The sequence below is a fragment of the Hippopotamus amphibius genome, chromosome 16 (genome assembly GCF_030028045.1).
Source record: "Hippopotamus amphibius kiboko isolate mHipAmp2 chromosome 16, mHipAmp2.hap2, whole genome shotgun sequence".
In the NCBI taxonomy this organism is placed as follows: Eukaryota; Metazoa; Chordata; class Mammalia; order Artiodactyla; family Hippopotamidae; genus Hippopotamus; species Hippopotamus amphibius.
In genome coordinates, this window is record NC_080201.1 from 15,083,576 (window position 1) to 15,155,664 (window position 72,089).

General features: G+C 35.8%; 1 long non-coding RNA gene across 1 annotated transcript; it reads left to right on the top strand.

The window, feature by feature from the left end:
- Positions 1-18,585: 18,585 nt before the first annotated feature.
- LOC130838372 (uncharacterized) lies at positions 18,586-53,648 on the top strand. The gene is made up of 3 exons (XR_009049657.1): positions 18,586-18,712; positions 48,000-48,137; positions 53,632-53,648. It is a non-coding gene; the product is annotated as an uncharacterized LOC130838372 (long non-coding RNA).
- Positions 53,649-72,089: the final 18,441 nt, after the last annotated feature.

Consider the following 72,089-nt stretch of genomic DNA (forward strand, 5'->3'; position numbering starts at 1 on the left):
TGCCGCGGAGCAACTAAGCCCGTGTGCCCAAAAAAAAAAAAAAAAAAAGATAAAGGCTTGGTACTAGAGTATGTATAAAGATATGGAAATAAAAATAGATATAGGTATAGGAATAGGTATAGTTATAAGTATAGGTATAGGTATAGATCTCCTAAACATCAATGAGTGGGAAAAAACAAGCTACCAATAGAAGAATGGCAAAAGTAATGGACCAGCACCTCACATAAGAGTAAATCTGCTTGGCTAACAAGCACAGTCCAAAATATGCTCTCAGACATATGCTGAGAACTATAAGACATTAATAAAGGAAATTAAAGATGATTTAAAGAAATAGAAAGATAACCCATAATATCTTGGATCAGAAGAATTAATATTGTTAAAATGGCAATACCACCCAAAGCAATCTACAGATTTAATGTGATCCCTATCAAATTAACCATGACATTTTTCACAGAACTAGAACAAATAATCCTAAAATTTATATGGAACCATAAAAGACTCAGAATTGCCAAAGCAATCCTGAGGAAAAAGAACAAAGCAGGAGGCATAAGCCTCCCAGACTTCAGTCAATACGACAAAGCTACAGTAATCAAAATAGTGTGGCACTGGCACAAAAACAGACATATGGATCAATGGAACAGAATACAGAAACCAGAAATAAACCCACACACCCATGGTCAATTAATCTTTGACAAAGGAGGCAAGAATATAAAATGGGAAAAAGATAGTCTCTTCAGCAAGTGGTGTGGGAAAGTTGGACAGCTGCATACAAATCAATGAAGTTAGAACACACCCTCACACCATAAGACAAAACACCATAAAAGTCCTAGAAGAGATCATAGGGAAAACATTCTCTGACATAAAAAAACAAAAGTAAACAAATGGGACCTAATCAAACTTACAAGCTTTTGCACGGCAAAGGAAATGATAAAAAAAAAAACCCAAACAAACAAACAAACAAAGAAAACAAAAACAAAAACTCTTCAAAAAACTGAAAACTAAAAGACAACCTGTGGAATGGGAGAAAATATTTGCAAATCATGCAACCAACAAGGAATTAATTGCCAAAATATACAAACAGCTCATACAACTCCACAACAAAAACAAAAAACTCAATCAAAAAATCGGCAGAAGACCTAAATAGACATTTCTCCAAATAAGACATACAAATGGCCAATAGGCAAATGAAAAGATGCTCAACATCGCTAATTATTAGAGAAATGCAAATCAAAACTACAATGAGGTACTACCTCACATCAGTCAGAATAGCCATCATTAAAAACTCTACAAAAAACAAATGCTGGAGAGGGTGTGCAGAAAAGGGAACCCTCCTACACTGTTGATGGAAATGTAAATTGGTGTAGCCATTATGGAAAACAGTATGGAGGGTCCTCAAAAAACTAAAAATAGAATTACCATATGATCAAGCAATCCCACTCCTGGGCATATATCCAGAAAAAACTATAATTCCAGAAGATACATGCACGCCTACATTCATAGCAGCACTATTCACAATAGCCAAGATATGGAAACAACCTAAAAGCCCATTGACAGATAAATGGATAAAGAAGATATGGTATAGGGACTTCCCAGGTGGTGCAGTGGTTAAGAATCCGCCTGCCAATGCAGGGGACACATGTTCGATCCCTGCTCCAGGAAGATCCCACATGCAGCGGAGCAACTAAGCCTGTGCGCCACAACTATTGAGCCTGTGCTCTAGAGCCTGTGAGCTACAACTATTGAGCACATGTACCGCAACTACCGAAGCCCATGAGCCTAGAGCCCATGCTCTGCAACAAGAGAAGCCACCAAAATGAGGAGCCTGCACACCACAATGAAGAGTAGCCAATGCTTGCCACAACTAGAGAAAGCCCATGTGCAACAACGAAGACCCAAAACACCCAATAAATAAATAAATAAATTTATTAAAAAAAAAGATATGGTATACTTGAAATGGAATACTACTCAGTCATATTAAAGAACAAAATAATGTCATTTGCAGCAACATGGATGCAACTAGAGATTATCATGCTAAGTTAAGTAAGAAAGAGAAAGACATATACCATATGATTATCACTTATATGTGGAATCTAAAATATGGCACAAATAAACCTACCTACAAAACAGAATCAGATTTACAAGTATAGAGAACAGACTGTGGTTGCCAAGCCGGGGGAATGGGGGGAGAATGGATGGGGAGTTTGGGGTTAGTAGATGCAAACTATTACATATAGAATGGATAAACAACAAGGTCTTCCTGTATAGCACTAGGAACTATATTAAATACCCTGGGATAAACGTAACGGAAAAGAGTATAAAAAAAGAATGTATATATGTGTATAACTGAGTCACTTTGCTGTACAGCAGAAATTAACACAACACTGTGAATCAATTATACTTCAATAAAAATATATATATAAAAAAGAAAATCTAGCTTATATCAAGCAGATCTTATCAGAAAAACCAGCCAAACTGATGACCGAGGTGCTCATGAAGGCACACATGCACACACACACACAAACATACAACCAAAATATGTTTTCACTAGTAAAACAATAACGCAATACCATTTTTCATCCAGACTGTCAGAAATTTAAATGTCAGGCAATATCAAATGTTGGTAAGAATGTGGGGGCTTTACGCATATCTGGTGGGATTGTAAATTGGCACGACTACTTTAGAATGCATATGCCAATATCTAATAAAGTTTGGAAATGCACACCCCTATAACAGGTTTTTCCATTTCAGGATATATATCTGAGAGAAACTTTCATATATGTGCAGAAGGAGCCATATACACGTATGTTCATTGCAGCATTGTAATGACTGCAATATCAGACATTGGAAAATAACCCCAAAATCCATAAAAGGGGGAAATTATATGATAGAATTTTATATTGAAGTAAAAAGAATGAACTATCAAATAGGTACATCCAAAATACAATACTGCATAGTAAAAGAAGCAAAATAATAGAGTATATTACATATGTTATATTTTAAAACATACCAGATAATCTATGTATAGCTTATGGATTTGTGCATAGAAATGTATGTTAAGATATGATAAATGAATCTCAAGCACAGATTTAAAGCAAATTGTAGTAGTTGCCTCTAGACAGTGAGAAGAAGAGATTTGGACAGAGGGATGGTGGTTTTGGGGGCTTTAGCTTTACAATGAACATTTTATTTTTTAATGTGGAATATAAGTGATTCAATATTATTCTTTGTTCTTTTTTATATTTTGACATTTCTTACCCCAGAGTCTAATATGCTACTTTGAGAGAGATTCCATTTTGACTTCCCAATGTGTGGACGTAATGTGTATAGGAAGAAGACATATGCAGTACAAAGTAAATGTAAAATGCTCTGCTACCAAAACTACTTTATAGCAAAATGTTGGTTGGTTTGTTTTTAAGATTTATTATTTATTTATTTATTGGCTGCTTTGCGTCTTTGTTGCTGCGTGCAAGCTTTCTCTAGTTGTGGTGAGTGGGGGCGGCTACTCTTCATTGTGGTGTGTGGGCTTCTCATTGCAGTGGCTTCTCTTGTTGCAGAGCATGGGTTCTAGGCATGTGGGCTTCAGTAGTTGCGGCACATGGGCTCAGTAGTAGTGGCATGCAGGCTCTAGAGCACAGGCTCAGTAGTTGTGGTGCATGGGCTTTGTTGCTCTGTGGCATGTGGGGTCTTCCCGGACCAGGGACTGAAGCTGTGTCCTCTGCATTGGCAGGCAGATTCTTAACCACTACACCACCAGGGAAGTCCTGCAAAATGTTTTTTTTAAGGTTTTTTTGGAGAACAATTTTACTCATGTCATTCTGCTATGTGAATAGGAAAATAAAATTAAAGAGATTTTGTTCTAAAGTGGGACCTGAGAGATCATTATAAAATAACCCCTTCATTTTACAGGTGAGAAAATGAAAGCCCAGAGACCTGCTGAAGGTCATTCAACTTGTTAGTAATGCAGTCAGGATGAGAACTCCCAGATCACACTGGAATTGTGATATAAATTATCATCTTTATTCATCCTTCCTTCCCCACCTCCCCCCACACATCCTGATAGAATTCTACTCTATTATTATTCTTATTAAAATCAGCTTGGTGTTAAAATTTATTTATGTTTGTTATTTCTCTCACTAGACCATGAACTTTAACTCATAGAAGTCCAGGACCACGTCTGATTTATCTTTGTAGTTTTGCACATAGTAGGTGATCAATAAGTATTTGTTAAATATTCTATCTCAGTTATTATCTCTATGGTATTGCCAGCTTAATATGAACGACAATATATTTAAAGGAATTCAGCACTTAGATTTGTTATAACTCTAATAATAAAGCAATGGAAGTATTTAATATTGAATCTTCATTTTAGAGATTACTCAATTCAGGGAGCTGAGCCATAACACCTCTGCAGTGTTTTTTGATATAGACATTATAGGAGAGATGTGTCTCGAGCAGCTATGCTTGCCTTATCACCCTAATGGTATGTGGCTCAATACAGCATAGGCAGGCTTTTCTTAGAGGGGTGAGCATGAGTGACCCTCAGTTTTCCCCAGCATCCTCTTAATCTTGTATTTCTCAACATCCAGCCCCTGCAGCTGATGCATGTTTAAAAGATTTTCACTCACACTGTTTTGCCAACGTGATAGATTTTATTCACCAGCTGAGATTTTCATGTGTTCTGCAGCTTCCTACAGCTTTTCATTGGCTTGGGTCTCTCTGCTTCCCTCACATTAGTAGTGATTCTGGAATAATGGGAAAGGGCTCAAATTCAAGCTTCACAGCAATTTAAATATCACTTTTTATAGTTTTCTCTCTCTCATTTCTACAGTATCCTGTCTACTAATATTAACACCACAGCTTGAGGCAGGAGCAGACCAATTTGCCTTTATGGATTCTTTGACCCCTAAAAGTCCTTGCTCTGTTTCTGAGCCCTTTCCACATGAGTCTGGCATTCGCCCCACAAGCCTATATTTACTTGTTCCCTATACATAGGCAAGAAAGAAGAACTAAGGCAACTTATTCCTTTTCCCTCATATCAAAGGCTGTACACATTATAAATGTACACAAATCCCCGCTTTTTTTTAGTAGTTCAAGTAGGAAGTCTACATGTTTAGAGAACATCTGAAACAGGAGATTGGATTTTTTATTGAATGACAACATCAGTCTCATGGAATGAACTTAATACAAACTTACTGAAATAACTGGTTGGCATACATGAAGAAACCTGGATTCCTAGTGAGGTCTTTGTGGAATCAATGTTATGCTTTTAACATTGTATAAATATTAATTTTATTGAGGTGATGACCAGAAGATAGTGCCTATTTCCTACTGAAATCAGAGAAAATAGTTTAAAAAGCATTTTGTATTGAATGCCTTCCTCTATCTTCTCATCACCAAATGAATGACTAATTAAATGTTATATGAAAACATCATAGCAGATGATCCTTCCCATTAATGAACATGTAATAAAATAATAAGCATGCTGAAGAGAAAGACATGAGAGACTGCATATCAGTTGTGCAGTGAGTAATTTATCTTAGAACTCAGAGGTCAACCGGTGGGAAAGCTGTCATGAGAGTGAACACTGAATCTCCCCTCTTCCCTATCCTGCTTGTCACCTATAAATTCCTCAGATGATCTATTCAAATTACTGAGTCTTCATTATGAAGTGTCCCAGAAAAATACTCTATAATCCACACAGATCAATCTAAAAAGGGTAACCTCATTTTTTAATACATAAGCAAAAGTTATAAGGACAGCTACATGTAAAAGAATGAAATTAGAACATTCTCTAACACCAAATACAAAAATAAACTCAAAATGGATTAAATACCTAAATGTGAGACCGGATACTATAAAACCTCTAGAGGAAAACATAGGCAGAACACTCTTTGACAAATCGTAGCAATACTTTTTGGATCTGTCTCCTAAAGTAAAGGAAATAAAAGCAAAAATAAACAAATGGCACCTAATTAAACTTAAAAGCTTTTGCACAGCAAAGGAAACCATAGCAAAACAAAAAGACAACCTACTGAATGGGATAAAATATTTGCAAATGATATGATTGATAAAGGATGAATATTCAATGTATATAAACAGTTCATACAACTCAATATTAAAAACACAAACAATCCGAACAGAAAATGGGCAAAATAACTGAATAGACATATTTCCAAAGAGGACATGCAATGAAAAGATGCTCAACATCACTAATCATTAGGAAAGTGTAAATCAAAACCACAATGAGGTATCACCTCACACTGGTCAGATAGGCCATCATCAAAAAATCTGGCAATAATACATGCTGGAGAGGCTGTGGAGCAAAGGGAACCCTCCTGCACTGCTGGTGGGCCTGTAAAGTGATACAGCCACTATGGAAAACAGTATGGAGGTTCCTCAAAAAACTAAAAATAGATCTACCATATGACTCAGCAATCTCACTACTGGGCATATACCCAGAGAAAACCATAAATCAAAAAGATATATGTACCATGATGTTCATTGCAGCATTATTTACAATAGCCAAGGACATGGAAGCAGCCTAAATGTCCATCAACAGATGAATGGATAAAGAAGATGTGGCACATATATACAATGGAATATTACTCAGCCATAAAAAGGAATGAAATTGAGTTATTTGTACTGAGGTGGATGGACCTAGAGTCTGTCATACAGAGTGAAGTAAGTCAGAGAAAAATAAATACCATATGCTAACACATATATAGGGAATCTAAAAAAAATGGTACTGATGAACTCAGTGGCAGAGGAAGAATAAAGACGCAGATGGAGAGAACAGACTTGAGGACATGAGCATGGGCGGGGGAAGGGGAAGCTGGGACAAAGTGAAAGAGTAGTATTGACATTTATACACTACCAAATGTAAAATAGATAGCTAGTGGGAAGCAACTGCATAACACAGGGAGAGTGAATGGTGATGACCTACATGGATGGGATAGGGAGGGTGGGAGGGAAGCTCAAGTGGGAGGGGATATGGGGATATATGTATAAATACAGCTGATTCGCTTTGTTGTGCAGCGGAAACTGGCACAACAGGGTAAAGCTATTATACTCCAATAAAGATCGAAAGAAAAAAAGAAAAGAGGACATGCAGATGGCCAACAGGCACATGAAGATGTTCAACATCACTAAGCATCAGCAAAATGCAAATCAAAACTACAATGAGATACCACCTCACAACTGTCAGAATGGTTATCATCAAAAAGAACACAAGTAACAAATGTTGGCGAGGATGTGGAGAAAAGGAAACCTTTGTACACTGTTGGTGGGAATGTAAATTGGTGCAGTCACTGTGGAAAACAGTATGGCGTTTCTCAAAAAACTAAAAATGGAACTACCATGTGACCCAGCAATTCCACTCCTGGGTATATACCCCCCACCAAAAAATAATACTAATTTGAAAAGATACATGCATGTATCTTAGCAGCATTATTTACAATTGCCAAGATAAGGAAGCAACCTAAGTGTGCATCAACAGATGAGTGGATAAAGAAGATGTCATATGTATATACAACAGAATACTACTCAGCTGTAAAAAAGAATGAAATTTTGCCATTTGCAGCAACATGGATGAACTTGGAGGGCATTATGTGAAGTGAGATTAGTCAGAGAAGGACAAGTACTATATGATCTCACTTATATGTGGGATCTAAAAAAAATACAACAAACCAGTGAACATAACAACAACAAAAAGCAGACACAGGTATAGAGAACAAACTAGTGGTGACCAGTGGGAGGAGGAAAGAGGGGAGGGGCAATATAGTGGTAGCTGAGTAAGAGGTACAAACTATTAGGTATAAAATAAGCTACATGGATATACTGTACAACCGGATGGGGAATATAGCCAATATTTGATAATAACTATAAATGGAGTATAATCTTTAAAAATTATGAATCACTATACTGTACACTTGTAACATATAATATTGTACAGCAACTATACTTCAATAAAAGACATGTTTTTAGATACAAAAGTTAAAAGGGTAATCTCATTTTAAAATACATAAGCAAAAGTTATAAGGGAGTAAGAAATGGAATCTAGCAGTGCATTGCAATAATAATGCTTTATGATCAAGAAGGGCTTATTTCAAGAATAAAACTTTTAATATCAGAAAATCTATTAATATAATTCATTACGTCACCAAATCCAAAAGGAAAAACAAAATCACCATATCAATCAGTACACAGATGTTGAAAGACTTTTTAAATACAATTCAAAATCAGCCCTAATAAGTAATAAGCAGAAGGAATCTGCTTAAGTATGATAAAGTTGATTTTCCAGAAACCAAAAGAAGATGTCATTCTAAAATAACAAAACTCTAAAACCATTTAAATTAAAATTAGGAACTATTTAGGAAGGTCCATTGATAGTAATTCTTATTTTAACATTGTCTTGGATTTTCTAGTGACTGCAAGGAGCCAGGAAAAGTAAGTAATACACATAGGCATTGGAAAAGAAACCACTAAGACAGGTGTGCTGGATTGTTCTAATATTAAGATTACAAAGGGGACTATGTTTTTTAGAAGCCTTTTCCTTTGTGGTTTCATGCAAGAGTTGGCCAAAATCAAAAGTCACATGAGACTTGGAATGTGGAAATGGAGTAGTAGCCACTATTTCTGAAGTTCTTTTGAGTAAGATATGATGAAGGACAGATGCAGAGGTGCCCAGTGAATTCCAGTTTGCCACTTTTTTCCTCTACTGCATGTTCAACTCTACCTCCTGGCTGCTAGACCAACTGACCAAAAGTAGCCGCAGGCCCTCCAACAGACGCTTGACTGAAGAGTGCAGAAGTGGGAGCCGTGCAGAGGTGCTGGTTTCCAGAAACTTTTTTGCCACTTTGTTTTCACATCCCCTCTCTGGAAACTACATGTGTCTAGCTTTCCAGATTTCCATTAACACAGTCTTTAAAAAGGTTGGGTAGTGAATTTTCTCCGATTCTCCCTTTTTTTTGGATCTTTACTTCCTAATATCTCCCACAATTATGTAAGGTCTTATTCCTATAATTAAACACATTTTCATGATACTAGTTTTTCTGCTTCTCTGACTAAATTCTGACTGATAGAATTAATAAAATACTCTGTTAAGGGGGCTGGATACAAGATAAGTGCTAAAAATAAATGTTTTCTGTATTTTAGCAATAAAGACCTAGAACTAAAAATAGAAAAATAATAGTATTTTGTTCACAACACTGAAAAAAAATAAAGTAACTAGGAATAAAATTACTAGAAAGGCACAGCATTATATGAAGAAAACTATACCATCATACTGAAGGATATGAAACAAGATTTAAGCAATTGGAAAAACATTTCATGTTCTTGGGTAAGAAAAATAGCGATAAAACAGTGGTTCTCCAAAATTAATATAAAAGAAAGTATACTTCCAATTAGGATCCTAACAGAATTTAAAAAAAATAGCTCCTATTATTTTAAAATTCATATGTAAGAATAAATATTCTAGAATAATTGAGAAAGATATGAAAAAGAACAGTGTATGTGTGTGGGGTTCTTTACTATATATGAGAACATTTGTACAGCTTTTGTAATCAAATCAATATCGTATCAGCATGAGAACAAATAGATAAGTTGACAGAATAGAAAATCCAGAAATACGTCATAATATACATGAGAATCTAATGTATGAAAAATCTGTAGCTCAATTTGGTGGGGGATGTATAATTTATATAAGCAAGTGTTTGTATTGGTTCATATATTGATCTAAGAGCATGAATCAAAAATCAGAAGGATACATAAAGTTGTTATGCAAGTTGTCTAGTGGGTGGATGTGAGGGGAGAAGAGTTGGTAAGAAGAAAGAGACAAAAAGAAAAATAATAAATCAACATGCAAACAAAATGTATGATTTCCAGAGTCATTTTCTAGAATCAGATTCTTAGAATGAATAAAATTATATTTTAGTGTGATTGTGTGTAAATATATTCGAAGAAATGTATGGGAGTGGGGGAGAGATGTATAGACTTGTAAGAATCTCTATGGTCTATCAGTGAAGAAAGCAAGTTAAAGATCAATGTGTATAATTTGATGCTATTTAGATAAAAACAAACAGACACACTGTATTAATCAGAGTTTGGTCAGAGAAGGAGAACTTCTAGGTGTCGTATAGAATAAGGAATTTATCACAGGGATTTGACAAATTCAAATAAATTCAAGGTCAAGGTTGGAGCTAGTTAAGCAGTTTATATACGACTTGCTTCTGTGTCCGGTGTTGGGCCTGAAGTCTTCAGGATAGGCAGTTGGAAAGGAAAGATGGGCATGAAGTGGCATGTCATACCAAGGATAAATTGGAACCTAGGAGGACAGAGTGAAACTCAAGTGGCTCTTTCACTTCCTTCAAACCTCCAACTTTGATGATGTGGGTGACCTGCCAGAGAGCTGATGCTCTTAGTCATGGAGTAGAGCATATATGTGACCTAAGAGCAGGGGAAACTTGAGGAGACTTTGTGGGAGCTGTAGAATCTGTGGGCTCAGCTGTTACCTGATGCCAACAAGGTGAGAGATCAGATCCACAAAAATGTGTATAAACTGTTACAGTATCTGACTCTATACCAACCTTCTCAATTTAATCATTCCTGCTGCTTCATCTTTGCCTTTCATATTTCATGCAAATTTCTATGTAGCCAATCTTAGCTCAAGGAAGGGAATTCATACACAAACAAATAAGATGCCTATGTAATTATATGTATAACTTTATGATGCTATAAATAAGAAAAAAGTCATGGAAAGATACACCCTAGGTTTCTTCAGGGAGATGGTAGTGGAGGGATATGGCCAGAAGCTAAATATAGTATGGTATATTTATGCAACACAAAACGGTGCAGCTGTTATAAAGAACAAGATGTGTTTGTATGTACACATATGGAAAGCTATCCTGATGGAAAAAAGCAAGTCAAGGAAAAATATCTAAAACATAATCTTATTTATGGAAAAATAATTCACTATGTGTGGGGATACAGACATAGGTCACTATATCTGTACTAGCTGTGTGAACTTCAAGCAAGTTAATCTCTCTACCTCTCATTTTCCTCATTTGTAAAATGGACCTGGTAATACTAATGATAGTATCTGGATTGTAGGTTGTTGTGAAGATGAAATGAGACTCATAAAGTGCCTAGAATATTGCTTAGCAAATAGCAAGTGCTCAATAATATTATTATTATTTTGCTTATTTCTATCATTATTAATACATCTCAATGGAAATCATTTTCCTCCTTCTCATACCCTATCAACTCAATTCTGTCCTGTCAAATCAAGGAGAAAAGGAGGAAGAGAAGGGGATCTGATTTAAACAGAGCTGCCCCAGAAGGTTGCCACTGGCCCATGGGTCAGTGAGTTGTAACCCTGGGTAGTCATTAAAAGGATGTCGATGGCAAAAAGATGCAAGGTCAAGCAATGCTTATCCAGAAAAAAGCCTGGGATTCAGACAGGCGTTTCTGGCTGTGTGAGTGAGTATGTGCGCATGGGTGTATGTATTTGTTCTCATGTGTTAGCACACACATGCTAGTGTATAAGTTGGAAAGAACCAATAAAACAAGTGAGAATGAATGCACATAAGGAAACATTTAAAAATTCCTGCAAAGGTGAGTCAGAGTGCTATATATTATATTTTCTGATCCACACATGAGAGTTAAAAGAAAGGACTGCCAGCATACTCATTTATGCACCCTGAGCCCTGCAATTTATTTCACTGTATTTGATGTTAGCAGGGAAGCATTTATTTATTTAAAATTACTCAGAATACAGCACAAAGAACTATTCTGTAGGTATGAAATGTGTCTTAAAAAAAATCCCTCTCTTGCGCTTTTGACACATTGTGACCACAGTAAAGGAAAAATGAAGCTTCTTTTGTTTCTAGATGCTGCTGGAGGAAATGAAACAATGGGGCATGAACACAGTTCTCAACCTTTTTTTCTATGGGGGCACCCATGGCTGACTAATGTTCCCTAGCACAATGCTTTTCTAAACACAATTCCCAGCACACTGGCCATTACTTCATCTCATTCACTGCCACCCAAGAGAGCATTTCAGGATACAAATGAGTGAGACTGACATTGAAAGAGGATAACCTTGGAGACATTCTATTTTTTAATTAAAAATGTAATACATGAATATATTCTCATTGTAAAAGACTAAAACAATATAGAAATATATAGGATATACTCCTGTACCAGCCTCTCACACCAAAACTCCTCCTCTCCACAGAGAAGCTAATAAATTATTAACAATTTGGTGTGCATCCTTTATATATTAAATTTGCATTTATGTGTCCATATGTATGCATGTATTTACCTGTATCTTTATATCTACATATACACACATACTGGATTATGTCTCCATAAATAAGATTATATTTTAACTATTTTTTTGTGATTTGTTTTCCATATACCATCATAACACTAGAATATCTTTGTGTATGGGTACAATACAGACCCATCTTGTTCTTTATAACAGCTGCACAGTATTATGTTGCATAAATATCCAACATTTTATTTAACCTCTTTCCAATTGGTGGCTACTTGTGTTCTTTTTTATTATTAAAAACAATGTTGCACTGAAAGTACATGCTCATCCTTGTGCATGTTTCTTTGTATACAAATGTATTTATTAAGAACAGATATGTAGAAGTGGAGTTGCTAGGTCAGAGTACCCACATTTTATTTATTTTAGTATTCAATTAGATGCAAAATATCCCCAAAATTTGTACCAATTTACACTCTCTCCAGTGGCAGTATTTTTTCAGTCATTCAAAAAAGATTTATGCAGTGACTACTTACTTACCTACCTACTTAGCTATCTATCTACCTACCAGCTACGCACCCACCACCTATCTAACATGTGGAGGAAAATAAAGCAGGTCAAAGGTATTAGGGATGATAGGCACAGGTTGCATGTTTAAGTTAGGTGGTACAGGTACCTTGCTAAAAAAAGGTAATCTCAGAAAAGCTTGAAGAAAGAACTGGAGCAAGCCACACAAATATCTGAGGGAAAAGGATCAGGGTAGAGGGAGCAGCAAGTAAAAGTAACTGAAAAGAACAGAAAGCTGGTGTGTACTAAGAAAAGCAAGGATGCCAGTATGAAAGGGCTGGAGTGAGCAAGGGGGAAAGTAGAAGAGAGCAGCAGTAATGGATGTACAAGAGTATCCATCTCCCCAACCTCTTTCTAATACCAAGGAACATCCATCTTTAAAGTGCTGGCTAATCTACTGGCAAATTTTACTCTTTTTTCAAATTGCATTCTGCCTGATTACTAATGGGATGGGGGATCTTTTCACATGTATATTGGCCATTTTTGTTCTTATTCCACATTTGTCTTCTCATATGTTTTTCTCATTTTTGATTGGATTTTTTTCTTGTTGATTTTTAGGATCTCTTTATATATTCTGATTGTTTATTAACCCTTTCTCAACTATGCATCTTGCAAATATGTTCTCCCAATTTGTCTCAATTTTTATGAAACCCAACCTGTACACTTTATTTATGAGTTCTTATATTGTTTTTAGTTTAAGGAGACCCTCCCCATCATAAAATAAATATCTTTCTATGTTCTCTTCTGATGGTTTTGTAAATTTGTTGTTCATTAATCCATTTGGGATTTATATTTGTGAATGTCACAGTTAAGGTATAATCATGTATATAATATATGCATGTATATTATTTTTTCTCCCTTTTCTGATTTTAAGTACAAAATTTATTATATTACAATTTTATATATATTAATCTCTTTCTGGAGTTATTCAGTTCTATTTTTTATATTCCTGTCAATACCACAGTGTTTCAATTATTAAAGTTTTATAGTGTATTTAGATATCTGTTATGGATCACTTTTCCTCATTGTCTTTTGAAAAGTATTCCTGTAGATTCTATTTCAGATGAATCTGAGAATTAGCTTATCAAAGTCCATTTTATTGGGATTTTATTTAAATGTATAGATTAACTTGAGGAGAATTAACATTAGTACATTACTGAGTGTTCTCATTTAGAGAATAGATCTTCCCATTTGTTTAGATTTCCTTTCATGATTTTCAGTACATTTTTACAGTTTTGTTCAACACAGGTCTTGCATGTTTCTTGTTAAGTTTATTCTTAGGCTTTTTCTGCTTTGTGTTTCTGTTTATGAAAGGGCTGTATTACATTTTATTTTCTAATATCTTTATTTAACTTTATTAGATAAATTCAGAAAAAAACTCCAAATAGAGGCATAAGGGTAGCTTTACACTGATTGTAGTCATTTAATAATCTGCTGCTAGCAATAGAGCATCTGAATTGATTCCCTCATCAGAACAATCTCTGGGATATGACAAATCAAAGAGACTACCTTTAGCCTTTGCTTCGGGACATTTATTTACTCAGGGAGGAGGCAATTAGGCCAAGACCTGGGGCTCATATATGTTCAATCATCCTGGAATCTGAGAAGAACAAAGCAATGAGGCTGGGACTTCTTCCTCTTTCCATATTCAACCCTGCTGCTTTATTTTGACTTCCTTTTGTTTCAAGTCTATTTTATACAACTAAATTTTTAAAATTATGCACATAGAAAAGCACATAAAATAATATAACCTTAATTTAATAGCTGGGTCATTTAATATGACTCAAGTTTAATAGCTGTTTGTTTGCCATATTTGGTTCAGGACATTTTTGGTTTTGTTATTATTAATTTTAAGGAAATAAGATATTATAAATACAGCTAAAGCACCAACCCTTTCCCTTCCCATTCACTCTAATATTGGTGTGTTTCACTTTTATGCACATTTTAAATATTTTTATGATTTTAATGTGCATCTGTAAATTACATTTATTATCTGATGTATTTTTAGTATTTACATAGTTGGTATCAAAACATGTGTAGCCTTTTGTAACTTGATACTGTGGGCTTTTGAAATTCATCCTTGTCGACAAGGACAGTTGCTCATGGTACTTTTATTTATATCCATTGGTCAGACTTAGCCAATCCAGTCGCATGGCTACACCTAGTGGCCAGGGAAACTGAGAGATGTGGTTTTTATTCCAGGCAACAGTGACCCTGGCTTAAAATCTGGGTTGTGTTACTAAGGAAGAAGAGGGGAACTGGTAGTAGGGTACAGCTAGCCATCTCGGCTAAATACTTTTAATTATAATATTTCTTATAGATTTCTGAAATATACCTTTATTGGATTAAGGTGTTTGTTTTCATCTTTCTCAGCTTGCCATAGGATTTTAAAAATTGCTTTTAATTAGGAATAGGTGTCAAACTGTTTTTTGGCATCTTTTAATATGATTATGTGATCTTCTATTTTAATCTGATAACGTAATGTATTAAATTAATAGGTTTCTTAATGTTAAACTATCCTTGCATTCCAGACAAATTTTAATTAATCAAAAATATGAATCTTATATCTGTTAGAAATATATTAATTTCTTTTAAAGCAGTGTAGAGTTTCATTTATTTAGGATTTAAACATACGTTCATAGTTAAACTGGCTCATTCTGTTACTATTTAATATTATTTGTATGGATTTATAATCAAGAGTATGCTAACCATATAGAATTAGTGGGGAAGCACTCCAACTTTTTATATTCTGGAAAATTTGTTTTAACCTAATAATTATCTGTTTAAATTTTAATATAATTTACCCATAATACCATTTGATCTGGGTTTTTTTTTTTAAGGATATATCTTTGACTACTTTTAAAATTTCTCCTATGATCCTATTCTATCTTTTGTTAAGCCAATTTTTCTTATATATATTTTTCTAGAAAAATCAACCTTTTAATTTAGATTGCAAATATGTTAACATATTTGTACCAACAGTATCCACTAGAACTAGCACAGAGTTAATGACAAGTGTATGCACAAGTAGCAATATTCTGCTATGCTTTCAGAAATATTAAAAGAATAGAAAAAGGGATACTATTTTTTTCCTAGTCCATTTGTTTAATTTTTAAAATCTAATTTCTTATATTTTCTTATGGTTTGCTCTTATACAAGTAAGTTTAAAATAAATGAATAAATAAGTCTACAAATCACTTTACTTGATTATCTTTCTTCTAGCATAGATGTAGGTATCTTTTGTAATCTTTTTATTTTATGTCAGCTTTATTAAGGCATAACGTACATTCACTAAAATTCACCCTTTTAAGGTATACAGTTCTATAAATTTATACAGTTGTGCAGCTGCTACCAGAATCAAGGTATCAAATATTTCTACCACTCTTCCACCCCCGAAAAAGTTTCCTTATGCCCCTTGGTAATCCCCAAATACAACATTTTGGAAGTGAATCAAAATTCCAATTCATGTGTTTCACCTGATAAGCCAGGTTTTTCATCTGGGAGAATGCCATGCAGACATCAAATGTGAACAAGCCAACTAGCTTATTTTTTTCTTTCTCTCCTCTGAAATCCCAGTTGTTTTTTCCAAGTGCCTCATTGGTCTAAATGATTTTATCAGGGCACCATTGTTCCTTTTCTTTGCTAGTATACTTTAAAAAAACTGTGGGGGAATACTACTTTTTTATTCGACATGTCAACATCATTGTCTTCATTAAATATTTTCTACATTCATCAGGTGCTTTAACATATTACAGAAATAAACAAAAGAAGGTATATTCTTTGTTCCCACAGTGTTTTCAGATTAAGAGAGAGAATAAACATGGACATATTTATAATAAATAGAATATGGTCTATGATAACCAGGAGGTGTTTTTTGCCCCTCTCTATTTTATTACGGTTGGCCTGTGGGAAAGGGAAGGTGAGAAGAAGTGGGTTAAGTGGAAGGACCCACTGGATTCAGCAGAATGAAATAAATGCAAGATACAGAGGCAACACGAAGAGGACAGAACAAGGGTTTGGGTAGAGATGACATTATAGGAAAGATGATTGCCATGGTTTGCTCTAGCTGAAAGAAGCCTTGCATAAAGAGCCCTTCATTTCGTAGGTGAGGAAACAGGCCCAGAGAGGTACAGTGACACACTGAAGGTCAACCAGATAAGTTGTAGCAGAGCTAGGACCAGAACTAGTTCTCCTAATTCTGTTCTGATGTTCATTTTACTGTCTGCTATGCCTTATCCTAGATGCTTTCAGGAAGCAACCAGTAATTTTCCACTTACTCACATTTGCTTTATGACCCCTTATATCCTACTCTAGCTTTACAAAAGAAACACATTAGCCATCACCTGGGGACATACTCAGTGCATCGGAGGGGCTACCCTTACAGTCTTTCTCAGAGAGTCCACCTCTACCTTTCTTTCCCAAAACCCTCTTGGCAGAGTTCAGGCCCCCTTCTTCACTGGAGGCTTTAATAATGATTCACCGTAGGGCTAGCTTGAAACCTTAACTCTCTTGATATCATTTATGTGGGGAAAAAATATTCCTAGTTCCAAATAACCAAACTAAACTTTCAACAAAAAGCCAGATACATGGGGACTTCCTATAAATTATCTGAATATGTAATTTTTTCTGTTCCGAAGAGGAATAATACATTCTGCTAGAATCTGAAACTATGACCTAACATATATAAATTCAGCTATACTCTGCACAACTTTCTGTAGGTTCTGGTGAAAACTGAACTCTTCCACTGCTACAGCAGTTGCACCCACAATTCTACTCCAAATTCAAGATAGTGCAGCAAAGTGTCTCAACATGTGGAAAATGGGTAGAGTACACGAGAAAATAAAGTGGAAAACGCACTGGTGACAGTGTCTTCATGTTACAGTTCTTTGCTGCAGTGTAGTTTTTTCAGGTGGCCCCTCTAAAAGAAAATGGGATACTTGGATACCAAGTTCAGTCCACAAAGGAAATTCAAATTAGGTCTATACCAAATGTAGCACTTTCAAACATCATCTCCGGTATTTTCATCAGAATATTCTATGTTCAACAATATTTTTGAAATATATGTGCACAACATTGTGCTGTGGGGAAGTAAAAAAGTAGAGTAACAATAGAACATAGCCCTTGATATAGGGACAGTTGGGAGGTACAGGTTGTGATATTGCAGGAATTCAGAATCAAGAAACAGAACTGTATGGAACATGAAAGACTTCATGTAAGAGGTAAAATTTAAGGATAGGTAGACTCTGTGCATGTGGAGAGGAATAAGGAGCAGAGCTGATGTTCAGCTGGATATTCTGGAACAGTGGCACTGGCATCTATTCTGTATGACTGGTAATCCACTGTGAACGGTCACTGTACTTGCCAAATTGGTCATTAGATATTCTGAAGATCACCCCAGCAGGCATTCCTGGACACAGCTGTGGAAGTGGCTATTGGGAGGTCGGGGATCAGTTCAGCTTTCCTAGGCATCAAAAGGTAACCAACTGATCAGAATTAGAGATTTGTTTTAAATTGTTGCTGTGTTCAGTTAAATCTTATATATGCTGTGCACACATTTCTTCTGAGATTATACAGCTAATCTCTCAGTCAGATTGACATCAGTCTTAAACTTCATTATCATACAGCCATAGGTATCAAAACGACAAAGACACTCAGTGGGTATAAATGATTATTATTATTCTTGAACAGAACAAGAACTGTACTGTCTCTCATAACACTCAGATCCAATTTCAATTCCTCTTCAGGACAAACTTTAAAAGACTATCATCAAGAAATCTAAAAAAACAACAACAAAGCAAGCAAGCAAGCAAGCAAGCAAGCAAGAGCCGAGCTGGTCGGTCTTGTCTAGCAGGTGCTTCTGCTGTTTCACCTTTTGAGGTAAGTAGCCTCAGGGACATGGAACCAATTTTCAACAGTGATTTGCTACGATATTGAATACACATCTCAACACCTTCATAGATAGAAAAGGAGGGTCTGATTCATCAACACTTTCCTTTAGGTCAGCAAACACTCAGGGAACAATTAGACTGTTTATAAAGCCTTGGTACCCGGAATAGTGCAAAGTCAATTTAGAAAATATATTGAATATGTGAGCTTTTCCAAATTGTCATCAACTGTTATGACAAGCTATTAAAGAAGCTATTGTAGAGGACTGAAGGAGCAGCTGATTTCAAAACAGTAAATCAAGTCTTGGTCAAGAGCACTGATGAAAAGAGAACAGGATTCTTGCTGTGTTTATGAGTGGCTCAAGACAGCTTTAATACACATCAATCACAGGTAGGCAGCATGCTCCGGTCTGTGCCCCCGACTCTCAGTGTGACCTTTTGTGAGTCACCAGACAGCTTTCAGGCTCGGTTACTCAGCCGAAAACAAAGCCGAAGAGCAGAAACCTCAATGAAAAACAGGCACTGCATCGCTAATGAGATTTCCTGGGGAAATAAATTCCTCACCTTTACAACCCCCTCTCCGTGACACTCCCCACTCTAGACCACCACGTCCCGCACTTTCAAGAGAAGGTGGACAAAGTGAAGTGTTTAAGGCATGTGGCTGTGCTATACTCCCAGCTTCAGAAGAATTTATTGGGAAGAATTCACTGTGCTTACTTAAAATAGGAAAGCCATAGAGAAAGAAATGGTCACATTATCTTGCTTTAGAAATTAGAGCACTAACTTTGGGTCCAAAATCTCTCAATCAGCTATGGTTTGCTTAGAGATTTGAGAGGGCCGGCCAGGGAATCTCACCCTTTCAGTTGGTTCTAAACAGTTTATGGCTGTATAACCAGTACTATGAAATATTTCCACTCCCTATAGGCAAAATCATTCATTATTGTGAAACTTTCTGCTCAAATTATAAGATTAGAGTTGCACGAACATGTAACACTATGACCGTGGATGAAACAAAGTTTAGAACAGAATATGCAGAACAGCAGCTTCTTAGGAGGGTAGTAAAACAGGCTGAGGGTGGGCCTGGAGTTTGGAAATGCCACCAATGCTTTCAGCCTCCATAGCTTTATGGTGCCGCCGACACCTGCAGAAGAAGGGAGCTCAGAAGGAAGACATGGCCGACAGAACCTGTGGCCCTGGAGAATGAGGCTGCACTTTCGTTTTTAAGATTGTTGATCCCTTGGGGTTGCAGTACACACACACACACACACACACACACACACACACACACACACACGTGTCTGTCTGGCACATATGTGTCTCATTTCTGAAGCTAGCCCCCTTGGAAAGGTTACACATGGCTGAACACTACTGAATCAGTCAGTCTATTTAGTGGCTTGTAAGAAAAGCTGACGATATCACGGCTCCAAGGCAGGCTGCCACCCCAGAGCCTCAATCGTAACTAATGGGGGTTTAAAAGGGAGATCAGAAAATATCATGCAGATAAAATACAGAGATAGGAGAAAAGACCATAACCTCAATCTGCAAAATGTAATAGCTTTGTCAAAATAAAAGCCAAAGCTAAACTCTCCCGCTGCTGCACACCTCCCAGCTCAAGGGAACTGTTCAAGCAGAGAAGCATTTTCTATTAGCACAAACTCTGAATGCAGCAGGGAGAAACTCAGCCATAATATCTGCACAACGGCCCCTCCATGCAAACACCATTCCAGTAATGGGAAATTTTAATGATGTAAAGCAGTAAGGTCACACGATATGTCCAGGCAGCCCTTGGAAAGACACTGCCTTGGCAGATATTACAGAGGAGAGCTCAGAATTGCTCTTGGTTCATTAGGCTTTGCCTGAGGGTTTTTTTCTTCCACTATTAACTACAAACAAGGTTGAGGTTCTTGTTACTCAGTTCCTTGTATGCAATGCAAAGAGGTGAAGGGCAGGGTTTGTAAATACGGAAAGGCAGACAGCTTAGACGTGTTTTTACAATACTTGAAATATTCTGAGTCACCTTAAATATGAAAATTGCAAAAGCCTTATCAATGTTGCAGTGGTTTTTTCCCCAGCAGAAGGACTTTTATCTACTTGTGTATAGATAAAGGTACTATATGCACATAAATATACACACATGGGGTGGATTGATTCCCTCCCCTCCATCCAGCACCACCACATCTTCTTACAGTTTGCCTCCTTCTCCCAGCTTTATGACCCCATTGAGATCACTCTTACTGTTTTCTTCCTCGTTACATTTTGATATTTCAAAGCATGGCCTGGATCTCACTCCCATCTCCCCACTCCACATTATTAATGAATTGGAAAGCAGACATCATTAGTTTTCGGAGACCATTTCTTTTAAAATTTACAGACCCCTTCATCTGAATCCCCAGAGACAGTCTGCTGTTCTCATCTTAGAATCTTATTAGCATCATATCTTCTGTATCCTGCCATGCAAACTGCATGGCTATGCACTTTCTAGCACTTGACCCTTTTGCGGACGGAATTAATTTACTCTTTGAAGATGCAGCAGCATGCTGTTGTGCTTGTTAAAGAAAGAAAAGCCAAGCAAGGAGATGGCAAAGCAAGCAAAGAAAATTCCTGATTTAAAAGCAAGCTCTTGTAAGGGAAGTTAGGGGGAGACTGGCCAGGAGTAACTAATAGCTAGTAAGTATTGATAGAAACAGGCAAATAAGCTGATTAGCAGGGATCACTGAGAATTTCTGCATCCAACTACTAACAAGCATTGGAACAAGCTCCCAGGTATGGAACAGATTACAGGAATTTGTTTATACTAGAACCTTTCATTCTTAGATGTCCCTTTGGTTTAATATGACCCAGATCAGCATTAGAAGATAAGTAAAGTAGCTCATTCTGATTTGGTCAGACAACCGACCTGTCTCCTGAAATCTTTCAGACTCATTTATTCGGTACTCATTGTCTGCCAGGTATTGTTCTACATGCAGGAGATACAATAGTGAGTAGTATGACATCCCTTCATTGGAAGAACTTATTTTCTGCTGAACGAGTGAAAAACCAGAAAGTAAACGGACTTAAAAATATAACTTCAGGTAGCTATAAGTGCTATGAAGGAAAATGAAGCCATTTAAAAGAACAGAGAATGTTAAGGGGAATTATTTGAAACAGGATGATCTATTACAGAGTTGACGTTCAAGCTGGGACATTGATGATGTAAAAGAGTAAGCCCTCTGAAGATTTTGGGGATGAGTTCCAGATAGAATGTAAAGGCTTTGAGACCAGAACAAGTTGGCATATTAAAATTTAAATACGGCTGATGTGGCTGGAGTGGAGTGACAGAGGAGAGAATACTGGGACAAATAAGCAGTGGCAAGAAGTAGACTCTTAAAGACCATGATAAGGAGTTTGAATTTTATCCTAAATATGATGGAAACAATCAAAGGTCATATGTTTAAGCTTTAGGGTGACTCTTGCTGTTTTATAAAGAATAGACTCAAGGGGAGAGATAGGGGAGCAGAATGAAAGCAAGGAAACTGGACAGAAGGTTATCTTAGAAGTCTACACAAGAAATTGTTACGGTGTCTTGAACTTAAGGTGGTAGCAGTGGAAGTGGTGAGAAGTGGTGGGATTCGGGATATATTTTGAAGACAGAGCTACAGAACTTGTTGAGGAATTGGATGAGGAAGAGAATGGTGATATCTTTAACCAAGTGGCAGAAGAGTGAAGTGGAAGAGATAGAAAATGAAATAAAAAGCCTCATTCTGGCCAGGTTAAATTTGAGATGACCAATAGATATCCAAGAATTGATAGTGTGGGGTTTATAGAAGAAATCTGGAGTTAAACATTTTGTAATTACAAACTTATAAATATCATTTCAAGCCATGTAACTAGATGAGATCATCACAGGGTTAAGTTTAGACAGAGAAAAGGCTCAAAGATGGCTTTGGGACATTCCAAAAAACAGAGGTAAGGAAGAAAAAAAGGAGGCATCAAAGGATACTGAAAATGACTAACCAGTGTTATAGGAGAACAACCTGGAAAACACCACCAAACAATAACAACAATAACAACAACAAGATATTTGAAAAAGGAGGGAGTGATCAATAACATAAAATGCCACCAGGAGTTTGAGTGAAATGAGAACTGACAATTGGTTATTTGATGTGGTAAGATGAAAATCATTGGTCACCGTGACAAAAGAATTTCAGTGGAGGACAAAAACTTGACTGAAGTGCATTATGGACAAATGGGTGTGAAAAAAGCCACGTAAGCAATCTAGACAACTTTACTGATGAATTTTCTCAGAAAGAAGAGTGAAGAAATGGAGTGGTAGTTGGAGGGTTATATTGAGATGAAGGAAGGTTTCAAGTTGGGAGCAACCACAGGATGTTTGTACACCATCAAGAATGATCCTCCCAGAAAAGGAAGAGGATGATGTGTGAGAGAGTGTATAATTTCAGGAACGATGACTTTGACCAAAGAAGGGATGGGATTCAATCCTTAAGTCAAGGCTTTAGCCTTAGACAGGAGCAAGGACAAGCCAGTCATTGTTTAATAGAAGGGAAGGTAGAGATTATAGGTAGTAGATTTGGTTATGAGAGGAACTAGTTCTCTTCTGATAGTTTCTAATTTCTCAATGAAGTAAGACATTAAATTATCAACTAAGAGTGAATAGTATAAAGGATGATTTGACATTTGTAGTGAAAAAATTTTAATGTGACCAGTCAGCATGATCATATTTTCCCTTAACCACTCTTATCTGTTTAGGTAAGGGTTGAGAGTAAGTGGTGTGATGGATTTACCAATATTGGGTTTACCAGCAAGTTAAATAAGGAAAAGAGGGGCAAGGCAGTAAAAAAAGCATAACAATTACAGTAATAGACCATGGAATATAATATTGATACGAAGATTGATTGTATGAGAAAAGTGGACATGAGGATGAATCAATTGATGGGTGTGTACAGTAGTTTGAAGAATTGTTGGCATATAGATAATAAAGTTGAGTGAGCTGGAAACTTTAAATTTTTTTATTTTAATTTAAATTTATTTTTTTATTGGGGTATAGTTGCTTTACAATGTCATATGGAAACATTTTTTTAAAAAGCGATTCTTAAATCTATATTTTGGAAGTGGTATAGCGGGTATCCGAGAAGGGATAGAAGAAAAGATTAGTGGAAGGAGGACAGCTATCCCACTTCAAGGCCCCGAGGATATGTGAAAAAAAAGCATCCACCACTTGAAGGGAAGGAGGAGAAGCAGAGCCCTAAGGGATAACCAGATCAAGAAGATAACCAGAGGACTTCCTAGGTGGCGCAGTGGTAAAGAATCCGCCTGCCAATGCAGGGGACACAGGTTCGAGCCCTGCCCTGGGAAGATTCCACATGCCACAGAGCAACTAAGCCCGTGCGCCACAACTATTGAGCCTGTGCTCTAGAGCCCATGAGCCACAACTACTGAGCCCGTGTCCTGCAACTGTTGAAGCCCACGTGCCTAGGGCCCGTGCTCCACAGCAAGAGAAGCCACTACAATGAGGAGCCTGCGCACCACAATGAAGAGTAGCCCCCGCTCGCAGCAACTAGAGAAAGCCCGTGTGCAGCATTGAAGACCCCGCACAGCCAATAAATAAATAAATAAATGTTAATTAAAAAAAAAATTAAAAAAAAAAGAAGATAACCAGAGCAAGAAGTTGAAATGAACATTTTTGAGATGAGGTTAATAATAGAGGGTTGTTGTTGTTGTTGTTTTGTTTTGTTTTCTGATGACAGACCAGGAGTTACAAAAACTATAGTAGGAGGGTTTGATGGAACCGAAAAGGATGGGAAACTGGGTCAGGCTTGGGGAGGTAAAGAGACACGTAGGGATAAGCATACAGGTCATGATGATGACCTTATAGTTGCACTGTCCAATGCTGTTGTCACTAGCTATAGGAGCCTAGTCAGAATTAAGATGTGCTGTAAATATAAAACACACACTGGATTTTGAAGACTTACACAAAAAAAAAGAATTTAAAATATATTAATAAAAAAATAAAATACATCATTAATATATTTATGTGGATTTAAAGTTAAAATAATATTTTGGACATATTGCATTAAAGAAAATGTGTTATTAAAATTAATTTCACTTTTTTAAAAACTTAAATATGGCTGCTAGAAAACTGTAAATTACATATATAGCTCGCACTATATTCTCATTGGGCAGTGCTCCCTTAGAAGCTTTCATTGCTGGTGGTGACCTGAACACGGATGTTAGGCATGCTGGGATTAGATCTGATAACTTCTTAGGGGACGGTAGGACATCAGTTTTGGTTATGGCTATCCTTTTGGCAGTGGTCTTTTCTATCCTTGCTACTTAGCGTATGGTCCTTGGACCGGTAGCACTGGCACCTCCTGGGAGCTCGTCAGAAATGCAAAATCTCAGGGTCTGTGCCACACTTATTGAAACAGAATCAGCAATTTAATAAGATTCCCAGTAATTCTTATGTATATTAAAGTCTGAGAAACAATGCTCAAGATAGTTTCTAGTGGTGAGGCTGATAGTTTCCTTCCCTTCTAGTAGGGAAGGAAGAGGGTACCGGGAACATCTTTGCTGGGTGAGAAATAGTCATACCAGTGGGTAATTTCCAGGATGGAAAAGAAGCAGTTAGACCTTGGGTAAACATGAAGTCTCTGGAAATGAAATGCCTAATGTGGTAGCTGATAGCCACACTTGAATTGTGGCTGCTCTGAATTGAGATGTACTGTAAGCATAAGATACACACCAGGTTTTGAAGACTTCACTTGAAAAGAAGAATGTAAAATACCTTATTAATAAATTTAACATGTTCATAACATGTTGAAATGATAACATTCTGGATATACTGGGTTAAAATACATATGGTTAAAATTAATTTTTTTTCAAACAGACTATCCTGAATATTTATCTATTTTTATGTTTTTGAGGATTACCTTTTTTTAATTGGAGTGTAATTGCTTTACAATGTTCTGTTAGTTTCTGCTGTACAACAAAGTGAATCAGCTATAAGTATACATATATATCCTCCCTCTTGGACTTCCCTCCCAACTCCCTCATCCCACCCACCTAGGTCATCACAGAGCACTGAGCTGAGCTCCCTGTGCTATACGGCAGGTTCCCACTAGCTACTTTACACATGGTAGTGTATTTATGACAAACATAATCTCCCAATTCATTCCACCCTCCCCTTCCCACCCTGTGTCCACATGTCCGTTCTCTACGTCTGTGTCTCTGTTCCTGCCCTGGAAATAGGTTCATCTGTACCATTTCTCTAGATTCCACATATATGCATTAATATACAATATTTGTCTTCTCTTTCTGACTTACTTCACTCTGTATGATAGACTCCAGGTCTATCCACATCTCTACAAATGACCCAATTTCATTTGTTTTATGGCTGAGTAATATTCCATTGTATATATGTACCACATCTTCTTTATCCATTCTGTTGATGGACATTTAGGTTGTTTCCATAACCTGGCTATTGCAAATAGTGCTGCAGTGAACACTGGGGTATATGTGTCTTTTTGAAATTTTCTCAGGGTATATGCCTAATAGTGGGATTGCTGGGTCATATGGTAGTTCTATTTTTAGTTTTTTAAGGAACCTCCATACTGTTCTCCATAGTGGTTATATCAATTTACATTCCCATCAAGAGGGTTCCCTTTTCTCCACACCCTCTCCAGCATTTATTGTTTCTAGATTTTTTTGATGATGGCCATTCTGATGGTGTGAGGTGATACCACATTGTGGTTTTGATTTGCATTTCTCTAATGATTAGTGATGTTGAGCATCTTTTCATATGTTTGTTGGCAATCTGTACATCTTCTTTGCAGAAATGTCTATTTGGGTCTTCCACCCATTTTTGGATTGTGTTGTTTGTTTTTATGATCTTGAGTTGGCATGAGCTGTTTGTATATTTTGGAGATTAATCTTTTGTCCGTTGCTTCATTTACAAATATTTTCTCCCATTCTGAGTGTTGTCTTTTCATCTTGTTATGGTTTCCTTTGCTATGCAAAAGTTTTTAAGTTTCATTAGGTCCCATTTGTTTATTTTTGTTTTTATTTTCATTACTCTAGGAGGTGGGTCAAAAAGGATCTTACTGTGACTTATGTCATAAAGTGTTCTGCCTATGTTTTCCTCTAGGAGTTTTATAGTGTCTGGCCTTACATGTAGGTCTTTAATCCATTTGGAGTTTATTTTTGTGTATGGTGTTAGGGAGTGTTCTAATTTCATTCTTTTATATGAAGCTGTACAGTTTCCCCAGCACCACTTACTTAAGAGGCTGTCTTTTCTCCACTGTATGTTTTGCCTCCTTTGTCATAGATTAGTTGACCATAGGTGCGTGCGTTTATCTCTGGGTTTTCTATCCTGTACCATTGATCTATGTTTCTGTTTTTGTGCCAGTACCATACTGTCTTGATTACTGCAGCTTCGTAGTGTAGTCTGAAGTTGGGGAGCCTGATCCTTCCAGCTCCGTTTTTCTTTCTCAAGATTGCTTTGGCTATTCAGGGTCTTTTGTGTTCCCACGCAAATTGTAAAATTTTTTGTTCTAATTCTGTGAAGAATGCCATTGGTTATTTGATAGTGATTGCATTGAATCTGTAGATTGCTTTGGGTGGTATAGTCATTTTCACAATATTGATTCTTCCAATCCAAGAACATGGTATATTTCTCCATCTGTTTATGCCATCTTTGATTTCTTTCATCAGTGTTTTATAGTTTTCTGAGAACAAGTCTTTTGCCTCATGTACTAAGATGTTCATTGCAGCACTCTTTACAATAGCCAGGATATGGAAGCAACCTAAATGTCCATCAACAAATGAATGCATAAAGAAGATGTGTCACATATATACAATGGAATATCACTCAGCCATAAAAAAGAACAAAACTGAGTTATTTGCAGTGAGGTGGATGAACCTAGAATCTGTCATACAGAGTGAAGTACATCAGAAAGAGAAAAACAAATACCGTATGTTAATGCATATATGCGGAATCTAGAAAAATGGTACAGATCAACCAGTTTGCAAGGCAGAAATAGAGACACAGATGTAGAGAACAAACATATGGACACCAAGGGGGAAAAGCAAGTGGAAGGTGGGGTTGGGATGGGATGAATTGGGAGATTGGGATTGCCATATATACATTACTAATAAGATGTGGCACATATATACAATGGAATATTACTCAGCCATAAAAATAAACAAAATTGAGTTATTTGCAGTGAGGTGGGTGGACCTAGAATCTGTCATACAGAGTGAAGTACATCAGAAAGAGAAAAACGAAGACTGTACACTAATGCATATATATGGAATCCAGAAAAAATGATACTGATGAATCTTGTGGCAGGACAGGAATAGAGACACAGACATAGAGAATGGATTTGAGGACACAGAGGGGGAAGGGGAGGCTGGGATGAAGTGAGAGAATAGCATTGACATATATACACTATCAAATGTAAAAGAGAAAGCTGGTGGGAAGCTGCTACAGAGCACAGGGAGATCAGCTCAGTGCTTTGTGATGACCTAGAGGGGTGGAATGGGGAAGGTGGGAGGGAGGGGATATGGGGATATATGTATACATATAGCTGATCCACTTTTTTGTACAGCAGAACACAACATTGTAAAGCAATTATACTCCAATGAAGATGTAAAAAAATAAATAAAAAATAAAAGATCCTCACTCTTGAACAAACATTTATAAGGATATAGAATTTCGGATTGATAGGTTTTTTTCCCTCTGTAGCATGAAGACATTGCTCCCATCTTCTGTTGTTACTAATGAGAAATCTGCCATAGATATTATTATTATTCTTTTTAAGTGATCTGTCTTTTAAATTTTCTAATTGGTTAAAAAAATTTCTCTTTGTCATTGGTATTCTGCAGTTTCACTGCAGAGTATCTTGGAATGAGTAATAAAACTAAGGTTTTGTTATATTACCTGAATCTGAAGATGCCTTTCACCTGTTCTGCAAAATTCTGAGTCATTATCTCTTTGATTATTGCCTCTCTCCATTGGCTCTAATATTTTCCTAAAGAACTTTGATTGACAGTGTGGGGAGCTTGATCCTGCGATTTGCTATGTTTAATGACTGCCATTTGTTATAGTTTCTTTTGGTGTTATATAATATTGAATCAAGAGCTAATCCTCAATGGCTTTTATCCATAAAATATACTTCAAAAGAGTTTTGTGTTAGTTCTTTCCAGGGGTTTTATTGTTTCAGGGCAAATTTTTATATTAATTTCTGCCTTTGGAAATTAGCATACCATGTAGGTACTATTAATATTGTATTCCCAAAACTCATATATGGTAGATCATTGTTATGTTCCCCTTAATCTATTCTTTTAAAAATGATGTATCATTTAAGGATTTAAGGGTCCTAGCTTTTCAGGGAGGAGGTGTGAAGCAAATGATGTCATAATTCCAACTCCTTGGCTCAAGGCCTCATCTTCAGTCTACTCAAGGTTGTTAACTGAAGCTTCTAGATTTTAAAGACCAAAACCTCCATATCCCACCAGATCCAACTTCTCAGGGCAATCACAGCCTTAATTTACATATTTTTCACTCCAGTTGTAAGTTTCTAGCTCATTTCTGAACCCTGTATATTTTTGTCATTTTTTTCTGGAAAGTAAGCTATATATGCCAAAGGAAATGTATTCTATTTTACTTAGCATTTCCAGATGATTATAGCAGGAAGATTTCTAGGTGATCTGGTCTACCACATTGCCCGGTTCAGAAGTTCCCTCAGCTTGTGCTTTATATTCTACTACTTCCAAACCCAAATGCTCTGCTCTGGTCAGGCTTTTCTTCTTTCTAGTCCTTAATATTTATTTAATACTATAATATTCTTTAATATTTGTGTGCTTTTGCTCATGCTAGTTTGCTGACTTGGAATACCCACCCTCCCCATTGCTTATCCAAATTCTGGTCTTTAAGAGTCAGCTCCTCCATGAAGTTTCTTTTTCCTCCAGTCCTCATCGACTTCCCTCTTCTCCAAATTCTCCTGGAATTGTAGGCTGTACTTAGTCTTGAGTCACATGTGATCTTCTATTATTTTCTATTGTTTCTTTTGTCTTATTTTACACACTCAATTTCAGGACACTGAATTTGAATAAATATGATAATGTTTTGGTTATTAAGTCACCAAAGGCCTAAGTTATTTATCATGTTATTATTCCTTTCATACGCTAATTATAATTAATAACAATGTAGAAAATTTGTAATTTGATCAGACCTCTACTTTGACAATATATAAATGATTTTTTTCTATTAAAAAATCAAAATAATTTTCTGTCCTAAATCAAAAGCAAATGTTGTCATACATTTCCAGTGAATAAAATTCTGCCATCAAATTCCATTTGTGACTCTTTATAGTAATTTTATAGTAATATTACTCTTTATGATAATATTATAAGCCTTTCAGAGGAAAGTCTACATTACTTTATAGGTGGAAATTACAGACCTTTCACCTTCTTTTATTGTGGAACCAGCAAAACATCTGAGAAAGAGAAAAGCTAAATAAAAATGCAATATAAAGTTATGTTGTCATGTGATGTCTCCTTAGATGACTGATATGTTAGCAAGTTTACATTGTAGAGATCCCCTCTAAGATTTTTTTCATCCTCATAAAACTTAAAACCTGGAAATTACCAATCACTGCATTTATTTTTATTGGAAATTTCTTACACTTTTTGTAAGGTTTGCCATAGACAGTAACATACTTGATTGGTGAACTAAATTAATCTTCAAAAATGAGGATTCTTGAATTCAAAGAAAAGTTGTGTTGTCCCCATAGCACTAGAATATTCCCACTTTTGTGTAATCCACACTGAGATTTGCAGTTGGACTCATTCCTAGGGGATTAATCAGCTTTGGAACAGCCAGTGCTCATGCCAGATACAGACTGGCAGGAAGCTGATGAGGCAGAGCAATGAATGATCTACCATAAAGGCCATGGGCAAGAGGTGGTCATTAGTCTAGAGCTCAGTAATGCACTCTTCAAGTACATTACTCACCAATCCATCAGGCAACCTGCTATAGGACCGAGAGATTCCAGCACTTTTAAATCTGTAACGCAATGGCTGCCAGCCTGCTCTACATGCCCTAGGTTACAAGGGCACAGTAGTGTGGGAGGAAGGCAATTCATTTGGTGTCATAGCCAGTATTTTTTCTATTCTTTCTTCTGTGTGTACTTAAGAAATGGGCCTTCCATTATCTACAGATTAATAGTGGAGAGAATGCTCTGGTGTCTCTATTAGCATTAACTACTGACAGATACTTTCCCAGTGCCTAATCGGAAGAATTTTCATTAGCTAAAATGAAAAAAACCTGTATAGGAAAATATATGTTATTTTTCATTCAAAAGTACAGCTCATAAATTTTCTACTAAAATAGATGATCAAAACAAATCCAACTTAGTAAATATAAGTCACAGAAACATAAATATGCCAAAACTGAGCTGTAAATCAAGAGTATCATTTTTTTTTAAAATTCAGGCAGCATTTACCATTTTTAAAGTCTCTCTATGCATATGCCATAATTATAATTGTAAGTGAGGATTCAGGCAAAGAAAGTGATGTTTACTAATGATAAAACTTCCCCATTTCTAACTAACAAAAATATGCAATTAAACAAAATACAGTCACAGACAAAGAGAGAGGTCATAGGTCTAACTTAATTTTGGTAGCCTTATTATTTATCCTAATATTACAAGTTCCTACTCTTTAGTGTTTCAGTGCTTTTTCTTTTATGATAGTAGATGTGATTTAATTTTTGAATGCTCTTGCTTGGTAATGTGAAAGGCTGGCAAATCTATATTCCCACTTTTTAAAGTAGCTTATAAAATCTAAAGGTGTGAGAAGCACTGATCCAGAGCATTCAGTGACTGTAGCAGGGGGAAAGGGAGAGGCGTGCTCTCAGTAGCAATTGCGTCCTGAGACCTGAAGAACTGAAGTCTTTGTGGGGTCATCATGGTGATAACCTGATGGGAAAGGAGGGAATTAGGAATCAAGAATTCTTGCTTGAGAAAGGTAGAAGGATCATCTGCTATCTGCCCCTCCTGACACAGGGGACTAATGTGTCAGACCATGTCCTGTACCAGTGCTTTCTCAGCCTGTGCATGAAAACCAGCAGCAGAGAATTAAGTATACCTAGATCATAATAACAGACAATATTCACTTAGCACGATTCAGTAGGAAGAACTGTTCTGTATTCTTTACTTATAGTAACTCATTTAATCCTCATAACAGCCCTTTGAGGTCATTATACCTTCATAGAGAAGAGAAAGTACAGAGATTTAAGCAATTTACAAAATTACATGAGTCTGGATTTCAATTTAGGCAGTCTTGCTCCAGAGATTCATTCTTGACCACATTATACTGCCTCTTATATCCTTTTCAAAGGTCCCACATCTAGATTGTTATATTCAGTAGGTATGGAATGGGGCTTAGGCATGTTTGTTTTTATAAACCTCTGGAGGCAGTTCTGATGCACAGCCAGGGTTAAGAACCACAGGTCTAGTTTGGTTATCTATCCTATCCTTCCTATAGCATGGCTCCCCGGAACTGGGCTTATACTCTTGTTTTATACCACAGGAAATGCCTTGTGTATCACACTGTCATGTGCATCCTGCTGTCAAATCTTGTCCTAAATGGAGTTGAAGGATGGGATAGTCCTGCTGTTTTCTGTTCAGCTCATATCCCACTCAGAATACAGGGCTCAGTTCTGAGCATCATCAGTAGACAAACACAGTAAAAACCAAACCAAACCAAACAAACAAAACAAAACAAAAAACCAAAAAAATAAATAAAAACAAAAAAAACCCTACAATTATGGGGGAATATGAACTGTGTAAAATGCAACTGGTTTAAGAAACCAAGGATATTTTGACTTTAGAAGAAACAACTTGAGGGCAGATACAATGGCAATATTCAAATATCTGAAGAGTTGTCGTCTAGGAGAGGAATAAGTCTTTAAGGATATAATTAGGCTCTATGGATGGAAGTTGAAGGAAGATAGACCATAGTGTCTAATGAAGAAAGAATTTTTTAGGGATAAGAGGTGCTCAAAGATTGAACTGGTTACCACAGAAAGTTCTTGGTTTCCTGTCACAAATTGAAGTGATATTTGGTGGCACTGTTACAGAGAAGGTTTAAACATTGAATACGGTTGGTTAGGACCCCATTTGGGGGTTCACTACAACCCAAAAGTCTTATTCTTGTACGTATCCTTGGCATAGGCTGGGCTGACATGCAGCTCATAGAATGGGTGCAGTTTTAGCAGTTGTTTAAGGCCCGTATCTGTTCTGACTGGTTGATGTTCATGTGGTAGATGTCAATGACTAATATTTTTTTTAGCTCTTTATTGGAATATAATTGCTTTACACCGTTGTGCTTGTTTTTGCTGTAGAACAAAGTGAATCAGCTGTATTTATACATATATCTCCACATTCCCTCCTTTCCGCGACTCCCTCCCACCTTCCCTATCCCAGCCCTCTAAGTCATCACCCATCATCGAGTTGATCTCCCTGTGTTATGTGGCAACTTCCCACTAGCTATCTATTTTACATTTGGTAGTGTATATGTGAATGCTACTCTCTCACTTTGTCCCAGCTTCCCCTTCACCACCCTCCCCTTGTCCTCAAGTCCATTCTCTACATCTGCATCTCCATTCTTGTCACTGGGTTCATTTGTACCATTTTTTTAGATTCCATATATATGAGTTAGCATATGGCATTTTACTCTTTCTGGTTTACTTTGCTCTGTATGACAGACTCTAGGTCTATCCACCTCACTACAAATAACTCAATTTCATTCCTTCTTATGGCTGAGTAATATTCCATTGTATGATGTGCCACAGCTTCTTTATCCATTCATCTGTTGATGGGCATTTAGGTTGCTTCCATGTTCTGGCTATTGTAAAGAGTGCTGCAGTGAACATTGTGGTACATGTTTCTTTTTGGATTATGGTTTTCTCTGGGTGTATGCCCAGGAGTGGGATTGCTGGGTCATATAGTAGTTCTATTTTTAGTTTTTTGAGGAACCTCCATACTGTCTTCCATAGTGGCTCTACCAATTTATATTCCCACCAACAGTGAAGGAGGGTTCCCCTTTCTCCGCACCCTCTCCAGCATTTATTGTTTCTAGATTTTTCGATGATGGCCATTCTGACTGATGTGAAGTGATACCTCATTGTGGCTTTCACTTGCATTTCTCTAGTGATTAGTGATGTTGAGCATCTTTCCACATGTTTGTAAGCCATCTGCATGTCTTCTTTGAAGAAATGTCTGTTTAGGTCCTCTGCCTCATTTTTGGATTGGGTCATTTGCTTTTTTGGTATTAAGCTGCATGAGCTGCTTGTATATTTTGGAGATTAATCTTTTGTCCATTGCTTTGTTGGCAAGTATTTTCTCCCATTTTGAGGGTTGTCTTCTTGTCTTGTTTATGGTTTCTTTCGCTGTGCAAAAGCTTTTAAGTTTCATGAGGTCCCATTTCTTTATTCTTGATTTTATTTCCATGATTCTAGGAGGTGGGTCCAAAAGGATCTTGCTTTGATGGATGTCATAGAGTGTTCTGCCTATGTTTTCCTCTAGGAGTTTTATAGTGTCTGGCCTTACACGTAGGTCTTTAATCCATTTTGAGTTTATGTTTGTGTATGGTGTTAGGAAGTGTTCTAATTTCATTCTTTTACATGTAGCTGTCTAATTTTCCCAGCACCACTTATTGAAGAGGCTATCTTTTTTCCATTGTATATTCTTGCCTCCTTTGTCAAAGATAAGGTGTCCAATTGTATATGGGTTTATCTCTGGGCTCCATTGATCTATATTTCTGTTTTTGTGCCAGTACCATACTATCTTGATGACTGTAGCCTTGTAGTATAGTTTGAAGTCAGGGAGCCTGATTCCACCAATTCCATCTTTCCTTCTCAAGATTGCTTTGGCTGTTTGGGGTCCTTTGCGCTTCCACACAAATTGTAAAATTTCTTGTTCTACTTCTGTGAAAAATGCTGTTGCTAATTTGATAGGGATTGCATTGAATCTGTAAATTGCTTTGGGTAGTACAGTCATTTTCACGATGTTGATTCTTCCAATCCAAGAATATGGTATATCTCTCCATCTGTTTGTATCATCCTTGATTTCTTTCATCAGTGTGTTATAGTTTTCTGTGTACAGGTCTTTTGCCTCCTTAGGCAGGTTTATTCCTAGGTATTTTATTCTTTTTGTTGCAATGGTAAATGGGAGTGTTTCCTTAATTTCTCTTTCTGCTCTTTTGTTGTTAGTGTATAGGAATGCAAGAGATTTCTGTGCATTAATTTTGTATCCTGCTACTTCACTAAATTCATCTAATAGTGCTAGCAGTTTCCTGGTAGAGTCTTTAGGGTTTTCTATGTATAACATCATGTCGTCTGCAAAGAGTGACAATTTTACTTCTTTTCCAATTTGGATTCCTTTTATTTCATTTTCTTCTCTGATTGCTGTGGCTAACACTTCCAGAACTACATTGAATAATAGTGGTGAGAGTGGGCACCCTTGTCTTGTTCCTATTCTTAGAGGGAATGCTTCCAGTTTCTCACCATTTAGAATGATGTTGGCTGTTGGTTTGTCATATATGGTTCTTATTATATCGAGGTAATTTACTTCTATGTCCACTTTCTGGAGAGTTTTTATCAGAAATGGGTGTTGAATTTTGTCAAAAGCTTTTTCTGCATCTATTGAGATGATCATATGGTTTTTATCCTTCAATTTGTTAATATGATGTATCACATTGACTGATTTGCATATATTGAAGAATCCTTGCATTCCAGGGATAAACCCCACTTGATCATGATGTATGATCTTTTTAATGTGCTGTTGGATTCTATTTGCTAGTATTTTGTTGAGGATTTCTGCATCTATATTCATCAGTGATATTGGCCTATAATTTTCTTTTTTTGTGACATCTTTGCCTGGTTTTGGTATCAGGGTGATGGTGGCCTCGTAGAATGAGTTTGGGAGTGTTCCTGCTTCTGCTATATTTTGGAAGAGTTTGAGAAGGATAGGTGTTAGCTCTTCTCTAAATGTTTGATAGAATTTGCCTATGAAGCCATCTGGCCCTGGGCTTTTGTTTGTTGGGAGATTTTTGATCACAGTCTCAATTTCCATACTTGTGATTGGTCTGTTCATATTTTCTATTTCTTACTGGCTCAGTCTTGGAAGCATGTACTTTTCTAAGAATTTATCCATTTCTTCCAGGTTATCCAATTTATTGGCATATAGTTGCTTGTAGTAGTCTCTCATGATCTTTTGTATTTCTGTGGTGTCAGTTGTTACTTCTTTTTCATTTCTAATTCTGCTGATTTGGGTCTTCTCTCTTTTTTTCCTGATGAGTCTCTCTAATGATTTATCAATTTTGTTTATCTTCTCAAAGAACCAGCTTTTAGTTTCATTAATCTTTGCTATTGTTTCCTTCGTTTTTCATTTATTTCTGATCTGATATTTATGATTTCTTTCCTTCTGCTCACTTTGGGGTTTCTTTGTTCTTCTTCCTCTAATTGTTTTAGCTGTAAGGTTAGGTTATTTATTCGATATTTTTCTTGTTCCTTGAGGTAGGACGGTATTGCTATAAACTTCCCTCTTAGAACTGCTTTTGCTGCGTCCCATAGGTTTTGGGTGGTTGTGTTTTCATTGTCATTTGTTTCTAGATATTTTTTGATTTCCTCTTTGATTTTAGTGATTTCTTGGTTGTTTAATAGTGTATTGTTTAGCCTCCATGTGTTTGTATTTTTTGCAGTTTTTTTCCTGTAATTGATATCTAGTCTCATGCTGTTGTGATCAGAGAAGACGCCTGATATGATTTCAATGTTTTTGAATTTACTGAGGCTTGATTGTGACCCAAGATGTGATCTATCCTGGAATATGTTCCGTGTGCATTGAGAAGAAAATGTATTCTGTCGTTTTTGGATGCAATGTCCTATACATATCAATGAAGTCGAGATGGTCTAATGTGTCATTTAAAGCTTGTGTGTCCTTATTTATTTTCTGTTTGGATGATCTGTCCATTGATGTAAGTGGGGTGTTAAAGTCTCCTACTATTATTGTGTTACTGTCAATTTCCCCTTCTATGGCTGTTAGCATTTGCCTTATGTATTGAGGTGCTCCTATATTGGGTGCATAGTTATTTACAATTGTTATATCTTCTTCTTGGATGGATCCCTTGATCACTATGTAGTGTCCTTCCTTGCCTCTTGTGATAGTCTTTACTTTAAAGTCTAATTTGCCTGATATGAGTATTGCTACTCCAGATTTCTTCTGACTTCCATTTGCATGGAATATCTTTTTCCATCCCCTTACTTTCAGTCTGTATGTGTCCCTAGGTCTGAATTGGGTTTCTTGTAGGCAGCATATATAAGGGTCTTGTTTTTGTATCCATTCAGGCAGTCTATGTCTTTTGGTTGGAGCATTTAATCCATTTACATTGACATGTATGTTCCTATTACCATTTTCTTAATTGTTTTGGGTTTGTTTTTGTAGGTCTTTTCCTTCTCTTGTGTTTCCTGCTTAGAGAAGTTCCCTTAGCAATTGTTGTAAGGCTGGTTTGGTGGTGCTGAATTCTCTTAACTTTTGTTTGTCTGGAAAGCTTTTGATTTCTCCATTGAATCTGAATGAGATTTTTTCAGGGTAGAGTATTCTTGGCTATAGGTTTTTCTTTATCAGGACTTTCAGTATATCCTGCCATTCCCTTCTGGCCTGCAGAGTTTCTGCAGAAAGATCAGCTGTTATCCTTATTGGTTTTCCCTTGTATGTTATTTGTTGCTTTTCTCTTGCTGCTTTTAATATTTTTTCTTTGTGTTTAATTTTTGTTAGTTTGAGTAACATGTGCCTTGGTGTGTTTCTCCTTGTGTTTATTCTGTATGGGGTTCTCTGAACTTCTTGGATTTGATTAACTGTTTCCTTTCCCACAATGGGGAAGTTTTCCACTATAACTGCTTCAAATATTTTCTCAGACTCTTTCTTTTTTTCTTCTTCTACTGGGATGCTTATGATTTGAATGTTGGTGTGCTTGTCACTGAGGTCTCTGAGAGTGTCTTCCATTCTTTGTATTCTTTTTTATTTTTCCTGCTCTGTGGCAGTTATTTGTACCATTCTATCTTCCAACTCACTTACTTGTTCTTCTGTCTCAGTCATTCTTCTGTTTATACCATCTAGAATATTTTTAATTTCAGTTATTGTGTTGTTCATTACTGTTTGTTTGCTCTTTAATTCTTCTAGGTCCTTATTAACTGTTTCTTGTATTTTCTCTATTTTGTTTTAGAGATTTTGGATCATCTTTACTACCATTACTCTGAAATCTTTTTTTTCAGGTAATTTTCCTATTTCCTCTTCATTTATTTGGACTTGTGGGTTTTTATCTTGCTCCTTTGCCTGCAAGTTGTTTCTTTGTTTTCTCATTTTATCTAATTTATAGGATTTGCTGTCTCCTTTCCCTATGCTGCCTAGTAGTATTTCCTCTTGTTTCTGTTCTCTGCCCCCTGTGGTGGGATTGGTCCAGTGTTGTGAGTAGGCTTCCTGGTGGGAGGGTCTGGTGCCTGCTTTCTGGTGTGTGGATTTGAGTCTTTTCCCTCTGATGAGCAGGGCTGTGTCAGATGGTGTGTTTTAGGGTATCTGCGAGGTTAATATGGCTTCAGGTAGTCTGCGTGCTGATGGGTGGGTTTGTGTTCCTGTCTTGTTTGTAATTTGGTGTGAAGTATTCACCACTGGCAATTGCAGGCAGTCAGGTGAAGCCAGGTCTTAGACTCTTACAGAGAATTTTCTGCAGTTAATCTTCCCTGTGGCTGAGGACTCTCTAGTGGTCTAGTGTCCTAGACTTGGTTCTCCCTCCCCAGAGCCTCCAACTTGACTTCTGGTCAAGGAATCCAGACTCCAGAGGTCGCTCATCCTTTTTTCCTTTGTGCTTAGTCTAGTTTTACTTGCTCATAGAGTGCTGCATGCAAAGGCCTTTCATTTAACTCTTTGGACCAGAGTTCTTCATGCGAAACGGCTGTGCTGACACCTCACGCTGTGAGCAGAAGCACAGCAGCAGAAGCACTGCCTTTCACCCAGGCCCTTCAGACCAGAGTTCTTCATGGGAAATGGCTGTGCCAACACCTCACACCGAGAACAAAAAAGATTAAAATTTTTAATATTGCCCCTGGTGTATGGACATTCATTTAATTCAACAGTCATATTCTGAGCATATGTCCAGGCACTAAATTAAAAGAAACAAAAGTACATAACACATGGTTTCTCCTCCTAAATCTAGTGGGGTACACATATACACAATAAATTTAGGTTGAACCATATTATTTTGCTGACATTTAATCATTCTTGACCTATTAAAATAATTATTTAATATGGTTCAGCATAATACAGTTAATAAGTGTTATTATAAAGGTATGCAAAAATGCTATGATAGCACAGATGAGTGAATCATTAATTCTGGCTGATCAAGCCTATGGGGAGGACGGATTCATGGGAGATTTTTTTTTAATGGAGATAATATTTGAGTTGCATTAAAAAGATAAGCAAGAAATTTTCACATAACAAACAGGAAAGAGCCTCCCAGGGATATAGAACAGAATAAGAAAAGGGATGATGAAATGGAAAGCACTTATGATTTAGTTTTAAAAGGTTGGTTCTTCCTAGGTGGCGCAGTGGTTAAGAATCCACCTGCCAATGCAGAAGTCATGGGTTTGATCCCAGCTCCAGGAAGATCCCACATGCCACGGAGCAACTAAACCCATGTGCCAAAAAAAAAAAGTAAAAAAAGTTAAAAAAAAAAAAAAAGGTTGGTGTTTCCCCATAGTACTTATAATCTATAACAAGACTGGCATTCTTCTTCTTCTTCTTTTTTTTTTTCTTTCTATCCTTTGTATCCTTTATATCTTGAGTGGGTTTTGGATATTTTTCAGCTCCCAAAATACCAGGAAAGCTATAATAGTTATTAATGTAGCATACTTTCCTTCATGAGAATTCATTTTATGAAGATGAGATAGAAGAAAGCATAAGATTGTGCCAAGGAGCAAAAGAGGTAGTGGCTAAGGTCATGAGTATTATAGACAGATGGACTGTGGCTTCCAATATCAGCTCTATCACTTACTAATAGTAGGCCGTGGATAAGTTATTTAGCCTCTCTTTGCCTTATTTTCTTCATCTATAAGATGCATATTATCTTCTATCTTCCATGCTAGAACTTGTCTGTTTCCTTTGTTAGAAAAACAAAAGTGATTTTATGGTCTCAGTTTGTATCTGTAGAATATAAAACATTAAGAGATACTTTTTTTTTGGACATTTTTTTCCTTCAAGTATAATGTCCTCCTATTTTCAACAAAGCTGACAAGTTAGAGCTCTCCAGTAGGAAACCTGCTCTTTGAAATTTCTGGGCTACCTCAACACTAGAAAAATTGGCTGTTCCAATACCACATGCAGTTAAGTCAGTATTTATGATAAGCCCAGGGATTTTGTTCTAGGGGGAAGAAAAACATCCTGCAACCAAACAACTAAATATTCTGGATAAAAGATTTACAACATCCTTTTAAATATATAGCTGAGCTCACAATAAAGTAAGAAACATCCTTAGAGGCAAAGAACTAAGCAGAAGCATGAATCCAGAGAGGTAAACATGCTAAGCCAGCGGCTGCCCTGAGGGCATCTGCCAATCCCCAGAAACCAAGAGCTTTTTATTTGAGAAGTTGGAATGGAAACCCCAATGTAAAATCAGGATTCTGGGAGATACACCTTCAGTGAAAGAGTGAACTGGAAATTATTCCCTGCAAAGGAGAAATAATAAAACTTCTATTTTGCACTGGCTATGGTTGCAAGGGATAAAAAGTCTCTTCTCTTAGTATTCTTAATAGAGTGACATATAATTTATAATCCAAATAGGGAATCTTCTGGGAGTAGAAGAAGGCATTATTAATAATTACATCAAGACAAAGGACATTTTAACTGGACTGTTTTGGGCAAACCAGAATGTATGCACCCTAATTGTAACCACAGATTAGTTGTCACATGGGTATGGGGATTGAAATCACACTACCTTATGTAGGTTGAAAAATAAACAAACTGACAAATTAAAGTAATCCTTGGTTGATAGTTCTTTCCAGGTACCCAGAAGGAAAAAATGCATATCCATTCTAGGAAAATATATTCTCAACCCTGGCCTCATAGAATTTGTTCACAGTCCCAGTTTACATGATAGAAAATAAAAAGGAAAAATCACAAAATCCATGAGGAGACAGGATACTATGGGCAAGTGGCAACATAAACAACAAGGAAAGAAATCTGATGAAGAAATACTGTATTTCAAATATTGGAATTATAGAATTCAGAATATAAAATAAGTATACATAATATTTATAAGGAAATAAAGGAGGGAATGGAAATATAAGCCAGATGTAAGAGAATACAAAATATGACTAGAATTTTTAAAAAGATTCAACTGTTGCTCATGGAAAAAAATAAATAAAATTTAAAATGCAATGATCAAGTAAACCATCAGATTTGACATAGATAAAGGGAGAATTAGCGAACTAGAAGATAAAACTAAAAAAATTAGCCAGAGTAAAGTGTAGAGAGAGACAAAGATGGAAACTATGAAAAAGAAATTATGATATGTGGAGGAGAATGAGAAGGTCTAATAACTATCAATTCACAGTTTTAAGTGTGATAATAAATAAGAAAGATAGACAAAGAGATATTTACTGAAAAATTTCCAGGAATGTTGAAATACACAAATCTTTAGAATACGGAAGTACAGTGATCTTGAGAAGAATAAATATAAAGAAATCCACACATACATTTTACCTCACCAGAGCGAATTTGCAAAGCACCAAATATGAAGCGAAGGTCTTAAGAGCAAAGAGAATGACAATAGATAGGCAGACAGACAGATTGATTCGTAGACATAAATCTAAAAATGAAATTTATCAAGTAAAAAAAACTCATCAAATTATATACTTAAGACATGCACATTTCACTGTATGTGAATTTTAGCTTAAAATAAAAGAGCTATAAAATATTAAATTCCAGCTAGTGGGCTTTTTGCAATGAGTTAGCAATTTGAAACTAACTTCTGTGAATTCTAGGCTAGAGCAAATGAGTAAACATAATGAGGATAATACAAGCCAGATTTCTCAGTGTTAAAGAAGGGAGTTACAAATATAGGAAGGTGGAAAACTAGAATATAGCATATGGCATTAAACTGGAATTAAAGATATCGGGATAAACACATTTTTTGATAGTTAGAAAAATAGATATAGATATAGGTGTATACATGTGTGTATATAAAATATATGTCTTAGAAATATTAAAATATACTTCCTAGCTTTATCAGTTGAGAGAGCCTAGATGCAATGATAGACCAGTACCAATGAATATACTTAGTGTACAGATCTCGGTTTCCAAATTCTACCTTCCACTAAAGGTAATTAGGGTCCATGGGGAAAAGGCTAACATTAGACTGGAGTAGGGAAGTACAAGATGAGCCTGGAACATTTTGCTCCAGCAAATAAGGAAATGCTCATAGAATAGTGGGGACATAATCAAAGATACAGGAGCATTTAAAAGGCTCCTACTTGACAAAGCTGGGAAAATTTGTATATCAAAATAAATAATTATAGTAATGGATTATAATCTATAGAGTAAAATAAGTGTCCCTGAATCCATGTTTGTCTTATTTAGTTTGTGCTGCTATAATAAATTACCATTGACCTCATTTTCCAGTCACTCTTGTAGCTTGGTATGACTATAGGATTAAGGTCTGGCTAATAGGGTATAAGCAGATATAGATGTTTCAAATTATAGGAAATGTTCTTACAAATGGCAGGGATGGGAGGCATGAACTTTTTTCCCTTTTCCTTCTCTGAATTCAAACCTGATGGCAAGAGATCAAGCAGACTCCTTGTACCATGAGGTGAGAACCACAGGTTGAGAATGGTGGAGCAACAAGATGGAAGACTTGAACCCTAATGATCCTGGAGTCACCACATTGCTCTGAATTGCTTATCTCTGAACCGTATCTACATGAAGAGAAATAAACTTTTGTTTGTTTGTTTAATACACTGTTATTCATATTTGTTTGTTTTTGTCAGTCACAGCCAAACCTAATTTGATATAATACATGAAGAACTGAGAATTGCTGATGGGAGTGTGGACTAGTAATACTCATTTTGGAAAACAATTTGACATTATCCAGTAAAATTGAAGATAGAAATATCCTATGACTCAGGAATTATACTCCTGTGTATATATTCTACAGAAATTCATACCTGAACCATAGGAGACACAAAGAAGAATTTCAGAGCAGCACTGGTTTTAATGACAAAGAAACTGGAAAAAACTATCCATGCATGTGAAAGTTGATAAAGTATATTCATACTACGAAATATCTAACAGTAAAACAAATGAGCAAAGCTACATAAATCAATGAATAAATTTTTAAAACATAAAGTTGAATGAAAAAGTCTATCACTCATCACCTGGGAGAAGCCCTGGCCCACACCAAACTCTGGCTCCATGCTGTCCCCTCCAAGGTGGCAACTTCTGATTCTCCCCAGGAGAAGCCCTGACTTTTTTCCCACCATGATCAACTGAGATTTATTCCAGGGATTCAAAGATAGTTTAATATTGCAAATCAATCAACATAATGCACGACGTTAACAAAATGAAGGATTAAAAACCACATGATCATCTCAATAGATGCAGAAAAAGCTTTTGACAAAATTCAACATCCATTCATGATAAAAACTCTTAACAAAGTAGGTACAGAGGGAACATACCTCAACATAATAAAGGCCATTTATGGCAAACTCACAGCTAACATCATACTCAGTGAAGAAAAGATGAAAGCTTTTCATCTAAGATCAGGAACAAGACAGAAATCTCTCTCATCACTTTTATTCAACATACTATTGGAAATCCTAGCCACAGCAATCAGACAAGAAAAAGAAATAAAAGGCATAAAAACCTGAAGGGAAAAAGTAAAACTGTCTCTATTTGCAGATGACATGATACTATATATAGAAAAACCAAAAGATTCCACCAAAAGACTGTTAGAACTAATAAAAGAATTCAGTAAAGTTGCAGGATACAGAATCAATATACAGATTGCAACTGTTGCATTTGTATACACTAATAATGAACTATCCAAAAGAGAAATCAAGAAAATAATTCCATTTACAACTTCATCAAAACGATTACCTAGGAATGAATTTAACCAAGGAGGTGATAGACCTGTACTCTAACACTGATGAAAGAAATTGAAGATGAAAGAAATAAATGGAAAGATATACTATGGTCATGGATTGGAAGAATTAATAAAGTTAAAATGTCCATACAAACAAAAGCAATACCTACCAAAATAGTCATGGCATTTTTCATATAACTAGGACAATGATCCTAAAATTCATATGGAACTACAAAAGACCCCAAATAGCCAAAACAATCTTTAGAAAGAAGAACAAAGCTGGAGGTAGCATCTTTCCTGGCTTCAAAGTATACTACAGTATGGTACTGGCACAAAAACAGACATCTAGATCAACGGAACAGAATGGAGAGCCCAGAAACAAACACACTCACTTATAGTCAATTAATATACGACAAAGGAGGCAAGAATATACAATGGGGGAAAAGACAGTCTCTTCAATAATTGGTGCTGGGAAAAACTCGACATGTAATAGAATGAAACTAGACCATTTTTTCACACCATATACAAAAATAAACTCAAAATGGATGAAAGTCTTAAATGTGAGACCTGAAACCATAAAACTCCTAGTAGACATAGGCAGTATGCTTTTTGACATAGGTCTTAGCAATATTTTTTTGCATATGTCTCCTTAGTCAAGGGAAATAAAAACAAAAATAAACAAATGAGACCTAATCAACAAAATGAAAAGGCAGCTTACCAAATGGGAGAAGATATTTATTTTCAAATGATATGTCTGATAAGCAGTTAATGTGCAAAACATATATAGTAATCCTATGACTCAATACAAAAAAATCCACTTAAATAAGGGGCAGAGAAACCGAATAAGCATTTTTCTAAAGAAGACACACAGATGGCCATGACCAACAGACATGAGAAGATGCTCAACATCACTAATCATCAAGGAAATGTATCAAAACCATGAGATACTACTTCACACCTGTCAGAATGGCTATCATCAAAAAGACAAGAAATGACAAGTGTTGGTGAGGATGTGGAGAAAATGGAACCTTTGTGCACTGTTGGTGGGAATGTAAATTGGGACAGCCACTGTGGAAAACAGTATGGAGGTTCCTCAAAAAATTAAAAATAGAACTCCCATATGATCCAAGCAATTCCACTTCTGGGTATTTTATCTAAAGAATACAAAAGGAATTCAAAGCATAATGACTTTGCTGTAATAAACCTTTTCCTATTTCCAACTATTTACTTATGTAAACAAGTTTTCTCAGGGCTTACATCAACAAAATGAAAACATATATATAAATTGATTGTTAAGACAGTAAAATTCATACATAGACACATGAAAAATTGGGTGGAAATGTTTCATGCGTCTTATTAACGGATGGGTTTTGATAAAAATGTACTTTTTTGTTTAATAACTATAAAGATTTGGGTAATATATGGAAGTTATTTTGATCAACTGTGTACAAAAGTAATTGTAACCTTAGTTTAATACAAAAGAAATCTTAATGCCTAGAGCAGAGATTCCCAGACTTTCTGTTTATGGGGCTCTTAATGTTGCAACTGTTTTTTTCATGATTGCCTTAGTCTAGGAAGAAAGTCCCAATTTAATAGTGGTAGTTCAGGTCATGCCCAGCAGATGTTGCTGTGTTTCTCTCAAAAATTCAAAATATCCTGCAGTGCACCTGTGAGTTGACTGTAGTGCCCAGGGGTGCCTCGATGCACAGTTTGGGATCCAAAGATCTAGAGCCTTTGGGGTATAAAAATAAACAACTGGAAAATCTGCATAAAAGATATATGGGAGTATTTTACATTCCCAATGTTAGCAGTAGCTTTCAAGTGTCACTTAACTAATGAAAAGCAGAGAGGACACCAAGAAAAAGGCAGATTTTAAGAATTCACAAAGATTACAAATAATTTTGGCACAGTCTAGTAGTGAGTAGTATGACTATACAGGAGTCCACAAATATATTTTGAAGTTTAGATTAAATATACCACAATAGAAATAGATGAATAAGCACATATACAAATATGCCTGTGCATATAAAAGGGAAAAATATTTTTGTTAGGTTTGTAAAAAGCTGTGTTTAACGTAGAGAATAAGCCTCTCTCAGCTCACATTCCATCTTTCAAATTTGAAGGCTGCTTGTGATTATATACTGGGGTGACTGTCTGAGTAGCTATTTCTTGTAGATTGAGTAGACCATGAGAACAAAACATCCACCTGGGGGGTAAGGTTTAAATGAATGAAAGATAGAGAGAGAGAGAGACAGACAGACAGAGACAGAGACGGAAGGAGAGTGAGGACGGGAAAATACTGTGAAGTGGGAAAGAGAAGTACAGTGAATTGAAGACAATGTTAAGAAGAGTTTAGAAGGAAGAGGAGGGGTTAAGGGTTAGCATGTGCTTCTTTGAATCTACAGTAAATGAGGATAGTTGTATTTTCCCTATTATAAATTTTCTCTCTGGCATTTTCTATAAACAATCCCTATCTACAGTTAAAATCAGTAGGGTTTTTTTTTTTAAATCAGTAGTTTATGGAAAAACAGAGACATTTCTCAAGAATAGCAGGCATAGAAGTATAAAGTTATATCAAAATGAAATATCTCTCACTAAACAGATACATTTATTTTTTAATAAAATAAAAAGACAGTTTATTCACCACTGAACCCATAAATTTTTTTTATAATAAACTCAGCAGAATTTGAATGGAGTAGATGCCTTGATCTTCTTGTTACTCCTCTGCATTATGAGAGATTGCTCCATGACAAATGAAAAAAAAACGTTTTCCACCATCAGCAAGGATTTTTAAGAGAGCAGAAGTTCCCATCTTTAATAGGCCTATGTGGAAATAATTTCTTCCAATCACGATGTAAAATTTGAGAAACTCAATGGTCTCTCAAATGACCCCCTTGTGCAAATTCATTTTTTTCCCCACTCTGTTTCCACTTTTAAAGAAATTTATACAATTACCTCTTCTTTCAGTTTCTCATCAGCAGACAGGGGACAATAACAGTTATTTCACTGAGTTGTTGCAGAAGTAAAGATGCTGTTTGGGCAAGCCCTGTACAATCCTGCAATGTCATAAAATGTAAATTATCAAAGTTTCTGTTTCTCCACTTTCTCTCTTGGTTTGGCTTAAATAAAACACTGTGTCTTCAGGTTCTTAACAGCAGACTGGAGGTCTACTTTTGTAGATTTTTAGAGATGAATTCATGGCACTGTGGATTATATGAAACTTTGGAGGTTAAACAATTCCTTCCAACATTCTCTAATGTGTCCATCACTAGTTCATTTCTTATAACTCTGGGAATTTCCCAAGGTTAAATTCTAAATTTTTCACTCCTTTGACAATCACCTCCTGAATGTTCTAGATGAGTCTTATGGCTTCAGATATTACCAAGTCTGGGCTACCATACACCCATCTACAAATACACTTCTTACCTTCTTTATAGTTCTCTATATACCACTGTCCATAGAACATTTTAATTTAAGTGTCACAACTCCTGAAACATACTGAAAAACAAGTTCACCTCCCTCCAAGAGCCATCTTTATAAATTTTCCCATAATTATCAACAACCCCTTCAGTGTTTCCAGGCTCATAACCTTAGTCTCATGTTTTCTTTCTTTTCTTCTTCCCTTCCTCCCTTTCTTTCTTTCTTCCTTTCTTTCTTGACCTACAATTACAAATTCTGCTAATCCTTTCTCATAACTTTGAGATTCACTTTTCCATCAACATCATGGACCCACCATACCCCCACTCCCCAATTTCGCCACTTCCCAGGCCTCGGGCCTAAAATAGCTCATGTGTGGATTACTACAATGGCCTATTAGGAACTCTCCTCATCATTCAACTTTTTCCATACCAACCAAACTTGGAGAATATTTGTTCAATATTATTTACGCTTCAGCCCAAGTATCCATAGCGGCTGTCTATTCCTTATTTTATAAAATCTTAATTAGTAAGTCCATCACTCAAGGTTTTTCATGATTGGAACTACGATTTTGTTAACCACAATTTTACTTCCATAAAAATTTTCACTTCAACTGCTCTATTACACTTGCTATTCTCAAGTTTGACTTTTCTTGCCTTACATGTTTTCAGATCTGCCGTAAGCATAACACTGCCAAGAGAACACCTTCACTGCAGTGGTGAGAATGGGAGATCATCAAAAAGAAGGGAAAAACTGCAGATGATCATTTGTTCTCCAATTAAAAAAGGAAATTCAACTAGATTTTTTTGGTGAGTGGGGGTTGCAGGGGGGGGGCTTGGTAGCTTAGAATTTAATATTATACCACTGCCCTCTTTCACTTTAGAGGTTCATAAGCTTCATCCTCTTCCAAATCTAGTTTAGAATTTAACTTCAGGAATCTTTCCTATACTGACTACCAGTGGTTAAAATATGCCCTCTAATCCATATCCGTGCTCTTTATTTAGATTTTTTTAGTATGCAACTGTTGATATTGTATTACTATATCAAGCACTTTTCCTTACATATGTTTCAGTACATACACGTTTGTTATACGTATTTATATACATTTCTTATCATCAGACTAGAATAGAAAATAATGTCATATTCCTTTTAATTTTCAAATTAAATGCCTCTATCCCTTCTTTCTCTCCTCAGGATGCTCGTTTTATAAAAAACTCCAAGACCAAAAAAAAAAACAAAAACAAAACAAAAAAAACAACCAACTAACCAACCAACCAAACAAAAAACAAACAAAAAAACCCCTCCAAGACCTCTAAGGATGCTTATTCAGACTTACAGGTCAGTTCTGGTAACCATCCTCTGCTTAGTCAACCAAGGAGATGAATTCTTTCCAGCTGTTACTAATGTCACTGGCACAACATATACCTGTTGAAAGAAAGACAACTCAGCAGCCCCAACACAGTGTTTGTTAACTATTAATATATTCTAGCGCCATACGCCTTGATCAGTACTGGATGAGGTGCAATAAATTGGACATGACTCTGGTGAAAACCTGGCCTGCCTAACTCATGAGCCTATGAGTACTCCTGGTGTGTGGAAAGGGCTCAGCTGCACTTACCCATCTTGCTTCTGTGACTTTGGTTCACAGCCAGGTCTTCATGTAGTAACAGACTAGGCTCAGATCTTTGAGGCTGGTACTCAAACACAGACACAAATATTTCCTTTAGGGCTGTCAGTAGTACTAAAGGAGATAAATCTGAAGAGATTTCCAGATTCAGCTACTACTGTGACTAATACAACTCTATCTTCTGTTGGTTTTTGCATATCTGCTCCAAGACCAAAAGATATGTCCCCTCTTGGTTCCAAAGATCACTTCCATTTTCTACTCCAGGATAAATAACAATGCTTTCAAGGGAAAAATCTCATCTTGGTACATACACACGCAGCTTGTGTTAGGGACCAGGCAATCAATTTCTTCTCTCTTTTTTGCAGTCTCCACCATGATAGGTACATGTAGAGACACTGTTGCTTGGTTGACCAAGTCCTTAATCTCAACATCCTTTACCTATCTCCACTAAAAGGGCTAGAAGAACAAAATACTGTCATTTCTAGCCTTTCATTAGTTCTGACTACTTACACATTTGTGGAAATACGCTGAAGAAAACTGTGGGACAATTAAAAAAAAGATGTTCAGCAAGTCTCAGACAAATAAAACTTCTTTCATAGTTTAATAGTAGTCTCTGAAGCTATAATTTGAAAACAGCATTATTAACAAATCTACCCCTGTTCAGCTTGCCTTTAAAGATCATTAATTATTTGGCCCCATCATACTTTGCCATATTTTACCAAATCCCCTATGTCTAATAGAACTAGTTACTTGCTGTTCCTAGAACATACCTTATACTTTCTGACTCTAAGCATTTTTTCAGTTCATGTTATTCTTTGTATCTGGAGTTCTGCACCTCATTACAGAGGACAAAGTATTTTTTTTCAGCTTTGTTGAGGTATAATTGACAAATAAAGCTATATATATTTAAGGTGTATAACATGATGATTTGATATAAATATACATTGTGAAATAAATACCACAATCAAATTAATTAACACATCCCTCACCTCATATAGTTATCATTTTTTTTGTTGCAGTGAGATTGCTTAACATCTATTCTCTACCGTATTTCAAATATACAATACAGTATTACTAACTGTAGTCACTATGCTATACGTTAGATCCCCAGAACCTATTTATCTTATAACCGAAAGTTTGTACCCCATGACCAATATCTCCCCATCTCTCCCACTCCCCAGTCCCTGGCAATCACCATGGTACTCTTTGTTTCTAAGAGTTCAACTTTTTTTTTCCTGTATATTCCACATATGAGTGAGACAAAAGTATTTGTCCTTCTATGCCTGGCTTATTTCACTTAATATAATGTCCTTCATGTTCACCCATGTTGTTATTAATGGCAGGATTTCGTTTGTATGGGTGAATAACATTCAATTGTGTGTGTTTTCTTTATCCATTCATCTTGTCAACAGACACAAGCTGTTTCCATATATTGGCTATTGTGAACAATGCTGCAATGAAATAGGAGTGTAGGTATCTATTAAAGATACTGATTTTGTTTCCTTTGGATCTATATAGACATTAGTGGGATTGTTGGATCACATAAAAGTATGATTTTTAATTTTTTGAGGAACCTCCATACTGTTCTCCAAAATGGCTGTATGAATTTACATTCCCACCAACAGTGTACAAGTGTTCCCTTTTCTCCACATCCTCATCAACACTTATCTCATGCTTTTTTGATAATAGTCATTCTAATATGTTGTGAGGTGATATCTCTTTGGGGGTGTTGATTTGTATTTCCTTGATGATTAGTGATGTTGCATCTGTTCTTGTACCTGTTGTCTTTTTTGGAAATTAGACCTAACATCTAATTTGGTCGTTTACCTATTACTTAATTAGGTTGTTGTTTGCTATTGAGTCGTAGGAGTTCATTATAAATTTTAGATATTAACCCTTTATAAGATATATGCAAATATTTCCTCCAATTTCATAGGTTGCCTTTTCCTTTTGTTCATTGCTTCCTTTGCTGTGAAGCTTTTTAGTTTGATGTAGTCCCATTTGCTTATTTTTGCATTTGTTGCCTGTGCTTTTGGTGTTATAGCCAAAAGAATCATTGCCAACACCAATGTCAAGGAGCCTTTTCTCTATGTTTTATGCTTTCAGGTCTTAAGTCTTTAATCCATATCCAGTTAATTTCTGTGTGTGGTGTAAGATAAGGGTCAAATTTCATTCTTTTGCATGTGGATATATAGTTTTCTCAAAACCATTTATTGAAGAGACTATCCCTTTCCCTTGTGTGTTCTTGGCATCCTTGTCAGATTGTTGACCATATATGTGTGGGTTTATTTCTGGGTTCTCTATTCTGTTCCATTGACTCATGTGTCTATTTTTAATAGCCAGTACCATACTTTTAAGATTACTATTTAATATTACTAAAATTTTGTAACATAGTTTGAAATCAGGAAGTGCGATGCCTCCATTTTTATTCTTTCTCAAGATTTCTTTGGCTATTTGGGATCTTCTGTAGTTCCATACAAACTTTAGGATTTTTTTTTAACTCTTTATTGGAATATAATTGCTTTATACTTTTGTACCAGCTTTTGAGGTACACCAAAGTGAATCAGCTGTATTTATACATATATCCCCAAGGATTGTTTTTTATACTTCTGTGAAAAATGTCACTGGAATTTTGATAGGGATTGCATTGAATCTGCAGATCACTTTGGGTAATATGGGCATCCTAACAATATTAATTCTTCCACTCCATGAACATGGATTATATATTATTTTTCCATTTATTTGTGTCTTCTTCAATTTCTTTTATCAATGTCTTACAGTTTTCACTATATAGGTCTTTCTCCTCCTTGGTTAAATTTATCCCTAAGTGTTATATTCTTTTTGATGCTCTTAGAATGGGACTGTTTTCTTTATTTTTCAGATAGTTTGTTACTGTATAGAAACACAGCTGAATTTTGTATGCTGATTCTGTATCCTGCAACATTACTGAATTTGTTTAATAGTTTTAACAGTTTTTTTTGGTTGGAGTCTTTAGGGTTTTCTATTTCTAAGATCATTTATCTGCAAACAGAGACAATTTTATTTCTTCCTTTCGAATTTGGAAGACTTTTATTTCTTTTTCTTACCTAATTGCTCTGGCTAGGACTTCCACTCCTATGTTGAAAAGAAGAAGCAAGAGTAGGCATCCATGTCTTGTTCCTAATCTTACAGAAAAACTCTCAGCTTTTCACTTTTAAGTATAATGTTAGCTGTGGGCTTGTCATATATGGCCTTTACGATGTTGAGGTACATTCCTTCTATAATTTGTTGAGTTTTTAACATGAAAGGATGTTGAATTTTTAAAAATGCTTTTTCTGCATCTATTGAGATGATCATATGACTTTTATACTTCATTCTGTTAAGTGCTGTAATCACATTTACTGATTTGTATATGTTGAAGCATCCTTGTATCCCAGAGATAAATCCCACTTGAACATGGTATATGATTATTTTAATGTGCTCTTGAATTCAGTTTGCTAGTATTTTGTTAAGGATTTTTGCATCTATGTTCATCAGGGATATTGGTCTGCAATTTTCTGTTCTCGTAGTGTCCTTGTCTAGCTTTAGTATTAGAGTAATGCTGCCTCATAAAATGAGTTTGGAAGTATTCCCTCCTCTTCAATTTTTCTAAAAAGTTTGAGAAGGATTGCCACAAATTCTCCTTTAAAATGTTTGGTAGAATTCACTAGTGAAGCCATCTGATCCTGGGCTTTTCTTGTGGGGGAGGCTTTTGATTACTAATTCAATCACCTAAACCAGTCTGTTTAGATTTTCTACTTCTTCATGTTGCAGTCTTGGAAGGCTCTAGGTTTCTTGGAATTTATCCATTTCTTCTAGGTTATCCATTTTGTTGACATATAGCTGTTCTTAGTAGTTTCTTATGATATTTTTATTTATGTGGCATCAGTTTAATGTTTCCTCTTTCATTTCTGACTTCATTTATTTGAGCCTTCTCTCTTTTTTCTTAGCCTAGCTAAAGGTTTGTCAATTTTGTTTATCTTTTCAACAAACCAGCTCTTAGCTTTATTGATCTATTCTATTGTTTTTCTCTTCTCTACGTCATTTGTTTCTGCTCTGATCTTTATTTGCTTCCTTCTGCTAACTTTGGGCTTAGTTTGTTTTTCTTTCTCTAGTCCTTTGAGGTGTAAAGTTAAGGGGGGTTTTTCTTGTTTGTTTTTTTTGTTTTTTTGAGATATTTCTTTGTTCTTAATGTAGGCATTTTTTGCTATAAACCTACCTTGTAGAACTGGTTTGCTGTACCCCATTAGTTTTGGTATTTGTATTTCTATTTTCATTTGTTTTAAGATATTTTTATTTCCTTTTTGATTTCTTCTTTGACTTATTATTTAGAACAGTGCTGTTTATTTCCGTATATTTATGAATTTTCTGGCTTTCCTCCTGTTATTCATTTCTAGTTTCATACTACTGTAGGCAGAAAAGATACTTGGTATGATTTCAATCTTCCTAAATTTATTAAGACTTGTTTTGTAACCTAATAATCTCCCTAAATTCGTTAAGATTTGTTTTGTGGAAGAAACTGCTGGCCAAGGGGTTGTCTCTTGGCACTGAGCTGTGCTGCCTTGGAGGTTAGGTGATGCAGGTAAAGGGAAACTATTCTTACCCTCTGCAATGCATCTATTATCTGATTTTTTTTTTTTTTTTTTTTGCTTCGACAGCATGCTGGAACTTCCCCACTGGACTCCTGGATTCCCACAAAGGTATACTCTCATCTGTGGATTACTTCAAAATTGATGACCTGTCAGGGGATGACAGTATAAAACACTTATTCTGCCATACTGCTAAGGACAAAGTATTTATACTTATAGACCACAAAAAATTCTACAGTAAAAAAAGGAAAACTATATATGTCTAATAAGGGCAGTGCCCTTCCTAAAATGAATTAAGATTTTTTGAGAGTGTGTCTTTGCCCACTGGAAATTTACAATAGAACTAGAAGTGGGGAGAAGATAAATATCAAAATGAATTGGAGGAAGGAGAATAATGACAAGTAGATTAGATAGTTATCACAATAGTCCCAAGCAATAGATGAAGAAGACCAACTTACAGTTAAAAATAGTGACTTGGACATAAAAACTTACACTTCTCCCATTGAAAACTCCATTAAAATGACAGCAGAATGATCAAAAAGGAATAAACCCACAGGCCAAAGATAACAGAAGAGGAGAAAAAAAAATTAAAATTTTACAATCCAGAAAGCAGATGGATTAAATCAAAACTGATTCAACAAATGTCTGGAAACAGAAAGTAAAGCCAGGAGGGGGAGACAACTCAGAAAAAAGTCAATTCATACTACAGAATTTCACAAAGACACAAAAATTGTAGGTCTTAGATACTTCTGAATGTGGGGATATAGCTAAGGTAGGAAGCAATGAGGATTGGGTAAAAGTTTGTCTTAGAAAGACTTAGACCTACATATAGCCTTTGCCAATCATATAGCTGAGCAAACTGTCTCTCCTTTGTCCATGGAGAAGACTAGAGATTTACTCTTTGAAGAAACACAACCAGTGAGACTTTGAAGTGGAACACCAGATTGGGCTGAAGACTGTATCTTCATCTTGAAAACAGGTAAATTATTGAAACTCTATGTATTAAATTGTGACAATACTAGCTTCTTTCCCAAACTTGGTCTAAAGAATGTTGGAAGCCAAGCTCACACTCTTAAAAGAGGAGCTCAGAAAAACCCGTTCTGAAAAATCCATCATAAGATACAATATTTAGAAATACTGACATTAGGTGGTTCATAATAAAATGACTAGTTATTTTGCCTAACTTGACACCAGCAGATAGCAATCCACATTCATGCAGAGAGAGCTTTTTATGTTGAGAAAACACTCAATAGAAACCAATCCTAAAATGACCCACATGTCAGAATTTGAAGATAAATTTTTTAAACAGCTAATATAAATATGTTCAAGGAATTAAAAATGTGGTAAAAATTAATAAAGTTGGAGAATTTCAGAAGGAAAATACACATCAAAAAGAAGAGCCAAATAAAAATTTTAGAAATGAAACATGCAATTTGTGAAATGAAAAATTTAATGGATGGGAATAACAGCAGGTTAGAGATAGCCAAATAAAGGAAACAGTGAACTTGAGGCAGATTAATAGAAAATATTAAATCTGAAGATAAGAAAGAAAAAATACTGAAAAAAATAGAACAAAGACTCAGTCACATGTGTGACCATATTTAAATGATTTAAGTTATATTTAATTGTATTCTCAGAGTGGAGAGAGAGAACTGGGCAGAAAAAATATTTGTAGAAATAATGGCCAAATTTTCCTAGAGCTGATGAGAAAACAAACTTACAGGTCCAAGAATATCAATGAATCCCAATTTACATAAACATAAAGAAAACCACACTTAGGCAAATTCTCATCAGTTGGTTGAAAACATAGATTAAGAGAAAAGCAGTCAGTGGGAGAAAGCCGCATTACAAATAGGGGAAAAATGATACAAATGACAAATGATTTCTCATTAGAAACAATGGAGGGCAGGAAAGAATGGGACAACATCCTTAAAGTACTGGGGGAGTGGAAGTGTCAAATTAAAATTTTATATCCAAAAAAATTATCTTAAAAAATGAAAGCAAAATAAATACATTTTCAGAAAAACTGAAATTGAGAGAACCGATTATCAGCAGAGCTGTATTACAAGAAATTCTAAAGAAAAGTCTACAGGCTTAGGAAATTGAGATGGAAACTTAGATATATAGCAAGAAATGATGAAAACAAGAAATAGTAAATATTTGGGTAAACATAAAGGAGTATATTTTCCCATCAATATGACTTGATGGAAATATAACACTGAATTATGAATTAACTTATACAGAGGTACTATATATGAAAATAGTATCACAAAGGAAAAGATGGTAAATGGAAATAGACTTTTGCAAGGCTCTAATTTTTTTTAAACAACAGCTTCACTGAGATATCATTCAGATTATATTCACCCATTTCACCCATTTAAAACATACAATTCAGTGGTTTTAGTTATATTCACAGTAGGTGGCTAAGACATTTTAAATAACATGAAGTTGTTTTCATTATTTACCTCCCCAAATCTTTCCCCAAATTGGCCCAGGAAACATAGATTACTCATTGGATATAATTTATGTTTAAAAATTTAATTCTACTTCAATCCAGTCTCTTAAGCCTAAATTCAAAAATTCAGGAATTTAGAATTGTTAAAATGTTAACATGAAAACACAGTAAAGGATAGAATGATTGAAGTTTCTATAATAGAGACCTATACAGAAAGAAGTAATATGTGTAAAAATTTCCCAACCAAACAGAATTTTTGAAATGATAGTAGTTTGAATATTATCACCAGCCTGAATGACCACTACTTGCTGAGAGAGCATTACAAATGGGAACTAGATAGATACAGATCATAGTTTCTGTAGAAGACAATACTCTACTAGATGGTAACTTGGCAATCAAAGAAGAAGAGTTATGGGTAGTGCATCAAAGGTTCTCAGATAAAATTATTGTTTATCAAATAAAATTTTATTTAGAAGGAGACAGCACTACATAGTGAAGTGTTTCTCAAATGTCAGAAATATACAGACATTTAAAAATGAAATCTCACAGAATCTCAATGCTATATTACTTAAGTATGTACAGACATAAAATCATAAATTAGGTATAACGCATTTTCTTAAGCTCCTATAACAATAAAATTAAAGCAAATTTACAAATTAAAACAATGAAAAACTAATAACATACAAATAAAAGTAACTGAATGATAAGTTATTTTGTTTTACTAAAACAAAATTGCTAATGTTGGATTTAATATAAGGTGATTCTTCTTTAGTCTGATTCTACATTTAATGTGTTTTTGTATTTTAAAATTGTAATGTTACTAATGTGCACTCTGCCTCCTTACAGAAGTAAAAATTTATGCTGTATAAAACAGCCTTAATGCTCGCTGAGTCGCATACTGAAGATTTCTGTACTTTAATATATGTAAGTTAAAAAAATTTTTTTCACAATTTAAAGGCTTTGTTTGACAGTACACTATGATCAGATTTATATTTAACCAACACCTGGCCATAAACAATCTCTGAGTGCCAATTTTAACAAGGTATCATTGTTAACATTGTAGAGCTATCTTTTACTTGAAGATATGTTTAAATATTCTTGTGATTTAAGTCTGCACTAAACAATCTGATTAATGGGATTTAGAACAGGGTTTTAAACACTGTAGAATTATTTAAAGGAGGTACATACAAAGATACAGTCTGTGCAATACAATGGTAATTTCAAATTCAATATGCAACCAACTGCTGCAATGTATGATATTTAGGGTTCATGACATCTTTACCTCCATGCTGTTATGAATCAATCCTCTTTGAACCAGCATGACTCCTTCATTTTTAGATTGCACCATGACATTTTTTTTGCATTCACTAGCCAGAATGTGAGAGGAAACACAAATATAAATAATTGCTCTGAAATCACAAGTCAGTACTTTGTTATAGGAGGTCATTAAGATTATTTACAATATCATTATATTAAATATTTATAATCAATACAATGAAAGCACAATTTAAAACTGTCAGAGAATATTCTTTTTTATAGCACTTATCACCTTCTAACATATTATATACATTATGTCTTTGTTTATTGTCTATATCCCCCATTCCCACAAGGATGTAAACTCATTAGGGGAGTATCATTTTATTCTCTTTCCCCTATAATGTACCTGAATTACCTAGAATAACATCCAACACATAATAAGTACTCAGTAAATACTTGAACAATCAAAAACCTGTCAAAAGATGACATCTGGGAACACCCCAAACTTTCAGGATTCTCAGACTGAGAAATGTTGGCATGGAGGAAAAGGCACTGGCTTACGAGCCAGAGACATCTGAGCTTGAATCTATTTCTTAGCTATTAACTCTTATTCTGCTATGTACTAGCTGCATAACTTTGGGTAAGTTACTTAAATTCAGGGGATCTGTTTTTTTCCCCTTTGGTAAAATGTAAAATCTATTAAAATATTAAAAAACGGCTAATACATAAAGTAAGTAAAATATCAGCATACATGGAGATCATCGTTATTACTATTAGAGATGTCATAGAAAAAGATTTAATCAAATAAAACTAAACCTTTCCATATTACCATGCTTTTCCCTTCCTTAGTTCATCTTATTTATAAAAAGGTAAAATAGGAAACAGGTTTGGAATAAATGAAAAGGTAAAAAGGAATAGGATGCAAAACATCCACTAAAATAACTGCATGAAAATACAAGATGTTTCACAGCAATCATTTGTCAGATGTTGAAAGAACTTGGCTATAATAACAGGGCTAAAAAATAAGCCCAAAACAACAAATCAACGTGAAAACAGATAGATAAAATACACAAAATAGAATAAAGATAATGTTGTGACCTCAGCTGCACATGAGTAGTTTTTGTCCCCCAGTATTCATATACACTTAATGCACCCACCTTCTTCCTACATGCAAATTCTACTTGGCTCATCAGGAACTTGAACCCTCAGGCAAACCCTGAAGGAAGAATTAACCTACTTATTGAACCCTTAGGCAGTGTGCATGGCCAGAAAGCCATGGGTATTTGAGGAACACACTGAGGTGATCTCAGCATTTTACTGCAATATCCCACAACCACTGAATGAAGAGGTTAACAGCGATGTACTATATTAAGTTTTTCTTAATATAGCAGTGTAAATTTATTCCTTGGTTTAAGTTTTGCTGCCAAATGGAACTCTCAAAATACATTGGAAGTACAAATGGATTTAAGACCTGTTTCAGGTTAACATTATTTATGTTATAAAGGGAGGATAAAATATCACTTAGTTTTAGGCAAGGGACATATCATTAGTATTCACAGTTCAGCACACAAAAAAGCAATTTTGAATGGCTGAGTTCAGTTCTAAGTTCAGTTAACCCAACCATGTTACAACAAATAGAAACTGGTAGATTAAAATGGGTTTGCACTCCAGCATCCTTAATAACACTAAAAAATAGTTGAATGTGAAATACACCCCCGAGAATAACTTGGGTGTTAAGAGCCAAATAAACACAAGCCCACAAACTTTCCTTTGCCCTTACTTGTCACCTAGTTCTTCCAGTGTGCTAATTCAACTGCTGATCTGCTTTTAATCTCAATGTACAATAGCAATTATATTAACCTTCCTCCACTTAGCCGATTCACTATATTGCCTTGCACTCTTCACTCTCTCTATTAAAACATAACTGATATCCACACTGCTGAAAGTTCACGGTTAATATGCTATCCTCTGTATGGCCAGGTACTTCTTCCTCCAGTTAAGCAGAAGCTTACTAAAAATTGTTTATGTTTGTTTCCGATACTGTTTATGCACACTGTACTTGTTACTTTCATTACATAATCTAGTTACCTATATATAAGCTGATAAAATATGAGTACAAAAAGAAAACTGTAGATTGCACAAACAAGAACAGCAACAAACTTAAGCTGAATGCTCTAAAAGGACTCAATAAAGAGGTCACTGAAAATTAACTTGAATTAGGTGTGGATGAGACACTGGAAAAGACTGGAAGAAAACTTGTAAATACCTATAAGTATTCTGTATTCAAATTGTTTCAAACGTCTTTACTATCTCCAAAGAAATAAAAAAATCTCCAAAATGTGAAATCATATATTGTGCATTAAAGGTGTGATTTTGGTGAAAGTGTTGAGAACACCATTCAGTAACCTACACTTAAAGAAAAGACTTTGGCAGCTTTACATCAAAGGATTGGTGAATGAATACAGTTTTATGTTTCAAAGAAAGTAAAATGCTTAAGTAATAACAATATTAGTCCCAGCTATAAACCAACTTTTTTGGTTAACTGACCAATTACAGGTCCCCAATTGTATTAGTTAAGAGGGTTCAGAGTAACTAATTATTTGTTATTAAAGTAATTAATAGGGTTCTACTCTATTAACTGTTTCTCCTCAGTCTCAGAATGATGAATGCGTCAGATGACAGGCTTCTTCACTACCCTTAATTTTTACTGAAAAGCATTTGCTAAAAAAAAAAAAAAATTAGTCATTAGTTAGAACCTAAAGATTTCTGGCTGAATTTCAAACTTAATATAAGATTTCAAAGAGTAGGTAACAACAAGAAATACAACTACCTGAGAAGGATAATAAATAGGAAGAGAAATGAGTAATAAGGTGCCCTCTAATCAGCTTTGAAAGGCAAGAGAGAAGATAGAAAGGATGAGTATACTAAAAACAGAAACAGTAAATCAAAAGTAGGAAACAATTTAAAGTAACACCAAAGGATGGATAATTGACATGAATCAAACCTGAAGATACAGTTGTAGTTATTGGTTACAATGAACAAGGTTCATCAACTGAAAAATGGTTATTTAAACTATGACGTATCAGGGGTTCGGATCAAGATGGTAGAGTAAGACAATGTGGAACTCACCTCCCCAGAGGAACACATTAAAAATACATCAACATGTGGAACAATTCTCACTGAAAACTAACTGAAACTGCCAGAGGGACTCCTGTACAACCAAGGCTGTAAGAAAGATCCATACATAACCTGGTAGGAAGGGAAGAAGAGTGATTTCATTGGAATCTGTGTCCCTGAGCAGGGACTTAGAGAAAAGGGAGGTTACACAGTTGGACACCTTCCCTGGGGAGTGGGTGGTGCTAGCCACAAATCAGGATGCCCAGTCCTGGGGTCCTATGTAGGGGAGACAAGACCCCTTGACTGGTTGAGGGACTGCTGAGACTAACAGAAGGGCTGTGAGAAGTCTCTACTACACTTGTGAGGAGCGTGTGTTCTGACTTACCTCCAAGGCAGGGTGCAGAGAGGTCTATTCTAGCAGCTGCCAGGTTTCCTGCAACCACTTTGCCTCGTACCCTAGCCAGAGCTGAGTAAATGCTCTGGCCCCGCTCAGTCCACATCACAGCTCAGCATTGGATCTGGGGCAACCACAACTGTGGAAAAGACTTGAGCATGGGACACACAGGCAACCCGGTCCTGGGACAGAGCGTGGGTGTAGTGGAAAAGGTCATTGTTGGCCCTTACTCAAGCAGCACCTCAGAAATAGCCTAGATCTCTGATGGTGGCTGTTCCACCACAGCTCAACAACACCTCCACAGATGCCAAGAGATCATGTGGACCCCACCTGTCCTGTAGAGAGATTCCACAATAGGGCAGGGATGGCAGAGGCTGGGGGCAGTGATCTGCTGTGAAGGATAAAATGGACTTGCATCTGAGGCTGTGCCTGAGTGGAATTATGGGTGCCTGCACAGGCAATGCATCAGATTTCTATCTGTGGCCAACACAAGCTGAGAGTCCACCTTGTTTCAGCACTACCCTCCTCTGGAGCAAGGGTACTGGTGCAGGGAGAGGGAAAAACACACACTTAAAGGGAGGAGAGCCACCTTTGCCCAACCCTCAGGGTTTCTGCTTCAGCACTTTGGGATTAGAACTTACCCTGGATGGGACAGTGATGGCCACTGAGCAGAGGGAAGTCCTGCCTTACACCTGGCTTCAGCTCTAGCCCTTCCATCTCTAGCTCTACCCCTGACCAAGGTGAGAGCTGCCAGCACACCCTGAGGAAAGATATGACTTACAACCACGTCAAATTCAGCTCGTCCATCAAAGGCACTGGGCACACACAGTTTGTATAGGGACACTCCCACACAAGATCATCCCTTCAAGACCACAATAGGTAACTGTTTCAGCTAAATTCATAGAAGCAGAGAAAGTTAAATGAAATACAAGGGCAGAGGAACTACTTTCAATTGAAAGAGAAAGAGAAATTACCTGAATAAATAATGAAACAGAATAAGCAACTTACCAGTTAAAGAATTCAAAACATTGGTAATACAAATGTTAGCTGAATAGGGAAAAGAATTGATGTACACAGTGAACACTTAACAAGGAACTAGAAAATATAAAAAAAAGACCTAATCAGAAATGAAGACTTCAATACCTTAAATAAAAAACACACTAGAAGGAATGAATAGCAGACTAAGTGACAGGGAAGAATATGTAAGTGATCTGGAAGATAGAACAATGGAAACCACCCAATCAGAACAGCAAAAAGAAACACAAATTTAAAAAATGAAAACAATTTAAGAGATCTCTGGGATAATATTAAGCATACCAACATTTGCATTATAGGGCTTCAGAAAGAGAAGAGAGAGGAGAATAAAAAATTTATTTGAGAAAATTGTGGCCAAAATGTTCTCAAAACTGAAGAAACAGATATCCATGTACAGGAAGCACAGAAAGTCCATAAAAAGATAAATCCAAACAGATCCATACCAAGGCATGTCATAATGAAAATGGCAAAAGTTAAGATAAAGAGAGAATTCTAAAGGCAGCAAGAGAAAAACAAAGACTCATATACAAAGGAATCCTCATAATTCTATCAGCTGATTTCTCTGCAGAAACTTTGCAGGTCAGAAAGGAATGGCAAAATATAGGAGACTAAACAACATACTACTAAAAAACAAATGGGTCTATAAGAAATCAAAGAGCAAATCAGAAAATACCTCGAGACAAATGAAAATGGAAACACAACACTCCAAAATCTATGGGATACAGCAAAAGCAGTTCTAAGAGGGAAATTTACAGCAATAGAGGCCTTCCTCAAGAAAAAAGACAAATCTCAAATAAATAACCTAACCTTCCACCTAAAGCCCAAGAAAAGCCCAAGTCTGCAGAAGGAAGGAAATAATAAAGATTGGAGAAGAAATAAACAAAATAGAGATAAAAATCTAATAGAAAAGATCAATGAAACCAAGAGATGGAAAAGACAAAGAAAAGTGACAAACCTTTAGCCAGCCTCACCAAGAAGAAAAGAGAGGACACAAATAAACACAGTAAGAAATGAAAGAGGAGAAATAACAACTGATACCTCAGAGATACAAAAAAAAAAAAAAAAAATCACAAGAGAATACTACAGTTATATGCCAATAAATTGGCCAACCTAGAAGAAATGGACAATTTCTAGAAACATACAACCTGCTAAGATTGACTCAAAAAGAAACATACAATTTGAATGGACTGATCACTAGAAATTAAATTAAATTTATAATTAAAAAAAAACTCCCAACAAACAAAAGTCCAGGACCAGACAGCTTCACAGGGGAATTCTACCAAATGTGTAAAGAATAACTAATATGTATCCTTCTCCAACTATTTCAAAAAATTGAAGAGGATGGGACACTCCCAAATTCATCTATAATGCCACAATTATCCTGATACCAAAATCAGACAAAGGCACTATTAAAAAATGAAAATTACAGGAAAATATCTTTGATGACTATAGATGCAAAAATCCTCAAAAAATATTGGCAAACCAAATCCAATAATAGATAAAAGGATCATACACCATAATCAAGTTGGATTTATTCCAGGGACTCAAGGGTAATTCAATATTTGCAAGTCAATCAATGTGATATACCACATTAATGAAAAGAAGGATAAAAATCACATGATCATTTCAAAAGATGCAGAGAAAGCATGTGATAAAACCCAACATCCATTCATGATAAAAACTCTCATCAAAGTGGCTATAAAGGGAACATATCTTAACATAATAAAGGCCATTTATGACAAACCCACAGCTAACATCATAGTCAATGGTGAATAGCTGAAAGTATTTCCTCTAAATTCAGGAAAAAGACAAGGATGCCCACGCTAGCCACTTGTATTTAATATAGTATTGGAAGTGCTATCCACAACAATCAGACAAGAAAAAGAAATAAAAGACATCTAAATTGAGGGAAGGAAGCAAAACTCTCACTATTGGCAGATAACATGATACTTTATACAGAAAACCCTAAAGTCTCCACCCCAAAACTGAAAGCAATAGAAGGAAATGGAAAGATATCCTATGGTCTTGGATTGGAATAATTAATATTGTTAAAATGGCCATACTAACCAAAGCAATCTACAGATTTAATGCAATTCTTATCAAAATACCCATGACATATTTCACAGAACTAGAGAAAATAACTCTAAAATTCATATGGAACCAAACAAAAGACTCCGAATTGCCAAAGCCATCATGAGGAAAAAAGAACAAAGCTGGAAGTATCATGCTCCCTGACTTCTAACTATACTATAAAGTTACAGTAATTAAAAACAGCAAAGTACTGGCACAAAAACAGACACAAAAATCAATGGAACAGAATAGAAAGCCCATAAATAAACCCACACACTTATGGTCAATTAATCTATGACAAACAGGCAAGACTATAAAAATGGAGAAAAGGTAGTGTCTTCAATAAGTAGTGCTGGGAAAACTGGAAAGCTACAATGTAAAACAATGAAATTGGAACATTTCCTCACACCCTATAAAAGAAAACTCAAATGGATTAAAGACCTTAATGTAAGACCTGTAACCATAAAACTCCTAGAAGAGAATAAAGGCAGAATATTCCTTGACATAAACAACATAAATTGTAGCAATATTTTTTGGGATCTGTCTGTAAAAGCAAAGGAAATAAGAGCAAAAATAAACAAATGGTACCTAATTAAACTTAAAAGCTTTTGCACAGCACAGGAAATCACAGACAAAATGAAAAGACAACCTACAGACCGGAAGAAAATATTTTCAAGTGATGCAACTGACAAGGGCTTAATTTCCAAAATATACAAACAGCTCATACAACTCGATAACAAAAAAAGAGAAATAACACAATCAAAAAATATGCAGAAGAATAAAGAGACATTTCTCCAAGGAAGACATACAGATGGCCAACAGGCTCATGAAAAGATGCTCAACATCACTAATTATTAGAGAAATGCAAATCAAAACCATGAGTTATCACCTCACACATATCAGAATGGCTATCATCAAAAAGTCTACAAATAAATGTTAGTGAGGCTGTGGAGAAAAGGGAACTCATGCACTTAGGTGGGAATGTCAATCAGTGCAGCCCCTAAGGAAAATAGTATGAAGGTTCCTCAAAAAACTAAAAGTAGAACTACCATATGACCCAGCAATTCTACTCCTGGGTACACAGCCAGAAAATATGAAAACACTATTTCAAAAATATACATGCACCCCAATGTTCACAGAAGCACGACTTACAGTAGTCAAGATATGGAAGCAACTCAAGCGTCCATCAACAGAAGAATGGATAGAGAAGACATGTATACATACACACACACACAATGGAATATTACTCAGCCATAAAAAAGATGAAATTCTGTCATCTGTAGCAATGTGGATAGACCTAGAGAATATTCTGCTTATCGAAATAAATCAGAGAAAGAAAAATACTGTATGATATCACTTATGTGTGGAACTAAAAAATAATACAAATGACGGTATACAGCAAAACAGAAACTGATTCACTGATACAGAAAACAAACTAGTGGTTACCAGTGGTGAGAGGGAAGTGGGGAGGGGCACACTAAGGGTATGGGATTAAGAGATACAAACTACTATATATAAAATAAATAAGCAACAAGGATACATTCTATAACATAGGGAATTATAAGTATTATCTTGTAATAACTTTTAAAGGAGTATAAATTATAAAAATACTGAATCTCTATGCTATACACCTGAAACTAACAGAATATCATATATTAACTGTACTTCAATTAAAAAATAATAATAACACAAAAAAACCTTTGATGTATTCCTAGTGTGGAATTCTATGTAGTTGCTAAAAATGAGACAGATATGTAGATATAATCAAGAAAATATTAAATCATTCCATTAAAAAATGCAAGATGATGAAATATAAGTAGGATCCCATTTTTGTTCAACATTTTGTTTATGTAGTTGTATATACAGAGAAAACTTGAATATTCAGAAAGCTGTCAACAATGTTTACCCCTCAGAGAGTGGCAGGGAGGATAGCAGGATGGGGTATACTTTATCTTTTCACGTAGCTATAAGCTTCATTGTCTTACAACCATAATTTGTTACTTTCTAAGTAAATAATAAAAATTCAGCTTTGGAAAAAGGCATGTGGGCAATGTAAATACACATGTTGGCCACAGACTTGGTGGCTATAGAAAAGCTACTTTATACCTCAGTTTAAACATTTTGGAGTTTTTTGTTGTTGTTGTTTATAAGTTTGTGACTTCTGGGGTCAGAGTGGAAAAACAGTATGACATGCCTTTTCCAAATTAGTCATTTCCAGTATGAAATGACTAAAAAAGCCTATAGGAATTTTCTAAAATAAACGAAACTAACAATGAGACAAACATTGATACTATACCTCAACTCTTCTCTGTTTATATGTCTTTTTGCTCTATGTTATGGGGGGTTTCCTTTCACATTACTAATTCAGTCAGTGACATCATTTTATCAACTCTATTGAATATTCTGTTTTGAATGTCATCCTTTTAACCTTTCAGAATTCTTTCCTGCTCTGATTTCTCCTTTGCATGAAAGCCTATCTCAGTGAATCTAAAGATTCAAACTATTTTTTGTTTGCTTTTATTGGAGTATAGTTGCTTTAAAATATTGTGTTAGTTTCTACTGTACAGAAAAGTGAATCAGCTATACGTGTACACATATCCCCTCTATTGGATTTCCTTCCCATTTAGGTCACCACAGAGTACTGAGTAGAGTTCCCTGTGCTATACAGTAGGTTCTCATTAGTTATCTATCTTATACATAGTATCAGTAGTGTATATATCAATCCCAATCTACCAATTCATCTCACCACCCCCCCTTGATATCCACACATTTCTTCCCTATGCCTGTGTCTCTATTTCTGCTTTGTAAATAAGATCATCTATACCATTTCATTCAGATTCCACACATATGTGTTAATATAGGATTATAGTTTTTCTCTTTCTGACTTGCTGCACTCTGTATGACAGTCTCTAGGTCCATCCATGTCTCTACAAATGACTCAATTTCATTCCTTTTTATGGTTCAGTAATATTCCATTGTATATACGTACCACATCTTCTTTATCCATTCCTCTGTTATGGACATTTAGGTTGCTTCAAACTATAGTTTTAAAAGTTTGCATTTCTTGCATCATCTGTTTCCTCTGGGGTCAATAATTGTTTTTTCTTGCTTTATTCCTTCATATTCATTTTGCTGATTTTCCTCATATTTTGGTGACCTTTTTGTATTATGGCTTATAAATGAAGAACTAAGTTGTATGTGATGAGTGGTCGTCATGAATTTCTTACACCTCTGCTGTAGCTTGGTGTCATCTGTTTCTCCAGCAGGATCTCCTCATCAATGAGCTGGCTGGCTACCACTTCTGATTAGTGGAAAAGGCATGCTATAAGGGACTATGGTCCCATGAACAGGCAGCAATAGATAAAGAAAGGAATCTTTGTCACAGTGTTGAGGAGCACTTGTGTATGTGAGAAGCCCTTAGTATATTTCATAGAGACTCTCCTACTAGATATGAAAGGTAGTTGTGTTTTTAGTGTAAGGACAAATCCCTTGTTGAAGTGTCTGTATAGGAAGAAGAGGTTGCCTTAAGTCATTGTGTCTCTAACTTAGTCTTCACCAATCTATGACAGTTTCTCAATCTTTCCTTGTTTTTCCATAATCTTGATACTTTAGAAGAATACTGATTAGTTATTTTATACAACATCCCTCGATTTGACACTGTTTGAAGTTTTCTCATGATTAGACTGAGATTACACATTTTTGCCAAGGTGATGCTAAACTCAAGAGCATCATATCTGCAGGTACTCAAAGTCAAAATGTCCCAGTACTTTTGAATTAATTAATTACATTTTTCTTTACATTTTTGGCTGTGCCAGGTCTTAGCTGCAGCACGCAGAATCTTTCATTATGGTACATGGGCTCTTTGCTGTGGTGCACGGGCTTCACTCTAGTTGCAACGTGTGGGTTTTCTCTCTCCAGTTTTGGCATGTGGGCTCCAGAGTGTGTGGGCTGTATTTGCAGCACGTGGGCTCTCTAGTTGAGGTGCACAGGCTCAGTAGTTGTGGTGCGTGGGCTTAGCTGCCCTTTGGCATGTGGGATTTTAGTTCCCTGACCTGGGTTGGAACCTGCGTCCCCTGTATTGGACCACCAGGGAAGTCCCAAAATGTCCCAATACTTTTAATATCCCTGAAAACTTATTTAAGATGGTGTCTGCCAGGATTCTCCACAGTAAAGTTATGTTTCTCTTTGCAATTAATTCATATCTTGAAGGGAATATACTTTGAGATGGGATAAAATAAGCAAGTAAAGGATAGTCTCTTATCAGACTTCCATCTAGCTATTTTAGCATCCATGGATGATTATTGCCTGCAGTAATTATTTCTGTAGTATTTGCCATGGTGACTTTTCTATTTCCATTATTCTTTCTACATTACTTACTGAAATTTTGCTAAAAGAAAGAGCTATCTTTTTATCCCAATTTATTTAAATTTTTAAATATCAGTGTAGTTTCATGGATATTTATTTAATGCTATGGGTTATAAACCATTACTTGCATTATATATCATAGTCACATGGGGTTTTTTAAATTACTTTTTATGGTTGATTTTGAATATGATTATGTATTGCTGAGAAAACACAATCTGAATGACATCACATTTTTGGCATTCATTGAGATTTTCTTTGTGACAAAGCATGTGGGTTTTTGTAAATATTCTTTGCATGCATGACATAATGAACATTCTTTTTTGCTTTTGAAGGTTTTTCATTGTGAGCTATAAAACATGTAAAAGTATACCAAATATGATTATACGCTTAGTGAATTATAAAGCAGACCCCTGTGTTAACCACTATCCAAGTGAAAATATAAAATCTTGCTAGTGACAGAAAAATATCCTAAGTGCTATGTTCCAATCACGTCATCCCTGTTCACATGCTCACCCCCACCTGAAGAAAACCAATGCCTTGATTTTTACGTTCTCTAGTTACCTGCTCTGCCCAATAAAAATACCATCTAAGTATGCATTAATAAAAACTATACTTTAGTGAAACAAGATATATTATGGAAACATGATTAGACAATTAACATCACACAAAGTAAACTTCAAAACAAGGAGTAATTGGCACAACATTGTAAAGCAATTATACTTCAAAAAAGATCTAAAGAAAAAAAAATAATAAAAAAAAGCAAAAGAAACAAACAAAAACACTACTTCTAGACCATACCCATGAAAATCTCTTGTGCATCATCATCTGTGCTTCTCCCCTCTGTGGCTTCATGCAGAGAAGCATGACAACCTTGAAGATACAAATAGCCAGGTATCTCAATCAGCCCTCGGAGGAGAGTCTCCTGTCAGGAGCAAGGGCACCGGACTGTATAGTAAAAATAAATAAAGTTTTCTTGTGTTAAATGAAAAAACAAACAAACAAAAAAACAAAGAGTATTGCCAGAGACAAAAATATTTTCACAGTGATAAAATGTTCAGTTCAGTAGGAATGCACTGTAGTCCTAAATGTGCATGCATCAAAAAAATAAAACTTCAAAGTAAGTTTTGAAACAAAAATGACAGAGATAAAGAAATAAAAGCATGTACTCAAAACTGAAGATTTTAATGCTCCTTCCTTATTAATTGATGGAACAAGATGACTGAAAATCAGAAAATATATAGATGTGAATGACTACCAACAGGACTTATTAGAATGATGCATCTAACAACTGCAGAATATACTTTTTCCCCAAATACATATGGAACATATTATCTCATTGGGTTTTAATTTCCATTTTCATAACTAATGAGCCTAAACACACTTTCATATCTTTACTGGCTTCTTGGCTATTGCTGTAGATGCTTTCAGGTCTCCATCCAATAAAGGCTCTTACTTTAGGGAACCCTACCAGGACAGTTGCTACCAGGACTGATAATTAGAAGCATAGTCTAGGAAAGGTCCTAGAGTCTGGCAGCTTGCAGTAGTGCAAATATTAAGACTTTCGGGTGTGGTAAATGGGGATGTAATACAGGTGGAAAGAAATGTACCAGCCTGTGTAATTTCTCTGGCATTTCAGATCAATGATGGAGAGAGTTAAGTATTGGGACTGTGGAACTGCATGATTATTGCTGAGCACCACTCATTTATTGAAAAAGAGAATGACAGACAGGTCAATTTAGCACAAATTTAAAGGAAAAATAAAAATCAGAGGGCAAACATGATTTATGGTTAGGAATGTGACTTAATTATGAGTGGTAGAGCTAAAGAGAAGGTTGATTTCTCATTCCAGTCAAAACTTCTATGCCAAAGTCAGGACCCTGATGGAGAAGTGGAACCCTGAGCCTTGGGCTGGAGATTTTAGAATTGATTCAGTTAAGGATTTGGGGGATTTCCTAGGTGGCGCAGTGGTTAAGAATCTGCCTGCCAATACAGGGGACACAGGTTCGATCCTTGCTCCAGGAAGATCCCATGTGCCACGGAGCAACTAAGCCCGTGCACCACAACTATTGAGCCTGCACTCTAGAGCCTGTGAGCCACAACTGTTGAGCCCCTGTGCCACAACTACTAAAGCCCGTGTGCCTAGATCCCATGCGCCACAACAAGAGAAGCCACCACAATGAGGAGTCAGTGCACCACAATGAAGAGTAAGCCACTCACCACAACTAGAGAAAGCCCATGTGCAGCAACAAATACCCAACACAGCCAATAACTAACTAACTAACTAACTAAATTTATTTAAAAAAAAAGAATTCTGAACACTCAGATTACCTCTATCCTTTGGGCCTGTGGAAGGGACCCACTTCCACCTATTAGGGGATGGGACTCCACCTTCTTTGATGACCTTGCAGAGGGCTCAAATGAGGCAATAATGAGCAAGTGGTGCAATGGTTTCAAATGCAACCAAGGGGTGCCAGATTCATAGGGATTTATGGAGATAACTCATGGCACTTGATGTTACTAGAGGCAAGATAGATGGGCAGCTAGTAAAGGCATTTTATGTACATAATTTGGTCAAAAGAGATCAAGATTGGATGACAGAAAGTTGATGTCAGCCATTTCAATCGAACATCATAATCCCTCACTCAGTTTCCAGATCACAGCCAGTTCTCAGATATAGAAACCATCAATTGAAAGAGAAGCTGGGGTCCACTTGTTGCCACAGACTGCAAGAGAATACAGCAGTAGCTTTCATTTTTCTGGGATCTGGTTCTATGAGTCCTGAATATATTGTTTTATATTAATATATTCACTCCAACTTTCATTTGATTAGTGTTAACATGGTATATTTATTCCCCTCCTTTAACTTTTAGACTATTTACATTTAAATATATATTTAAAGTGATTTTGTTGTAGGCAGCATGTATTTCCACAGTCTGACAATCTCTGTCCTTAAATAGGGTATTTAGGCCATTTATGGTTAATGTGATTATTAAAGATGATGTTTAAGTCTATTATCCTGCTATTTATTTTGGATTAATTGAGCATTTTGATAATTCAATTTTATAGTATATGACTTTAACTTACCATAGTCTACCTTCATGTAATGTTATACCACTTCACACATAAGAACGTTTTATCATAATTCTTTCATTTCTCCATTTTCTTCAGTAGCTTTTGTGCTCCTGTGTCATGGATTTTACTGTTATATGTTATAAAAACAGTATCTTGTTATTATTTTGCCTTAAATATCAGTTACCGTTAAATACATTTAAGTTTAAAAAACTTACCAACATGATTACCATTTCCAAGGATTTTCATCATGTGGTATAATTTTCCATTTGTCTGAAGAATTTCCTTTAACTTTTTTTTTTGTCTGTAGTGCATGTCTGCTAATGATGCATTCTTTCAGCTTTTGTGCATCTGAAAAAGTTTGCATTTCACTTTTGCTTTTGGAAGATATTTTTGCTGTTTACAGAATTTCAGTGTAGCCTTTTATTTTTCTTTCTTTCAATACTTTAAAGATATTGTTCCATTGTCCTCTGGCTTGCATTAATTCCAACAAGAAATCTGTTGTCATTTTAATCTTGGTTCCTCTGTACACAATGTGTCTTCCTTTCTGTAGTTGCTTTTAAAATGTCCTGCTTTTTACTGATGTTAAGCAATTTGATTATGATGTGTCTTAGTGTAGTTTTCTTCATGTTTCTTGTGCTTGGAGTTCCTTGAGACAGTTGGAGCTATTGGCTTATAGCTTTCACCAAATTTAGAAAATTTTCAGCTACTTCTTTGAATATATTTTTTCTCCCCCTTCTATCTGTCCTTCGAGGCCTTCGATTA